Source organism: Gymnodraco acuticeps, unplaced genomic scaffold (assembly GCF_902827175.1).
Source record: "Gymnodraco acuticeps unplaced genomic scaffold, fGymAcu1.1, whole genome shotgun sequence".
In the NCBI taxonomy this organism is placed as follows: domain Eukaryota; kingdom Metazoa; phylum Chordata; class Actinopteri; order Perciformes; family Bathydraconidae; genus Gymnodraco; species Gymnodraco acuticeps.
The window spans coordinates 132,387-186,577 of record NW_022991588.1 but is presented as its reverse complement, the minus strand read 5'-3'; the positions used below and the strand labels follow the sequence as shown (position 1 = coordinate 186,577).

General features: G+C 39.4%; 1 protein-coding gene across 5 annotated transcripts; it reads left to right on the top strand.

Moving 5' to 3' along the window:
- Positions 1–17,864: 17,864 nt before the first annotated feature.
- Positions 17,865–52,165, top strand: LOC117533867 (CD166 antigen homolog). Of its 5 annotated transcripts, none has more exons than XM_034197853.1 (16): positions 17,865–18,162; positions 41,864–41,973; positions 42,202–42,418; positions 42,549–42,613; positions 43,028–43,115; positions 43,352–43,525; positions 44,918–45,042; positions 45,157–45,289; positions 45,577–45,689; positions 45,780–45,906; positions 46,430–46,569; positions 48,141–48,273; positions 49,012–49,041; positions 49,519–49,630; positions 50,270–50,406; positions 50,520–52,165. In XM_034197853.1, exons 1-15 carry the CDS (start codon positions 18,102–18,104, stop codon positions 50,370–50,372), a joined length of 1,731 nt encoding a protein of 576 aa, XP_034053744.1. In that variant the 5' UTR covers positions 17,865–18,101; the 3' UTR covers positions 50,373–50,406; positions 50,520–52,165. The 5 variants fall into 5 exon arrangements, with proteins under 5 accessions (XP_034053744.1, XP_034053743.1, XP_034053747.1 ...); XM_034197852.1 differs by having other exon boundaries at positions 46,418–46,569; XM_034197854.1 differs by having other exon boundaries at positions 17,866–18,162; positions 46,448–46,569.
- The last annotated feature ends 2,026 nt before the right edge of the window (positions 52,166–54,191 follow it).

Here is a 54,191-nt window from a genome sequence, read left to right as displayed (position 1 = left end):
GACCTTTAACTTCTTCATATGTTCTGTGCACACATGCATGCATATAATGGCCTGTGTTTGCCATGTATTCTTTCCTTTCATCTTTGTTATATGTGCATATCTGATCCTCTGAGTCCGTGTGCATATCATTTTTTCAGTAGAACCCAACCTCTTTGAAGTCATTGTTTACTTCACTTCACGGGGAAATGATGACCTATTATACTGTATGTGTAAGCAGATGAGTGTGTGGCAGAATATTTGCAAAGATGTTCTATTAGTACTTGCAATCATTGTAATGGGCTGGCACCAGCATTTACATCAACAGGAAAGAATACTGACTATGTTCCTGCCTCTTAGAACCCTTTAGAGCTCCATGAACCCTCCGTAATGTGTCTAAGTGCCTCTGCTTTGCTAAAATACTTTCCCATGATGAATGTCTTTTCAGTGCTTTGAAACACTTGAACATAGCAATTCACATGCTTCTGCATTTGTCACAGAAACTCAGGAAGGAACCGTAGCTACAGTCCAATGAACCCCGTGGTTATACTTTGCTGCCATTAACGTGTTTTATTCATAAATAATAACTTCCGTTTCAGCTGTAATGTATGGCTTGCAAGCAGCACTTATCGTAAAATCTATAAAGAACTGTCAAATCGGCTAGAATCCAAACTACTGGAGTAAAGAGACTTATGTCCTATGATTAGCACAGGAAGTGATACATGTAGATTGTCATTAAATAAATAAGTTTGAAATGTTTACTTGAAACAGCACATCTGTATTTGACCTTGGTATGGAAGTATCACATTTGTTTGCTACTTATTATAAATCCTACATTTCTGGTGTTGTTTTCCTATATAGCTCATGCTCAATCTGCTGTTAACATAATAAACAATCTCACTTTTGCATGTTTATATGAGGACTGTTTTAGATATTTAACTGGAGGCAAAATGATTAAATATGAGCTTCACTTCCTCCTGTTCCTTACCCTTTTTAAAATGCTGAAATAGTGCAGCGTCCCTGTGGGAGTTTCTGAGGAGGGAACTAGAAACACAGCAGCTTCAGTGCAAAGAGAGCCGCTCCCTTGACACATTTGTACTGGAGAAGGGGATTTATCCTGTTTTGGGGGAAGCAAGATCTGAGATCTCAGCATCTGCTCTCCAGCTTGGCACTGCGAGAGCTGCAGGCAAGGCACATCACCACCGTTTGATTAAAGATTTATACCCTTTCAGACATGTTTTCTCTCATTTTTAGCAAACCATATCTCCTGTGTTTTTCTCTGAGCTGTTAAAGGTGAGGGAGTGGCTCTTGTCTCAAATGTTTTGCGACTGTTTTTCAGCATCTAGAATCTTGTGGATTTTAATAAATGTATTCAGTTTTGACGAGGTGAACATCCAGTAATAAATGATGTATATTAGGGGTATTTACAGTTGCAAACATATCCAAACAGAAAGAAAATCATTGCAGCTTTAAATTCTATGAATTTTCAGGTTTGGAGTATTTCCACGTAATGTATGACTGGGCTAAAGTTGAATGCCATTCATTTGCTATTCTAAACATATGTGTGGAAGCCTGCATTTGCCACATTTGCATTTGAATTGGAGATGGCTCAGTGCTGTCTGTTAATCACAGTCCACTATTGTAGTTGTGCTACATGTGAACTTTTTCGCCTCAAACTCATTCAATAAACAGACACTTTTAATCAAGAAACATCCTGAAGCGCAATGTCATATTCTGTGAGATGGTATTCAAAAACACATAAAGGTGAACAATAACGGGCAGAATCCCAAACCTTTAAGGCATGTTTATGGATTGGAGTCCTGGATACATTTTGTTGGTTATTTCTCTGATAATATCAGATAAAAGACAAAAGGATAGCCAGTTGCTGTAAACAACATTTGTTTGTGAATTTGGTGTACCAATAGTAGATGTACTGGGCACCAACTAGCAGCTATACATGGATGAGGTACAGGCAGTAGTGTGGTACCTAATTTGCATTTAGAAGGGCCCTACTGCCGAAATAAAATTACAGACTAAGTACTTTTTTAATTAACCAGCGCATATTAAGCAATTACAGCAAACAGAGGACTAACAGGCTTACTTATGTCTTTTTCAAAGTATACCTTCTTTTCCAAGCAGACATTTGGACTAAGAAAAGCACAGAGGTTACTGATAACATGTACACTTGCTCTTTCTTTAAGTGTCCAATTAAGTCATGACAATGTGACAGTCATGCAAAATACCAGGACCCTGAAACTAAAGCAGCTAATTGGCATTCAGCCATCATTCACTTTATCAGTTTCACCTGCACTTTAACAACTCTGAAACTACATCTATGGCACCGTTTTGGTTGCCATACGGGAAAACTGCCCAAATGTTTCCTTAAATGTGTCACTATTTAAAAAATAGCCACATGACTATTTAGCAGCTATAGCATTGACGGTGGACCCTTCTACCGATTTTATTAAAGTATGCGCACTGAGGCAACAATGGGATGGTTGTTCTGGCTCACTTATGGTCTCAGGCTTTGTAAACAAGTATCTCCATGGTTTGTTGTCCAAATGATTTTGAAGCTGGTGTTGTTTCTGCAAAGAGATTTATTAAGGCACTTGACACCTAAAATGAACTCCTGTATAATTACCCTCATTCTAGTTTTGATGGTTGCCATGGTCACAGTTTAAAAGTTGAACCATCGCATATTGTTGTTCCCTACTGAGTTTTCTTCTTCCCTTACATTTTTGTGCAGAACATGTTTCCTAGTGTGTACCAAATAATTACACAGTAACTTGAGGTCTGTAATTGTATGTTACTGGATGCCCTGCAGACACAAACCATGCTGTGCTTTTAAAAAGGATCGCACACCTTTTTTTCCATCCAACTGGAACAACTTGTTCTCTTGCCATTACCTGCCACATGAACTGCCCTTTTGATATTGCTCTACTGTACATGTACATGCAACAATCTGGGCGAATTCTCTTCCATGTTAGAAGTATTTCTGGGAAACATTACCTGAGGTTAAAATGAAGAGAGGCAGGATGAGGTAAAGAGAAAACATAAAATGCACATTATAGCTCCGGATCACAATTGACCTCTTAGAAATCATTAAACATCACAGTCTAATTATACATGAGAGGAGTAACTTTGCTTTAGTTCATGTCCACCTGAGGGTGTCAGTCTGTCTGTGCCCTGCAGCCTTGGACAACACCAGTGACTTTTAATTGGTCTTTCTGTCAGAGAATCAAATGCAAATCCTGCTCTCAGCCCTTTAATTATCCAGTGGTTTGCAGGATTAAGAGCTAAAAGAAGTACAACTTTTTTTTATATAAAGTCAGAAGTTCAAATTACCAAGTCCAGGATATATGTCTCGTATCAAAAATAATATTATTTGAAGTAAAATTGCATTTGGTGAGGATTTGCTGAAACGTCAGGGATCGGGCTGAACAAACTTATATAATCTTTAATAAATAGTTTATTTAATTTCTCCATCAACATTTCCTCAATATCAACACAGAGAGCACCATCTCAGCATTCTTATGACATGTTTTTTTGCAGTTCATCACAAGTGAGTGTGAGATGAATGTGGAATCGGTGGATGGTGATTCATTACTCGGGACACTTGATGGACTTGCTCACAAGCACATCATTATTGCTCTGAAGCCTCTGGAAATAAGAGGTCTCCTCTCTGAATTACAGATGGTACTGACTGTCAGGACTCAGGGAAGGCCGGGGGTCTGACCTCTGACCTCTGTCTGAGGAATGTGGCCAGTGTCGGGAAGAGGCCCTTGTTTGGAGGGAAAAGAAAAGTGGCAGGCCATGCGGGGCCTCAACAGTTAAACCCCCCCTGCAAGCAGAGACACCTCCCTGGGCCAGAGGTGGGAGGAGTACTCAGATCTTGTTCTTGTAAAAGTAGAAGGACCAGAGTTTAGGAATACTCTGTTACAAGTAAAAGTCCTGCATTCAAAATGTTACTCAAGTAAAAGTACAAAAGTATCAGTTACTTTGTATGCTGCAGGGTAGCTTGTGCATTTACTCCAGGTGTAACTAAAGGCTTATTTAAGTGTTGATTATATTTCACATCATTAATCCAAATCTGTAAAGTAAATAAAGGTATTAAATGAATGTAGTGAAGTAAAAGTACACGATATATCTCTGAATTGTAGTAATAGTAGCATAAAATGGAAATACAAAAGAACAGTAAATGTACTTAGTTACTTCCCACCTCTGCCCTGGGCATCGTTTACTGGAGACAATATAACATGACATTCAGCGATACTATGTCTTGTTGCAGCCTATATCATTGTTGTAGTCTTGGCCATGATTCCTTCAAGGTACCAATAAAAATGTACTCACAAAAATACTTTATACAGCGTTAACACTTTAATATGGAGACCAGTAAGAAGCATGGTCTCCCAAAAATAAGTTCCCAAACAACATAAATGCGTTGCTAATTACGGTTCATAGGTTTACTTTTCTTTTGGATGTATCACAAATACGCTTCTGATTAAAGTCCACAGAAATCATTATCGGCAGGATGTTGAGGTGAAGGGTTGGGTAAACCAAACACAGGACTTTGGCCCAGGCGATCTGTGTTTGTATAATGTTTGGTGAAAATGGTGTAATGCCCCTTTAAAGATTGGTGATGGGTTTACAACTTGCCTAATCATCCATGATGATGTTAGCATTGAAGTTGTTGGAATTGTGAATTATTTCCAAAATGAAGGTAGCAAAGAGTGAAAGTATAGTTTTTACAAAGTGATGCATTTTTATCAACTCATAAAAAATGTTTGAACATGATATAACTCAAAGCCTATTTAAGATCAAAGCAATGTAAATATGTGCATAACTGTAGCAGGTGCTGCATACAGAGAAATTGTAGTACAAGCAATCAAATAATAATATTAAATATCACATTATTTTCACTACATTAGTGAAAAGACGAATACAGACCATGTTTTGGTAGTTTGGATAATTTCCCACATTATAAATGATCAAGCGCATAGGCAGTTGAAGGTGCTTTCAGGAATGCGTATAGGCCAATATGCCATCCACGTATCAACCAGATGAATGGTTTGTTGTCCTTGTGGCAGTTGCCAAGGCTGCTGGAAGATGAATGAGATGTGACTTGTTTCTGTAGAAGTCCTTCTTTGTGTGCTGAAATACTCAATAAAGGACTTTTAAAGCTGTCTAATTAGAGATAGAGATAGGCAGTCCTACTAATTATCAATCCATACAGACACACAACTTGAAACAGGCTTGACAATGGAGAGTATTTGCATTATTCCTCACCCCTATCTTCCATGTACTGCAGCAGTGTGCAATAGGTGAGCAATTTCCCCACAAGAGCTGGACATGATGTAGAGCACTTCAACGTGAGAAGCACAGGGTATTTTTTATGTAATCAGCTACTTGTAGCTATCACATTACCTTTTTTCAAAACACTGTTTTGGATATTAGAATATGTTTTATTACATTTGCAATAATCTTTATTTAATTTTTCATTATAAAAGAGGATGTGATAGTCACAGTCTGAGAGTTGTTGTTTCACATTCAGGGCGGAAATGCATTAAAGAGCTGTTTGACAATCAAATCAGATTATGATTGTGATGTGAATTAGGTTCTTGTTTTTTAAATATTGCATAATTGTTGTTAACATTTTTTTTAAATAAAGGCTGATTGATTTTCTGTTTAGCCTACTAACCTATTAATCAACTAGTAGACTACCACTTGAAATAAATGTAACATTGGCTATCACAAGCGGCAAGTAGTTCACAGAGATGGATTACATATCTTGAGCAAGTTTCAGAACTCGGCAAGCTCATTGAAATCGTGCACTGGAGTGAATGGAAATAGCTGGCTGGAGGATAGGAAATCAATCTGCAATCTTATGGTTTGCTCTAGAAAATATCCAGTAATGCAAAGTATACATGATTAGTAGGTAATGGGATGGAAGATACAAAACTACCATTATGATCCTTTAAAGGCCACTATGATAATAGGGTGTTTGAAGGAGAATCTCATTTAGCTGCAGTATCATTAGCCCTGATGTTAAATATTTTTGCAGTGTGCATGCATGAAGCAGGTTCACAGGATGTGTAAGAGTCCATTATGCATGGGAGCAGCCCAGCCTCACTAGAGACGGCTAATCTTGTTTTAGTTTGCAAATGCATTTGGTTGCACTTAATTGCAGCAGCAAGCCGTCTCTGAAGGGATCAAAATACAAATTTGAGCAGTTGTTTGGACTGTTTTTGACCTCTCATACATTTTAGGGTTAATCTGGTTAAATTACTGACTAGTTAATTACATTTAGAAAATTTGACAAACACCAGTGGGGACAAAGAAGAGAAAGGTTTACTTAAGATAGTTGTAATGGGCATTGCAAAGTGGGGCTTTAATGGATACCTCAAAATGCTATCCTTCACGCCAATGACTTTTCAAAATAAGACTGTTCAAAGGTTTTTTTAATAGACTAATTATTTGCTTATGATGACTTTGATATTTGAATGGCTGACTCAGACACTGCAGAAACTTTCTCTGCAGTGCATGATAAGCTCCACCTGATTCCACCTGACAGCAGCCCGACAAGCTAATAATGGTTCAGCGAGACACCAAATGCTTTCCATTTCAGTAATAAGGCCTGTTTTGGAATGGCAAGTGCTGAATGCATCAGTCTTGCTGAAGTAAAGATAGAGCTTTGCTCTGTGCGACAGCATATAGGAAAGCATTGTCAATAGACTTATAGGTGCTCTATTTAATATATTTGTATTATTTGTATTAGTTCAAATGGTTCATTATTGTGAAAGGTGACGATCACACAGAGTCTATTCCCTTTGATTATATTGTTTTGGTCTTTCGATCAACAAATGTTATGTTGTATAGTTTCACCTCATCAATATAGTTGCATTAAGCTGCTCTGTGCAAAGCTGCTCATCGCCAAACGATAGACAGGCAAAGTCAGAGGAAGTTGCTTAGAAACAGCAAACCAAATTATTAAGAATGATGGTCCATGTGTGCTAGATGTGTAAAACCAAAATGTTTTTCTAATCAGTTCACCAAAATAACTTAATAAGATGATGTGCTAATGTTGTGTCCAAAGCATGCAGTTCCCAAGTAGCAAAACTATCAGTGTGTTATTTAACCAGTGGTTCTCAAAGTGGGAAAAAAAAATTCTTTAAAAAAAAAAAAAAGATTAAAAAACAAAACAAATTATATCATATTTTGAAAAATTATTGATTCGAAAATAATATGATACAGTAGAGTACTATTACGTCTGGGTCTCTGTGTTTCATTAAAGCTCGGCTCTGTGTGTGTGTGGAACGAGCCATTGTGTGTGCGTGCGCGAGAGAGAGAGCGCACCGGTACCGGAGATCGTTGATGTTAGCTTCTGGTGCTAGCGAACTACGCTAACGGATATAAGGAGTTTTTTCAATAACAAAGTGGAGGAGAGTCCTCTCCTGTCAGACTGAGAGACTCAGTGAACTAAAGGACTCTCTCAGTGTTATCTCAGTGGGTCTCAAACGTTTTGGTCACCATTAATGTAAACAATTATTTCCGAGGCACACGTTTATATGATCATTATAGTTATACAAAAATAAGAGAATAAATGAAAAACAGCTATGAAATACTATATGACATTAAAAAATGAATAAAGTTTAAAAGGGGAGTGATTTGCAAAATATCCATAAAGAAATAGTAAATCTGTTTACAGTTCTGTTTCATATGAGTGTTGAGAGAGGTATCCATAGATCTCTTCATTTTGCTCTCAAAGTGCACCAGATTGATGCTTTTAACTTCAATATTTAGAAATCTTCCCGGGGGAGCTTGCCTATGTGAGGTCCACACACCACCTATAAAAATAGCACTTTACCCCTGCTTACACCTATATGCCGTGAGCTGATTATCGAGCCTTCATTGTAACAGTCGCGGGTACACTGTGTATATGCGTGGGGAGTGTTGCAGTAGAAAATTCCACTGTAGCGACCGGTACATTAATGGGAAACCCTAAATGTTTGAGCACCCTCTATGAAACGTCAAGCTACCCCACAGCACCCCCAAAAGAAATATCTGGCGCCGCCACTGAGCCTGACTATTTGTGTTGGGGGGGCCCGACTTATTTTTTTCTCCAAAGGGGGGGCCTGACAGAAAAAGTTTGAGAACCACTGTATTAAACCAAAGAAACATTTGATTGTCTTCTAAACGCAGAAAAAATAGTTAATTTGGATGTTCTGCTTTATCGTTCCAGTTTGAGGTGCACAAAACCCTTACATCTCTGAAAACCCACTTCAGTACTGGGTATTTCAAATAAGTAAGGGTTTAAGTGGTCAGTTAAGGTGACAATAGTTTCACTAATAAGTAAATTGTGAAACGTGTGAACTCTGTGTGAAAGGACATCCAATCAGTGGTTGCTCATCAAACATGGTTTTTTGTTTATACTGGCTAAATTACGGGTTATACATGACTGGCATGTATTGAAGCCAACAAAAAGTTTCTATAATAAACACCTTCTGTGTTAATAATGACCATGTCTTGGGGCCACTTGATTTCCTGAAAGGTTATTTAAAAGAAATCAGCCTCAGTAATAGGAAGTCATGAAATTCAGAGCTCTCTTGCCAAAGCAGGTTTGGGTTGAATGGCACAGCTAGCTAATCTCCATATGAAATGCACGCAACAAAAGAGAAAATTAGCTGAACAGAACAATTGTTTAGAGCGAGGCATGAAGAAAGTGAGCACGAGAAAGTGAAGGCAGTAGGGCAGGGACACCTCAGGTTCACTCAAGAAATAAACAACGCTGAGAACGTCCCACAGGTTCACACACAGATAAACAGTTCCTAGACCTTGGAATAATTCATTTTGAATGTTTTCTCACATCACAGTAAATGCATTGACAGAGATACTAGCCCAAACAACACAAAGTCATTAAAAGTACACCAGAAAGCCTATACAAATCAGATAAGCCAGTGTTACCTGAGGCATGTTTGCATTTATTTAAAAGTAAACACCAACAACAGAGCAAAACATCTGAACACTAAACAAAGGGATTGTAGGCCTATACAAAACCAGATTTCAGACATGTGCTGTTTTTATGCCTCTGGCAGGTTTCAGGGTCATTTGCATGCTTTGTAAATCATGCGAGAATAAAACAATGCCAAACACTGTGCCCTCCTCTACTGCAAGCTATGACCACAGCCAGCTCTGCACCACCCAGCTGTCTCCCTCTCTGCAGCTGAAGTTGCATTGTCATGGACACGGCATGAGGTGAAGGGAAAACTGGCTCGAAACAGAGTCGATTGTTATGGTAACACCCGCTTGTTTGGAGGTGTGTTGTAAATGTAGGTGTGGCTATTTGTACTAATGTTCTTGTAGGTCACCGCTCATGAGCATAAACTCAATAGTTTGTTATCCAGAGCCTGAAGGCTTTGAAAAGATAATGTCAAACCGGCGTGGACCAACAAACAGACTAGTGCTGCAGCTCCAGACTGGTTTCAAACCTTTAGGGCAAAGTGGCTCCAATCCTCCCACATTCCTGAGTCAGGGGGCTTTAGTCGTCCCTCTTCTGCAGTGCAACCGCCTGTGTTTAAACAGTCCTAATCAGATCTATGTGTTGGACTGTTGAGGGCAGGGCTGGATCTGCATTGTTGCCGTAGACAATGAGCGGCTTTGCAGGGGAGATGTGAGGTGACACCTGTAAGGTGCTTCTTTCCCACCCTGCAAACAAGGTATTAGGAAGTCAGTTAGTAAGCAGACCTTATATATGTGGCGCTTTTCAAAACAATAGTGACAAAGTGCTTTCAAGACAGAGGCCGAAGAAAGGACATTAGGATAGAGAGGCAAGACAAAAGCAAGGCATAAAGGCATTAAAAGCAGAAAATAAAAAAAGGTGCTCAGCAAACTGAAGTAATAAAACTTTTTAATTAATCTCTCAATATGTTTAAGTTGCTGTATTTCTTACAATTGAACTGCTTTTAATTGAACTATTCATATCTTAAACTGCACTGTAACTTTTATTCATGTCTTTTTTCTTTTAATGTTTATTTTATTATCTTTGCTTTTTTAAATGACTGTTTTTAAATGCCATTTTCATAATGTCTTTCATTTTTGTAAAGCACTTTGAATTGCCTTGTGTTGAAAGGTGCTATATAAATAAACTTGCCTTGCCTTGAAATACTTAGGCAATGCAAAGTTCTGTAATGCAGTTCTTTCTGTAAATTGATTGGTCGTGTATGAGGTTTTCTGTCGCTTGCATTTCAAACTGATTTGATCACTTCAGCATGCAAAAGATGTTTCATCTGTAATTGTTTTACAGTAGAGGCAACTACCAAACAGAAAACTCTGGAGAGAAATAAAACAGCATCTGATATGTTTTGGTATCAAAGAATTCAAAGATAAAGACAGAAACAATTAGCGGTAGAACTGCTTTGAAACATAAGAATGTGCAATCAACGAATTCAGAAAGAAAAAATTGAAGAGTATCATAAATATAGGCTATGTGTTTGTATTTGTGTGTGACTGTCACCAATTGGGACCAGCACAAGTATCGTGAGCAGCAGTGCATTCAGAAATCTGACACCCCCTCAGAACAAAAGACAAGTCCTATTCTCAGTTGGAGATGAGCATCAATTCAGAGAAGGCTGCAGAGCTACCAATGTTTATTTCATAGACTGCAAAAAAGCATCACTGGAAATGAATATAGGCCGTTTTGGACACAGCTCCTTATTTAATAATGCCACATTTTAATCAAGATAATTCTAAATCAACAGCAGCAATAATAAGATAAGAGCATCAACCTCCCTTATAAGGTGTTAACAAATAGACACCAGCGCTCAGTGGTGTAAAGAAACTGAGCACATACACATTTTACTGTAAAAGTATAATATTGAGGTACTTTTACTTGAGTATATCCATGTTCTGATACTTTATACTTCTACTCCACACCTCAGAGGTACATATTGTTCTTTTTACTACAATGTCTAATAATAACTCACAAAATATAACCAAAAGAGGAGAAAATTATGTATTATAAGAGGCTACATAAAGATGAGAAAGGGGGAAATTCACAAGCTAGCAGTGTATAACCTATTTTAAATAGGTCTTGCAAATACTGCATTAAAGTTTTTCACTGTGTGTTGTGTATCATTATTCGAATAATATACAGTATATGATTCTGATATGGGCAACTCTTTATAATGAGTACTACGCTACAGTTACCCTTTTTAGTGTCTTTCAGCTAATTGTATTAATTTCCTTATAGTACAGAACTTCACTATTTTAATTGCTTTCATCAGCTTGTTTGAGAAAAAAACAAAAAACCGGTACGATACCTGGCAAGAAACTGACATAATTACCAAGGTTAGGTAATGTAAAGTAAGGTGTTCAAAAAGTTTGATAGCTTTTAGTTTATTGTTATATTTGACCTTGGATCATTCTTGCATTTCTCAGAAGATGTAGGAGTTAGCCTGAATGGCTTATTTTCATCCATAGTTGCGGGTTACAGAGAAGATCTCAAATCATCATTTGAAATGTGCTAATATTAAACTTATCTGTAAGTCCCAACTTATCCAGGCTCCTCAGGCATTCAGTGACACACGGGAGCCTTCACTCAGGAGGATCTACTGGGAATTGTAGGGTGCCATTTTGTAAAGCATTGTTATCGTTCTGTGGCATCCTCACAAAATGTAAGATTAGATAATTTGACAGCATCAGTTATAGAGTCATAGAAGATCGGGGGCTTTCAGTTTTCAGGTTATTTTCTTGCAGTGTTATAATGTTGTGAATTTTTGTGAAGTCCCAGCCGGTTTAGGCTATAAATACTGTGGTAGGTGAAACAAATACCCTTTCTCACTCTCAAAACTTTGTCTGGCTACGCATTTTCAAACAGCCAAAATGGGAGTGAGATTATTATAATGCATGCAAAGCTTCAAAACGGAACATACAGTCTGCAGTACGAGTCCCTCTTATTCTTTATTGAACAAACTCATAATGATTCAAAACAGTCTTCACTCTTTGACCATAAATGGCACCTGATTCAGATGTTGTTGGAAAAAAAAGAATTTCAGTTTTATATTTGATTACTTTTTGGTCTGTTTCATATTCTTGACATGCCCTTTTCACTCCAATATATCACAAGATTGTATCTCACTTGAGCTGGTATCTACCTCTTCTGCTTTAGAGATTAACCAGCAAACAGAATGTCAATGTGCTTTACCCATTTTAATTTACAGAAAAAAGCAGCACATTAAATCATATTCCAACAACTTTTCCTTTGAAATCCCGACAAAGCAAGTTCTAACTTTTTCAATTCTAATAATGGAATTGCCATAACATGTCTTATCATTTGTTTAAGAGTTAATTTCATGGAACATTTGTGTGTTGTGATTCATTATAAGGAAGAGGGAGAAGCTGTCTTCCTAAAACATTTGCTGCCGTATTTTTCTGTTTATTCTGTTTTTTAAAGCATCAGCCTGCAGCAGGCGGCATTTAAGCACCTGAAACGAGCCGCCATTATCTGACAAACCAACAAATTGTTTCAGGCTTAGGTGAGGAATAAACAATACTGACAGCTGACAGATGCCTGAGTTGTACCAGACGGCTCTACACCTTCATGAATAATTTCTCTTCTTTTCATGCTGCCAATGAATTACATTTATGCATTCACAACCAGGTAATTTGGGAAAACAGACACAACCAGCATGCCAGATTTTGTCGAATATATCGCACACCAACAGCTGCATCCAACGTAGGGTGAAGGCAGAGACGGGCTGGGAACATTTCACCGGCAGTACATCTGAACTCTCCCACAGCCTCTGGTGTAATTGATTCGGCCTCACAGATTTGATCCACAATCAGCAGGGTTGGTTTTCTTAGCCTTATATGAATCCATCAAAATGTTATTTAATTTAAAACGTTTTTTTTCTTTGATATTTTGGTTTCAGTTCATATTTGGTCTTTCTATTAGGATAGTGTTAAGACAGAGACACCTGCTCAACCCCATGACATATTCATATTATCTTCACTGTTGAGCAAGACTTTGAAGTCTGTGTGCCTTGATCTAAATGTCAGGGTAGAGCAAATGTCTCAAATAAATGCCTTGTTTACTCCAAAGAGTGTAATTTCCTTTTAGAGAAGATTTAGGCATATATCATAGGTTTTATTATTAAAAAAATCATGTTAGGCAGTAGAAATATCTTTTTGAAAATGCACTATTCTCCTTATGTTTGCAGTAGTTTCTCTGTAGCATCTTCCCATCAGGTCATAGAGCCCAGAGGAATCACTTTCATTCACCAAGCACAATGGTATCACAAGGAATTTGTCTCGGTAAATTTGCACTCACATGCTGCAACACGGTTCCACAAGACAGGATTAACTGAGTATACCAGTTTTAAAAAAACTCACACGTGGTGAAAATACATTAAAATTAAGACAGTAAAATAGCATGGTCAAAACTGAGAAATGGTACCAGTGTTAAAGGTTAAAGTACTGATGCAATGATATAGTGTAGTAAATAGTGTAAATGTACATGCTAGCTATTCAGAAAATCATTAAAGCTGAGTTTATATGTGTTATTGGGGCTCAACCTATTTCATAATTTATATTCACAAAATAATGTTAAAGAACCATAAAGACAGAAAGAGTATATAATATAAAAACCAACGCCAACCATTGACATTAAAGAATAGGTCAATGTTATAGCGATAACGCTGCAAAGCTGAATGTAGATGCGTATAAAGCTCAGAAGTAAAAACTTGACATTTAAAACACCAAGACTAAAATAAAAAATATGTATTAACAATGGATCAGATGACTATGTCCAAATGTTATTTGCAGTGACAAACTCATTGAGTATGATTAACCAACTCCCTTCAGCTCCAAAGTGCACTAGTGTCTTTCAGCTCATGGTCGTGATTGGACGGCCTTTAACTTTACTGTTTTAGTTCACATTCAATGTTTTCTACCTGTTTTCAGCTACAGTAAAAGGTCTAGAAACGACAAACCACCAGTTAATGGAGTAATTCACTCACAACATCTATCATTAGCTCTCAGTCAAATTGAACAACTGTTTGAAATATGCAGAACATTGCATGCATGCTAAACATTGTTGACGCAGTTGACCTTTTAAACCACCGGAAACAACCTGGCAGACATAAGACATGGAATTTGGACTCCTCATTTGTTTGACTGTTGTTATCAAGAAGCAGTTTATATTGACCGGCTTTAATACAAGTGAGGTATGGATGGCATGAGAAGCTCAAACAAAGAGATCCATTCTCCTTTTCTCCGTGTAAATGTGTGGATTAGTTGGGGGAGAAAAGTTAGGCTCTATAGAGAACAGTTGAATCAATAAAACGCAGACTCTTCACAGAAAGAGAGGTAACTCTGCATCGACTACAGGCTGCTCACACACTCAATCAGATTACCTAATGAAGCAATTATCGATCCAGAGTTGGGCTGCCGCTCCGCACAAAACTAGCCATTAAGCGGATCTTCCTCTCCCTTGGCCGTGCTGAAAATGTCGGGTCACTGTGTTCGCTGCTTGACACAGTTTACTGAAGCCCAATCTAAAGGAGACTAATCACTTGTCTGCCTCCCAGGAGCTTTTCAGAAGGGGCAAACACATCCACAGGATATGGAAGGAATTTGATTTTCACAAACCTGGAGAAAAGCCTATTAACTTGTGCCATTTTTACTGCTTTAACTGGGTGAACATGAAGAATTGGAAAGGGAACTGACCACCGTGGAGCTGTAATGAACAACATTCTGTTAGGCCGGAGCCCATGCTGCACATAGCACAGGTTACTGCATTCATTCTGACAAAGATGAATTTCCTTATTTTTTTTATTTGAAACAACCCAATGGTAATTAGTGTAGCCCTGAAACAAGAGCTTGATTTCCTGTCACCAGCAGCATTCCCCAATGTCAAAAATGTGTATTTGTATTGCTTTAGTCCATAGCAACGGGAGGATGTTTGTTTCCATGCTCATAGCAGGAGCAATGTCACACTATGTCACACAAGATGTCAAAAATAGGAGCGTTTATTCTTTCATCAAATAACAGACAGCTGGAGTTGGAGCAGTTCCTCCAGACATGATATATTGTAATTCATTAGTCTCTGTGTAATCTCTTTCTGCAGTCACGGGGACTGACTGAAAATGCTCTCCTGTGAATACAAAATGAACCTGAGCTTCAGCTGCATTTATTCATCTGAATAGAACTTCTACAGCCTGCTCACGTGGTGACGTGGATTTGTTGTTCGGTTTTTGTTAAGTCCTTGACCAGTCTCACCTGCAATTCCAATTATTACCAAGATGTTATAGTTTGGTAATTGAACATCACGCTCCAGGCTCGGGCCATCGCTCAGTCTCATTCTCTTTCACCCACACGGAAAAAAAGCAAATAGTTCTTTTTTTGCACTCAACGCACTGAGGCAAGAAAAATATTGCTTTGCAGTAAACTTCTAATCAAATTGCATTAGGTTTTCACAGCCTGTGCACTCACTCCATTTGCACAAACCATCATACATGAATTTCACACCCAGGGTGAGGAATACTTACTTGTTCACCCGGATAGATTGCCTCCCCCAGCCCCAACACACACTGTGCGCACAAGCAGGCACACACATTTTGTGATCAGACAACCATGATCATGCAGTTACAGAACAGGGGTAAATCATTTCATTTGCTGTGAGTGTGGTTTAAATTTAATTTGACATGCTCTGAAGTTTATTTTTACCAACTTGTGAAATGAACTAGCTATAACTGTCACTTTTATGTCCGTAAATCAAGAGCGTGGTATTTAACCAGTAAACAGCCCTCATAGTCACAATCTATTTGTCTTTAATTTAGAAACCTGTCTTGAAACCGTGGCACGCTATGCAGGTAAATATAGACAGTTAGTGACTTTACACAGAGCTGAGAACAATTGCAGAGTCCCTTACATAAATTCTAATTATTAACATAGTAGGCTAATTGTATGGATATTAATTATAGTGGCGCAGCTCTTGAATATTTTCAGTGAAATAATAGAAAAGTAAGGAGATATGAGCAAGGATTTTAATAATTAATTACAGCTTGAATTATTTATGTGGAAATTCTCTCATTATAATTAACCTTGGACCCACATCCTATAGCCTGCTTTACCATGAACCTTCTGTCCTCCGCCTGTGAGGCACAATGCTTGGTTTCACTTCCTGAATGGAACAGGTCTGGGGCCGCTTGAAAGCATACCTCAGTGTGCGTGTCAGGAGAAATATGTTTTGTTCTCAAGTAAAGGAGTTAAGTAGCATGTTTAGCTTGTGACAGTCACTATGAGAGTACACCTTGTACTTCACATGCTATAGGGCAGTGGCTCCCAACCTGGGGGGCGCACCCCCCTTGGGGGGGCGCCAAAGATCGTGGGGGGGCGCCAGGCCTCAGATGGTTTGAGGCCAAATATCATATTTAGACTTAGACTTTTAAAAAAAAAATTACATATAATTGTAACGCAATACATGATTGTCACTAAAAGCCTTGTCTCTACATTACAATAAAATATAAAAATAATTGATTAATTAGTTTGAATAAAAATTCAAGTTAGTAGCTAATAAAGACTATAAAAAGACAGAAATGTATATATTTTTTCTTTAATAGAAATGTTTCTTCTGCCCGTAAAGTGTCCAACCCAGGCTTTTCTGGATAAGCGCATTTTTAAAACATAGTCATTGTCCATGCCGGTTTCAGTTGGATTATTTGTCACAGTTGCTCCGATCAGATCGGTCTCCTCCATTTTGTAGATTATTTACGACTTTTGAATCCACATAAACACATCGGCAAAATCCGGTTTACTTTGAGCATGTGTTTTAAACAGTTTAATCCCTTTGTGAATTGTTTCCACTTGCGCCGTCCTTTAATTTCTTCATACAGCGGGAATCCAAATGAATTAATCCAGAGTCCAATAAATCACTCCAATAGTGCTCCTTAATTACGCTTTCATCCTCCTTTAACAAAATACTTCACATTCATCCAGTTTGTGATTGTCAGATTCAGATATCACACTGTGATAAGCTCATCAAATGTTACTGTCATCAGGCAAAAATAACAAATAAATATAAAATCAAAATGTCAACTTGTCAGCCTTGTCTATCTTGATGACACATACCCTTTTCAACAATGAACTGACTTTGAATTGAGGAGGAATTCAATCATTCAGCTCCACTGGAACAATGAAAATCACCCAAAATGGCCAATTTAGGTTGGTAGTGTTGTTCATAGATGTACAGTATTTAAACAGACTGCAATAAGACAATATTTTGGATTCAAATTAAAATGTTGAGTCTATCAATGCACACAAAAAAGGGTTAGGGCAACTTTATATTTTGATAACTGATTCATTGTTTAAAAGCAGAAATAATAAGACATTTAGATGCAGCTTCTCAAGAGGTTTTTTCGAAGGTTAGAAGACCAAGAGATGCATTCACTCAATGAAATGTCAGATTACTACTACATTTTAGTGCTAAAATGTACTAATATGTACTTTTACATCAATAGATCTTAAATGCATATTGAGGATTAAGATGTTTCATCTCTGGGAATTGTGCATGAAACAAGTGTGGAGTTTTTTCTGGATTGAAGGTTTCCCCCTGCATGTGTTTGTCTACTTGTGCTCGCATGCAGAGTGAGGGTGGATGTTGGAAAGAGAAAAGGGTGGGGGGAGAAAAAAAGAAGTTGAAGATGAGAGTAAAAGGGGTGAGAGGGAGGGGAAGAAGGGGGGCGAGGGAGTTAAGGGGGGTCTCAATAAAAGGGGTTGGGTGCACTTTTGTGTGGGAGGAGGAGGGGGGTGTTGGAGGGGAAAGGGAGGGTGGGCAGATGAGGGGGGGGGGGGGCGGGGCTGCAGACAGTATCCCCGCCCTCCCTCGCGCTCCTCTCTGCGCCCCTCGCAATTACCTGTTCCACCAGAACTGATGTGAGCGCGAGTTTGCGAGCACATGCAACGTTTGGAGAGGAGCCAAATCTGAACTGAACTACTGTCTGTACACTACCAACAACAGGAGCCCGAGAGGACCATTTTAATTGAAGCCACCTTCAAATATCAACTCAGCCAAGTGTTTTAACAAACCTCTGAAGCAAGCAGCCGACTGAGGATCTGAAAGAGCCGCAAGGATGCACTTGTTGTCCGCCAGCTGTGTGTGTGCCCTCGTCATCTCCGTGCTTCTCCGCCAAGGTAAGCTTTTGTCCCACTATCCGGGCTGTCGTGGTGTTCCTGCGGGTCGCTTCGGTGCTCTGAGCCGCAGGTAGACTGTGTGGAGGAAAGTAGGCACACGCAGGTGCCAACAAAACTTCAGCCCGGGTTATCGATCACATTTACGGGGAAGAGTGGCTCTTCGTTTTAAGTTTTAGTTAGTGTGCTGCAGTACACTTTAGGTTATTCGTCGAAGAATGTAGTCATGTATGCTTTTTATATGAATATAGTTTGCATGTAAATGTCGACCTATGGAAATATATTTTATAAAGTCATAACAAATTATGATGTGACGATTTTTACTAAACAAATAGACCAACAATATTCACATTGGTCACTCCTATGTGTTTCTATCCATAGCAGGTGTGTTAAATTATGAAACAAAACGTACATATTACATGTATGAAAAATGAGATTTTTTAACTTCACTTACCTCAGTAAATGGTTTATCATTGTACACTTTTGATCGTTTCTATAAAAGAGACATATTTGTATAGAAACTGCTTATATGACATTAACTATTCCATTGTGCCTCCCTTTTTTTTACCCCCCCCCCCCCCCTCCCCTCATGATGGGAGAGGCAGGCAGTGGGGTACAGTGGGGCACATGTGCTCATGCCATGATGTCATCATGATGCCTAATTTTTTTAATGTGTTTTCTCTCCTGTTTAACACAGGCTGTTGAGCGGAATGATGTTCACATCCTGTCTGATTTATTGTAATTATTGGCTGCCTGTTGGCTGCAGGCTCCAACTAGTAATTACATGTTGGACAGGTCTCATTTTGGATTTGGGCAGTAGCAATGGGTGGCATAAGCGAATGCTTCCAAGACTCTACAAATAGAAAATGGTGTTTTTTTTAAATATTTGATGTGAATTCAGCAACTTGCCATTAAGAAATTCAAATATGCTTTGAAAATTGATGTTTTGCCACTGTTGACTATGAAAAATAAGGAACAACGATAAAGTACAACGTTTTAAAACAACTCTCAGTGCTTATTCTTCGCTTGGTTTGTATTGTGCAATGGGTGTTGATGCCTCTCTCCAGGCTTCCTTGTTGTCTGCCAACAGGTAGCAGCACCATGTGCTCACATCACTCAGCCAGGCCATTAAGCAAAGCTGCACAGGGGCTCAGAGTACTCCCACAGAAAGGAAAGGGGTGGAGAGGTTAATCTCACTGTACTCCCTCTACCTCGTCACACTACGGTGGCGTCTGTTGTTGTAAATTAACACCATGCAGCACCTATCATTCAGGCTCAGGTGGTTTATTTGTTAGGAAATGAACAGCCCTTTTAAGACGCTTTTACACTGCTGTGCCACTGCAGTGCCGTGTGCTTGAGACAGGAGGAGAGTGCCCTGAGTTGGTGTTGATGGTTAGACTTTATGGCCATCTAAACTGCTTTGTGTTTAGCAGGCCTCAAGCAATGGTCATGTGTGTTTGCTTTCACAACAGATGGTCAGTCTCTTGCATGTTCTTGCAAAGGGCCATGGTTTCCCTTCAGCTGTTCCAAAGGAAAATATATACTGTATCTACTTAATCCAGGCAAATAAATCTGACTGAAAGTGTTTATTGAGTTTGGGATTTGCAATAAAACTGCATCAATACTTGTAATAAAAAACAGGCTTGCGTCTATTATATTTGAACTGCTGAAAAAACAACAGCTCCTGGGCCTGAGTTTAGCCAAAAACAGATACAACTGAAAAACAGAGCTCTGAATTACTCCTAGAACAAATAGTCAGAAAGATGCATCTGTTTTTTTGTTCACTCCCAAGTCCCCACCCTTCCCCCACCACCTCCACCACCACCCCCCTCCTGAACAGACAGGCGGCGCCCAGTGTCACAGCTGGTATTACTTGTCAAGCGAGAGGGGCTCTCCTCTTTGCTAATGGACTAATCTCTTGCGAGGGTCACCCAATTTCACCTGAGATAGATTCGTTCTCCTTCTTTCATGTTTAACTATAGCTTATTTCCAGAACTGTCCCAGGAATGTTGTGATGTTAACGTACTGGAAAAGGAAAGAATGGCTTTAGTTGTGTTACATGGGAGATTGTGTACCACTGTGTATTTGTGTACTCATGCTGTGCAGCTCGCATCTTGTTTGTTGGAGCCTTCCTCTCATGTTTGAAGACTGCTTGTGGTTGTTTCTTCTTTTGAAAAGAGATTTCTTTGTGACTTGCAAAGTATTTCCTTCATACAAAATTCAGATGCATTCATTAAAAATATGGCAACTCAACCAAATCTTTGTTGGTTAGAAATGCTGTATCCGTATTTTGCGCTATCATTTTAAAACTTCTTCGCTTCAAACATTTTAGTTGTTCGTTTATCCAATTTGAAAATGGCTTGCTAGCTACAGAACACAATGAAATTGTGGAATCAAGTTTAACATGTCAATTACTGAGTTAGTACATAAGGAAGTATGAGAATCTGCAGAAATTATTATGGCTGCAATTCTGCAAATGATCTTAAGGCCCGGACACACCAAAGAACACGTCCCGACGGACCCGATTGTTGTGTCGCCTCACGTCTCCTGCGTCTTGGCCAAAAAGTCGCACTGGAACTAGGGCTGCTCGATTATGGCAAAAATCATAATTTCGATTATTTGGGTCAAGAATTGATATCACCATTATTAAAAACGTTTATCCATTTACTTTGAAAACATCCATTTATTGAAAATGTTTAACAGTATGTTTTTAACAGTTGATTACCCTGAACTTTAAGTATAATTCAACTGAAAAACCAACAAAAAAAGAAAAAATATATAATCGTTTTATTTAGATTATGTTGTTTTCATAATCATTGCAAGCCAAAATCGTAATTGTGATTAAAATACGATTAATTGAGCAGCCCTAACTGGAACACACCGCAAAGACTTCAGCCAACGGCCAAGTAGCACGTATGCAATGCGCATGCGTGAGTGGCAATAACTCTCCTTACCAGCAAGCGGCGGTAGTGTGTATTCTTAATTCAAAAGAGGCAACCGGAAGACAGACTGCGTGATCCAAACAACAAATAGCGTGCATACCATTTTCACTCTCGTCCATCACAGACTGTTTCACATAACGACTTATAATCGAAAACATGTTTAGTGCGGCAAAGGAAAATGAAAAATAATAGCTGTCTGTGTGTGCCTTCTTCACTTCCGTTTCGCTTCTCATGCACTGATTCGCTAAGCTGAACAGCCAATCAGAGTGATTTCTTTGGCCGACGGCCTTTTGCCGACAACCTCCCGATTCAACATGTTGAAGCGGAAGGTGTCGGCACGGCCGAAAAGACACGACGGTAATGGACACACCAATCTGAGTAGGGCAACAGGACGCTCATCGACGGCCAGACATCTATAGACTTAAGACTTACAAAGAAAACATACCCATAACACTGCTGGATGCTTAACCCTAATTCGGTACTTCATAATGTCTCTCAACAAGCTCTGTAGGATGCTCAGTTCTGTGTTCAGCGAAAGTGGAATCTTTTTTTCTAGTGTAATTGTATTTTTGATTTAAAAAAAGATCATAGTTTTGAGTAGGAAGTGGGACATATGCCATTAGTCACCACCAATCGCAAAGCTATAAGAAAGAAGACTTGTGGACTTGTTTGGAATGGAAATGTGTGCTGAGGTGCTAATGGTGGAGGGAAAAGGGGACCCGTGGGCTCATCACACAGGCAAGATCATACTGTAAATTAAAGCAGCATTAGGGTGTGGAGCCTAGTGTCACTTCCCATCAGGGGGTGCAGGATTCCTGCTAGCGCCCCTGGCAGCAGCACTTTATGGCCCGGATGTGTGGTTCAAGCTTAATTACCTTATGATATGGTAATTTCATTTTTAGATTACAATTAACCCAAACAATATATAATGCTTTTTCTGCGATAAAAACAACCTTGTAATCTTTGATGCAACATTTACAAAATAACAGGTTCTTGTGAAGTCATTACATTTGAAACCTCATATTAGAGTTGATCATTTGCCTGAGATTTACAAGAAATAACATATCAAATCAGCTTGTCCCCAGAGAAATGATGCTTATAATATATGCAACTGGACCATATGGTGTGGTAGCTGCTCACATACAGTAGACCCTGTAACAATAGACAATGGCCCTAGATGTGCAAAGAACAGTACAGTTGGATAAAACTGTAATTCTGATGTTTAACACAGTGGATAGTCATGAATTCTAAATGTATTTGCTCTTTGTCTGCTATGCACCCCCACACGTACAAACACATGTTTCTTTCCATGCCCAGCAGGACACTGAACAGGTGGGGGAGTGTTGTTTTTTAGGGCCGAGAAGGGGGCAAACCATGTTTCTTTATGGTTTCTGTTTGTGTTTGCAGTTGTTGAAAGAAAACACATTGGTCCCATCGCTCATGTTGTGCTAAATGATTACAACCTTTAAGTTTTTCTCTCATTATTAACTTGATTACAACTTCCAGAGAGAGCAACTCACTCTGCTGGCTCACAGAGCAGAGAGATGTATGAGCGACTTAGCTTTGAGAAAAATAAATTACTTGTGTGGCAAAAGCATTCACTCTCAGGCAATGACTCAACGGTAAAAAGGGTCTTTTTTTTTGCTTGTGACAGTTTTCTACACAGGATTATCAGTAAAACAGCAGCAAGAATCTTAATTAAACTTTGGTGAATGGTTTGCCCCACTTTCAGAGCCAGAAAGGGAGATATATTCCCATTTGTACACACTCAAATTGGCTCTTCATCTGCCATTTGTTGGTGTTATATGTTAACTTGGCAGGTTACATTTAGCATTTTATTGGCTTTTTATAAACACGGTTTTCATAGTTATACAAGGAAGGACATTTTAAAGTGAAAGAAAACATTGTACGGTTTAACAGTTTTCTTGAGGCCATTTTCCTCTTATTTTGCACACATGTTCCTCGCTCTGCTGTGCAAAATAATGGTTTATTTGTTATTCAAGGGGAGGGACCAGAGTTCTTTTGTTTCAGCTATGAAGAAAGGCTTAACAACAGGAGAGGAGAGGGATGACTGGGCTATGCAATAGTGCTTCGTTCTTTATGCAGGAATACCCCCATTGAAATGCATGAAGGTATCCTTGGTTTTGGTGAAAGAGCAACAGCACTCTGAAATTGGGCAGCCCTTGTCTCAGGGACAAAAAGTGAGGTTGTTTCTGTCTTTTGTCATTGATGCAGCCCCTGGCTTTCACTGGATTCTTGTGGACTCCCGCCGACTGTATTGTGTGGCTGGCTCCTTATAAACAAATGAGTGTATGATAGTGACTTCTTGCTCCCGCTCTTCTCTTTGTCATTAATATGGAACAGCACACACCCCTCGGAGAGGGCACAGAGTAGCTGCTGCCTGTCCCTGCACTTCACATTTGCAACCTGACTGGGGGGGGGGGGGGTGTCTCTCCTCCATATGAAAAGCCTGTGGCCACACCCTTCCTTAACATGGCCCGGATCTTTGTTCAAATTCTCCATTAGAGGCAATGCTCTATTTTAATGAATTCTTTTAGAGGCCTCCATTAACTGTGATGGTAATCCTTCGACCTCAGAGAATATTTAAGGAATACCATTCAGGGGCATATCTGCCAGAAGATGGGTGCTTATGTGGCTTTTGTTTTACATTTAATGAACTTATTTTTCCTCATTAAATACATCTTATAGATTAAGCCAAGACAAAGGCACTGTTCCCACCACTGCCAGCAGCAGGGGCTCGTACATGGAAGGGGGTTAGTGGTGAGCCTCTGATAATTATGCCTGCACCATAAAGTCATTATTTCTGCATACTTATGAGAGACAGGGAAGACAAGAGGTTGCTATTGTATGAGACTTTTAAAGCGAATTCAGTGTCGTTGACTCAGCTTTTGGGTAGAGGTGAAACATCCATCTCATCCCAGGCCAACTCATAGAATGACATGAAGATTTGTCATCTATTCATTTCTGAATCATTCTCTGTTGGGCAATAAGCCTGATTGTAATACTGAGAAGTCTCCCTATTCATTCAGATGCTGTTTATTAATTTTTCATTCATGAAATACTGTGCTGCTCCTCTACGCACTGCCTTAGGGAGTGAACAGAACGGCCCTGTGTCTGCATCTGACCTCAGTATTCACATTCTTGCGATTTTAAAAGCTGTTTCTTTGTGTTGTGCTGGTGTCCACGATCCTTCCCTCACAAACTGCAGCAGCAGTCTGCGATGCCTGAAGCTATCTTTGATTACATGCTGCTTCGGTTGAACTTGCAGGAGACACGAGTTCTCATTCAGGGAGACTCTTCACAGGGGATGGTAAGAGTATATCTTTGATTGGAATTAAGAGCCTGTCATTCTTTTAGTGCCTAAGTACAAAACAAGATAGATAGAAGATGAAATGGTTGACCCTGTCCTCTATGGGTCATCACTGTAGCATTACACTTGGGGCTACCCTTGAACCTTTTATAAAGGTCTAAGACAAGGGGGGAGCGGGAGGGCAGACCCAACCTGCTCTAACATGCTGGATGTTTTTTTCCTTTTTGAAATCATGGTATTGGACCAACCTGCTTTCTGCTTCCATAGAAACATGGTTTATATAGTGAGTTAAGAAAGGATACAGATTTGAAATATTAACCTAGAATTCATATATAAATAGATTAAAAAGAAATGTATTTGTAATTTAAATATTGTCTAATATAAGCAAATAACTAGATTCAACAGCTATATATAACTTTAAGCTAATTATTTAAACTCTGTTTCCAAAATCTAAAGCGTTAAATTAAAACCTTATGGTTATGTACAACCTAATGTTTTTTGCTTTCAACCTCATAAATCAATCCCCCCCCGTTCCCCTTTTCGATGAAAGACATTTCCAAATTCCAGTCCCTAGGAAAACTATGACTATCACCCGAGGGCTTGAACTTTCTGATCTGAAGTTCTTTGCAAAGAATGTTATTTACTGGGAAGAAATGTAATCCTGACACGACACAATCCTGTCTTGTTGTGAGCAAATGGCTTTAGCAAAAGTACTACTGTTTCCTCAGAGGAAGTTAAGTGGTGGCGCTTTACAGCACAGGCGATGCTTTGAATGATAAATGGCTTGTGTTAGATGTTTTATCATAAGACGCTTTGCTTTGCTGTTAAGTATTCAGCTGTTCCACTGCCAGACCTTACAAGGAAGGTGAAGAGATGCTTGCCTGGTAATTGGATGCAATACTTAATTTTTCTTAATGGGATGTCTTAAGAGGTCAAGTAGTCTCTTGTTCCTGGGGAGAATCTCTGAGCGTTACACATCCCACTGGTGCGTTTTAGACACCGATTTGTACTAAGTTAATCTCTTAGTAATAAACTCAATGTGCATCACACTGGTTAAACGTTGGCTCAACTGCAAGGTGGTTGCAAAATAAACAAAGCACTGAGGTTTAATAGTAAACTCACAAGCAGCCTGTCTACACGTGCCCCTTGTCAAATAAAAGTTGCTTTATTGCCGTGCCTCACTTGTCTGTGTGAATAGAAGATAGATAGATTAACTTTGTAGGGTTTAATTTTGAGAAATGAAATGCCATAACCCATTTTGCTACTATTCATTCCCCCCTTATACAAGCAGATACAGAGGAGATGACACATCATTTCCTCATATAACGATAGTAATTTCACTTCAGCGCACTGGATGACACAGCAAAGCATTTGACAATTAATTATGGATTTGTTTCGCAGTGAGTGTAAGACGTTTTAGGTTAAAGCTGCCTGGATTTTCTAGGAAATCTCAGGATTACCTGTCTTATTGTGGAGGGCTCGCCACAACACGCTGATTTATAAACAGAGCCATACAAACGGATACACTGAACGAAGAGAACATTACAGCCAAAGTCATTTGTTCAGAAAATAAGATCTCCCAGTGGGCTTTTATTGTGCTCAATTCCTCTGATTTCATACTTGAATAAATATACGTTTTATTGGCCTCAGTAATGTGTTGTGTTCACTGAATTTGAATTTCCCAGGTTTTATATCTACACATATTTATGTTCTCAATATAACCATATTTGTTCACATGTTTTGGGAGCTAAATGATTATAGCAACATGCTCACTCTTTGTTAACAGGCTTATGTTTGGAAGGTATGATGCTTTTCAAGTTAACCATTTAAGATTAGCCTTCGAAAGCTGATAGCATGCTAAGATTTGCCAATTTGTCCTACACTTGGGACATTTTTACCTGATAATAAACTATGTATAAGGCAATGGGGTCAGCAGATATAACACCAATTCAAATTAAGGGGAACATGAATATATGTACTGGGGCTGCAAAAAATATAATCAATTGATTATCTTCACTTTTAGTCTGATTCACATTTCATGGAAATCAATCCATATGTTGTGGAGACATGCCTTTTAAAGCCACATTTAATTTATTTTATGGTGGCACCATAGGAGACATCAGGGAATAACCGAAGGCATTAAGCTTGATCATCTGGGTAACATGAATGTCTTTACAACGTTTCATGACAATCCAGTGTTCCAGTGCTAAAACTGTGGAGATATTTCAGTTTAGAAATCAGTGGTAGACTAAGCAGACATTGCTATCTTTAGTGCCATGCCAGTAAGAAAATGCCTAATAGTTTTGTTCTGTTACAGCTTGTGGCTCTTTATGGACTTTTGAGGGAGCTCTTGTATTTTTGTGTGACCCTGGGGTGGAAGCAGCTCCTTGCTCCAGAGGACTTTCAGAACAGCGGGTTGAATCATTTTAGCTTGAAGGGGAATAGTCTGTGCAGAGCAGCCCCATAGAGAGTTTTACCCAAGAGCTCTTTAGGCCACGTTGTAGAAACAGTATTTTGTAGGTATCTTTCAGAGTTTCTTATTGACAGGTTTTGTGTGAAGTGGGGGGTTTGTCTGCTACTCACCATTAGCTCTGCAGGGCTACTTATTCTATTGTTCTGGATGTACCGCACAGGACACGATGCAGAGGGGGGCGGTTCAGGATGTACACTGTCAGGCTGGATGGTTAAAAGCACTTACCCTGATGTATGGCTTCCCTCATGTCATAATGGCAGAAGAAAATTCAATAGCCACTACTAATGAAATTATTATGCTTTAAAGGACCCGGGTTCCTAGGACGACAGGGACATATGCTAAAAAAACATAAACTGAGAGTGGTTATCTTATCTTACGCAAACAAAGGACTCAAACAAAAGCAAGATTGGGTTTGTTGTGACATTTCTATCTAGGCGGATAACACTTTTTGTGACCTTGCTTCAGCAATAGTCAAATTGTCTTTTGGACATCTGTGAATTTATTTTTCATAAACAAACACTTTATGGAATACACTAATCCATCACGCACCAAAACCAGCTTGGCGCCATTGGAGTAGCCATGAGTAAAACCTTACCAGTCATATTCGCAGTTATCCCGCCATGTAGGTCTGAAAGTTCTGAAGTCGTAGGAAGACTCAGTGGTGTGACGGCGCTTGTTAATCTCTGAGCTTTCACAGTACTCCATCAAAGCAGACATTGGCCCATGGGTATTAAACATGAAACCACACAGATTTGATGTGCAAGCAGGTACATAATCCTTTGTATGTATTATCTGCATTCCACGTATTCCTCCCACCGCTCTCTGCTCTGTTTAGCCAGCACAGGCTTTAGGACCCCCTCAGAGCCAGAAGCTCAAGCAGGACACAATTTGAAAATCGTCATGCCCTCTTAATATCAACCAGGCTGTTTGGCTTATTTGGATGTGGAGCATTGCCTGCTCTGTTTCACAGTGAAGGGTTAGAAGGTCAGGCCTGTCATTAAGAGTGAACAACAGCATACATGACTCTTTGCTCAACTAATGCGAAAGTATCGGCCTTGCCACAGCAATTACCGGAGATGAAAGCTACACAGGCCATGAGTAGATCAAATAAAAATATCTACCTGTTAATATTTTCTGTTGTTTACAGCATGACAAGGCATGCATTATTAATATTGCAAAGCAGGTGCTGTGAATTATAATCAGACAATAGTACAACCAGCGCACATATTTCCATTAATCATCCATTTTGTGTTTGGGGAAATATTATTCCATGGCTCATGTAGCGTCTAATGAAGCACTTTAAGATCGATAAGTGGATGCATTCTTGTTTACCCACGTAGAAAAGTGATGGACTCTGGGTGGATTCATCTCCCTCCTCCTCCTACCACTGTGGTCAGGACTGTGTGTTTTTCTTTAGTATAGACAAGGCTCCATTTGCCCTTGACGGGACGTGTGGGGGAGGGGTTGTAGCATCAGGTTTGATTGTTATCCTGAGGCAGCACCCGCACCTGTATTTTGTGCATTCAAAAAGTATGAAGGTAAACAGAAGTGCTCCCTCAGGCCCAATGAGCCGCAGATGTTTGAAGGATTTCCTGTTGAGGGAGGCATGGAGGCTGGGACAGGGCGTGGCTTTACCAGGAAAGGAAGCACTTGTGGTTCAAACTGACATGCAGGTACTTGAACAAAAACATACTGCAGGTGGGTAAATAGTGGCATGCGAAGCTGCTGGAGTCATATTTCAACATGTAAATCAAATCCACCAAATGTGTTACTATGCTTTCATTCTGATCGTGCATTGGATGTTTCAATGTTGACCTTCTATACGTCTCGATCTGTTTCCATAAAAGTTGATAAGGAGGGCATGGGTTTTGTGCCACGGCTGCAACTTCCAATTATAATCATTACCAATTCAGCTGTCATTTCTGTCAGACAATAAAGAGAAATGCCCATCACATGTTTCCAGACCCCAATGTCCAAGGTCCACAACACTTAAGATATTATGTTTTCAACGATATAAAACTGAAAAGTTGGAACAGTGTTTGACATTTATACTTGATAAACGACTCAATTAAGCGATTAAAAGCCAAAACTATTGGCGATTAGTCATTTTTCAGGCAGAAATGCCAACGAGTCTCTAGACCAAGCTTTTCAAATGAGGGTTTGCTGTTTTTCTTCCTTTAATATCTGGGGGTCAAACAAAACAAGACATTTGAAGACATCCCCTTTTGCTATGTAATTGGAATCGGCATGTCTTCACTATTCACTGACATTTCTTAGAACTAAGGCTTACTAAATCTAATCAGATTATTTAATTAAATTATCTAATCAATGAATCCATCTATCTTAATTTCATAAAAGGATCCTTTTGTCTGAAAAAGCCTAGAAATGTAAAGTTACAGTTATATAAAAGAGAGAACAGAAGCAAATCCTCACATTCTATTTGAGTTGGAACCAGCAACATGTTTGACATTGTTTCTCGTAAAGTGACATGAACATATCAACATTTTCCTTCTTTATGAATTAATCAACTTATTGTTCCAGTGCCAGCCTTTCCTCTCTCTCTCTCTCTTTCTATTGCAATATTACGTTATAGCTGAGGACCCTTTAGGCTAATAATAACAATGTATCACAAATGTTACTCAACCTATTATTTGGAGTGCAGACACTTAGCCTGGATGTGAGTCCTGCTCTAATTGCTTAAGGCAAGTGACTATAGGCGCATTCACACCGCAGTACTTTTCCCACAAAGGTTCATGAGAACTCTTTAGTTCTCATGAACCAAGTACAGATCGCGTTCACACCGGAATAAGTCCCTGGGGGAGGATTAGGCAAATTAAGCCGCTGACGTCACTTCTTCTTCTTCTGCTTTGGGTTTACTGGCAGGCCGCAAATCACTTCACGGCGTATACTGCCGCCCAAAGTCCCCGGCCGGAAGTCCCCGGAGTTGGGGACTTGCTTCAGTAGAAACTGCTGGGACTCCCAGCAGCTTCTACTGAAGCCTTCCGAGTAAATCGCCAGAACGCCGACACCTCCTCATCTCCACCGCTCCCATGTTTTATTTTGTGTTGCCATAAGTTAGTCTCTCTGCGTTTCTGCGCTGGGCTAATGCTAATGCTAATGCGAGGATAATAAAATGGCGGAGTTTTACGGGGTGTGGTTTGCAATCCGCCCAGCCAATCAGACATAGGAACCTTTTTCTCCCACGAAAGTCCCTGCTCTCTAGCAGGGACGGAAAAGGGGGTGAAAAGGTTCTCATGAACTAATTTTAGTTCCGGCTCTTTTTGGTGTGAACGCAACATTTCGGAACTATATCGGAACTAAAGTGGGAAAAGTACTGCGGTGTGAACGCGCCTAAGGGCATGTTATGGCTCCTATTCAAAATCGGATACCTCCCATCTGGTGTGATAGCTCTTGAAGAGACCTGGTGCAACGACAAGCACTTTGATGTTAAGAAAGTTGTCTTAAATGTGTCAGGAATATTTAAAAATGGCCTATTAACCCATCTGACATGATGGGGGGGGGGGGTTTCAAACAACTTGAGGCTTCACTTCTTGAACTTAGATTTTTGGATATGAGTTCAAACGCTTCAGTTATTCAGAGGGCACTTTATTCATTAGTGAAAGGCATTCATGCTGCCCCTCTTTAACCCTTCCTTTTATTTTATTAGGCTGTAAACATTTATTTCATTATGGTGTCTGCCTGCATGTTTAAACCTAAATTAGTTTGATTACGCTTCTTAGTGATTGCTAGTGCTTTTAATTAAATAGCCTACAAAGGGTTATTTAAAAGGGAAGTGCTACCCTCTGTGTGCATTTACCAGTGCCTAATAATCTTATACTCGTGTTAAAAACACCAGTAAACCATAAACAGTTCAAGCTGTTTTCAAGGCTAAACCCAAAAAGCAAAAGGAAATGTTGTGAGTCTAGTTGTACAATAAAATCCCAAGAATACACACAAATATATCTAATGTAATATATGTTATTCTCTTGGTAAAGGTTTGATGTATCAGTTCTTTAGAAACACTGTTAAACAAGATCAGCCTAGGATAATAAAAAAAAAACGACAGGCGAGTGACTGCCATACTGAATGGCAGTCCCCTTTTAGAGATGAATGTATTGTAAGTTAAATGTCTTGTTATGTATTACTACAACTACACAGATAGTCATGTGTGCTTTAATATCTCTGACAATGATAGAACTCTTTTTTATTCCTACCTGAAAAGAAACCTCATTGTGGCACAGTTGAGAAATGGTATTAGCTCCCATTAGTGTCCGCTTCTGACAGCGAAGAATCTGTCTTGTAGACTTTAAACCCAGAGTCTTTGTCGGGTTAATGTCAGCTCTTCCTGGAACATGAAAATGAAGTCATGTTCAGAATGTGAGGCCCTGAGTTGCTTTAGGAAGGGTTAATGGATAAGTATGAAGCTTTGACACTGCGCCTTGTTAATGGCCTAATGTTGCCTTTAATGGTAACAACGTTAATGGGAGTTGTTGGTGGATGTTTATAGTTAGGACGTGAGCCCTCCTATGGTCCGCCCAAGACCACCCACAAGCCCCTCACAACTACTTCTCCCCTCGGGTGCCTTGGCCTGCGCCCTTTAAATATATAATTCAGGATATAATGGACGAGATCTCTGAGTGCACTTACCAAACTGATCACTCCCGCAGCAGACTGCTGTCTTAAGAGCAGTCCACGCACTCGTGATGCTCATCTGCTGACGCAATTTATGACATTTTTAAAGAGGGTTTTACTAATGCTCGTGTGGTCGAGTGTAAAGCGAGGAACATTACAAAGACTAATGATTGCGCCACAAGATCAATTTCTAGGAAACCTCATGGCAAGTCATTTAGAGTGATAATCACCCTTCTTGAAATGCGCTTTTATCTTTCTCATCTGTCTCGCTCAGAAAAGTAATGGAACAAAATGACCCGTCATACTGCCAATAATGTGCAGAGGCATACATACGATCCCACAGATAGTCTATATAAAAAGGTGTGTGTGTCCCTTCTAATTGAATACCTATCCTCTTAAGCCTTATCGTAACATGTATTTATCCCATTAATTCTAGTACCAACAAAAGCTTTTCCCCAAGTATCGGATTCAGTGCTCTGCTGGAGCTTTGCAGAACAATTTAAGCCCAATCAAAGCTGAATTGTCTGCTTTGATTGGGCTGTCAGCATCTTTAGAGTGAGACATTGATTTAAGGGAACTTGAACATCATTTATTAAAAACACTTGGCAATTGTTCCTTTTTAAAATCCCATATTAAAATCACTTGCTAATCAAAGGGGAAAATGCAAGTACTTCATGAATCTTATTCTGTAATCTATAAATTGTTGCTATGTCTCCCACCCTGCTTCAAAGCTTGAATGTCAGTCAATTAATGATCATGCAGAAATTCGGATGGCACATATATTCCCTGTGTTGTTAAAAGTAAGAGAGGATATCTACAATGGAGGGGCTAATGGGAAATAGCTTTTGCCAATCTACCTGACAGCCAGAGGTCTGTTTTCTTCTCTTATTACCTTGGAGTCAAACTAAGACATCATGTTGAGATATTTCTACTGAAGCCGTGAGGATATTTAATGGAAACTTGACTATCTAACACATCACCGGGAAATATCCATTTAGATGCCAGTCCCTTAGAATAACATAGTTATCCGACTACTTCAGAAAAAGTGAATGGAGACATAAGGTGATAAGTTACTCAGACAGGGTCCTTAATGGACCAGAATGCAATGCAGTCACAAGTCATCCTGTGTTTTGAGATGCAGAGCAGGACTCACTGCTACCTTTGGGCTTATTATTCTAGTGCTATTATTCTCCTCACCTACACACCAATAACCCACAGCTGAAACAAATATGTGTGTCTGTTCTCAGGGGATATCAGCAGGTATTCTGGGAATAAACATTAAAGTAAACAAGATGTGATATAACACATGTACTGGTTACTCTCCTAAATTAACTCCTATAATCCAATCCTGCAAAATGAAAAATACTCGGATAAAAATGGTGTTTGAAAACTTGGTGTAAAAATCTTGGACCAAATAAGCAACAATCAAATAAAAGTTTCTCCTGATTTCTAATTAATCATTTTCCAAATAGCCCCAAGACTGAGTTAACTTAGCCCGACTATATTGTTTTCATGTGAAACCCCATCTGTCATACTAAGAAGCTGAATACAAAATATGTTTTGAGGGCTTTTAAAACCTGCATTGAACATCACAGATTTATGATATGAAAGATTTATCTTCAACAACATAACATTTCTTTAGGGAAGATGCCATCAATTACACAAGTGGTTTAAAACACCCGAAGGCTTAAACAAATCTTTTCCTCCTTCTTGAGCCCTCCTCTCTTTCTTTGTCCTCTCGCCTCGATCCCCGACGAGGGGCGGAAGCAGCAACCTGATCCCTCAGCGGCAGGTCTGCACAGGTACTGAGGACCGTCATGGAGATGAGTCTGAAATCAGAGAAAATGGAGCCAGCACTTTCAGTCACGAGGCAACAAAGGGAACCCGACAGGTGCAACTGCAGGCGATGCATTAGCCCTGTTCCCGCCTGCTGTCGTCTAGAGGTGTCTGTGACCACACATGATGCAGCAAATGAACATTGTTTTTTTGCCTGAGTGGGAAAAAGCTATCTATGTGTCTCAAAATAATTTGAACTAGAAGTGTATTGTATATCTAGTGAGAAGAGAGTGTAAAGAAAATTAGGTTATTCATTGCTCGGTACTTTAAAGTATAAAGGTGCATGATTAAGGATCATTGAACATTTCTAATCTTTGCTACTGCACTCTTTTGTAAACCTGGTAGATACACATTTTGCTTTTTTTTCCTTCTGAATAACATGCAGCATTAACATGTGGTTTTGTTTGCCGAGCATGAACTCTATTGTTGTTTCACGGTGGCCTGAAAATGTGTCCACGCTGCTGGAGTGAGGGAGAGGAGCCATTATGCTTAATAGACTCAGACTAATAATACTGTGCGTGTATACTCTGCATAATTCTCCATTTGATGTCCATTCTCCTTCTTAGCACCACACAGGAGGGTTTCGCCCTGAGGTGACAAACATGACTCTGCTTCGTGTACACTTTGAACATTTGCAGGCTTTTAATTTTTATCATAATGCTTTTTTTTCTACAAACAAGAATGTCAAAATCACAGTATAAAATAATTATCTGATGCATATTTGATACAAAAAGTAGCAATTCATCCAATTAATCAAGCGAACATCAGCATAAGTGCATACAAAATATATATAAATCAATGATTTATTGTGGACCCAAAGAAAAGGCCAAATGTATTTATATTATATAGTGTGATAACTGAACAACTTTTCTGTTATCTGAATGTTGGAAGTGGATTCATTGAAGTTTTCAAGCCTTGAAAGAGAAATCTTGTCTAAGTGTTGCACAGAGAACACCATCTAACTTAATAAGTGCAAGAAAGAAATTGGTCTGCTGGCTATACATCAATTCAGCGTTATATAAATGTGAGAAATATCACAATCTCTTTTCCGTCATAAACTAATAAATGTGTTAGATTTTTGTCACAGTTTCTCAAACTTGTAGATAATAATCTGCAGTTGTTATTAAAAACAAAGAGACTAGACAGGCCTAGTTCAGCAGGACTGCCGATAACGCCTGTGAGTAACGTTGTAGAAAATGAAACCTTTGTCCTAAGTGTTTCTGTCCATAAAGGGACCTCCTTTTCAGAGTGTTGCCCTCTAAAAGACCTTTACTCCTTCTGGAGGTCAGAGGGGTGCAGGGGGACATCTTTAGGGTGGTGGGTAGCTTTTTGTGCCCTGAAACAGATGGTGTGGCAGAAAATGAGGCTTGGGAAATGGCTTGAAATCTCCATGTCACACACTCTGTGCAGTTCATTTCACACAATGTGGCTTTTGTCTACCCCAAAGTACTTATAAAAACTCATGCCTGCTGCGTACTTCTGCAAAATCGATGCATTTAGGGAAACTAGTCAATATCAACACTGCAATACTTTTTTCAATTCTTCAGCAACAACTTTAAAAATGGAAAAATCAATGCATTCATTTATTTAATAATAATTATTATTATTATTATTTTGTCAAATAATACAAAAGCAATCACACATTAAAAGCCAGATTAAAGAGGTGAGTTTTTGTGAGTTTATAGAGTTAATATTTATAGATTTATAATTTATAGAGTTAATTTATAGAGCCAAAATACTGTCCGGCCACAATTTCAGATGTGAGAATTTGCTGGTTTTCTTTGTCAAATAGTGTGAGGTTAAGATAAGATAATAAGTACTTTAATGATCCCAATTTGGGACATTTTGGGTTGGTGATAGTCAGATAATGTGTTTGGGTTGTTTGAAGAAGTCACCTTGGCATATACATAAATTAGCTATTTCCTTAATTTCTTCGAGATGTATTACTTCATAATTATTTATTGCAGCAACTTGGAAGACAGCCCAATGAGTACCTTTATACATTTGTAACAACAATATATTAATGCAATCCATTCAACATTTTTTTTGTTATTTTTTAAGTCAGGAGCAAAGAAGTTGACATTGTAAACTATGCATCCTACCCATAAAAGCTTCTACCATCCTATTTTCATAGCTACAAACAGAGCTGAACGTACATTCAAATGTGTCCTGCATGCATCCCCATGCTTCAAAATGGAGAGTCTCTCAGCTGTTGACATTAGTGTTTTTTGTCAACCATCTCTCCTGTAAAAAATACAAACTGATGGCCTTAGTTCTACACCATAACGACACTGACAGGCAATTACAGTAGAAAGAAAAAAGCTAAATTATAGAGCTTGACATTTGGAATGGTGCCTCCATGGTTCAGCCTGCTGCAGAGAGAAACTGTGTGAAAGGGATGTTGTGCAAGTGTGCTGCCAGTTATCCATCAGTGACATGATTACTACCCTTCCCCTCGACAGAGAGAGACAGACAGTGATAGTGAGGAAGTAGCTTCGTTTATGTTTAAAAAAAATCCCTCTTTGGTCTGGAACACTTCCTCCTAAGCTTGTACTGTAACTGAATTAAAATACAGTCATATGCTTTTCATAGTAGTCTGTAACATAAGAGTTATGTCTTAAAAACAGCAGCTTATAGACCTCATTTAATACTAAATGGCTAAAAGGATGCTCTTGGGAACCTGGTGGTAGACGGAAGGATTTCTACATGACAGCGGTTCCTCTATTTCTTTCTTGACGGCTAGTAATGAGTTATAGAGCCTATTACATCTTTGATCCCTTCTCGTTTCAGCACTTGTTACATTATTAAAGAAAAGACAAGGACGAGAAGCAGAATGTCACGGGAGGTTAGCTTTTCTTTGATTTCTCACTCCTTAGACAAGCGCTGTCCACTATAAGAATCTCGCCTTTCCTCAAGTATTATTGATCTAGCTGAAGTGGTTCTGTCTGCCCCCTCGACGCTGAAGCACTTCTGAAGCAAGGCTATTTGCCATCAAGTCTTTGTGGACATGCGCCATGGTATCTCCTCTCACAGCACAATCTTCATTTTAGGCACTTAATAAGTTTCGGCCTATGTTTACTTTCAATTGAAATGACTTGCCTACACACTCAGACACACAAATAGGGGGGCGTAAGGTAGAAAAACAGGGATATAGAGACCTGTGTGGGGAGGTAGCTGATTTCCCTGGCGAGCTTATATCGGAGCTGTCGTCACCTGTCTCTTCGCTGGGATAGAGGCGCCTTAATCAGGAACATGAAAGTGTCTCCTGTGGTGCCGCCTCCTGTCTCTGTCACTCGCCTGTCGTTTGCTTGATTTACCATCGCCAGAGTATTAGCTAATATCCTGTGTCCAGTGTAAGAACTCTGCTTTATAAGTACCGAGAAATTCACATCCATGCTGGTGTGCCAAGTTCTGGTTTCAGTGGAATAAAGTGCCAATAAAGAATTTGTAAAGACACAGATGTAGCACATTGGAATAAAGTGATGCTTAACCCCAATCTGCTGCTGCTGAGATTATTTTTTTTAATGGCGCAATACTTCAGTTTGGTGTATCACCACAACACAGGTTATGCATATGATTGCAGAATGGGGCAATAGTTTGTTGCTTGAAGCACTTTTGTTTCCATTAGTAATATGTGTAGTGTCGATCAATCCCATTTAAACGTGCTTTGGTTTAACGCAGGTAAAAAGGCTGTGTGGGGAGCCAAAGAGGCGTAATTCATTGACCGGAATCCCCCGCAAATTCTTATCATTGATATTCAGATAGCTGATGGGTTTTAAGATTATTGAGTCTCAGATACCCCTGCTTTGAACATGGTTTTATACAAGGGCATTTTACACAGCACTACTCAAACCAAATCCCAAATACCATCTCTCTTCAAAACACAAGTTATATTATAATGAATATTGACAGACTCTAAATGACCTCGTCTTTGAAAGATCTTCGGCAAACAAAAATCATGTGTAGGCTCTATTTATACATGTGAATTCAATATAACATATAATACCTAATATATTTCCTTATCTGTTGTAATCAATAACAATGGTTTACATCGCCTCAATGCTTTTCTACAATATTGTTTTTTAATAAGGTTAGAAAAGGAAAAATACACAATGCACTTGTTATTTTAAATAATAATACGTAGAGCAATGTAGACGTAGAATAAGGCCAAACACAACAAAGCACACGGTTTAGTTAGACTCCCTGTAACCATTTCTCAAGTGATAATACTTCCGTATGCATTGTGGGCCTGCATGTGATTGCAAACGTGAAGTCACACTGTTCACCTACATTTGTGGCGAAGGATTACCTTATCTCAGTAACCAGCAGGAGCTTTTGTCTTCTGCAACTCCACAAGTGCGATTAGTTCTCATTGTGTAACAGTGTAATCTGTGCAGATAAAGCCTTTTCCTTAATACAGACTCTTCTAAAGTTCTCAGAGAGGCTGAACACAGCTGTATTTGAATATTCAAAAAGGCTAATTTGAATTTGAAATTGAAGGAGTCTATTTTACAGGAACGGCCCCTACACACGGCGGCGTGTGTTGCCGCTTCAACGCTTCTGCCCATTCACCTGGAATGGGGTGACGTCACGATTCGCCGAACTGCATTGTGGGAGCAAAGCGTAGCTTCTCTCGCGGTGCTCGCTGCAAAAGTAGAGCAATGTTCTACTTTTGCCGCCTCGACGGAGGCGTCAGCCAATCAAATCCCGCGTATGCAAATCTGACAGTACAAGCATAAGAAATTATCGTGGCGTTAGGGAATCACCCGGTACTATATGACCAGTCCCTCTTTACATACAGGGATACAAACCGGAGGAGCCAGGCATGGGGGGAGGTGGCAGAGACAGTGGGTGAAACTGGTAGGTTTTCGCCTGTTTGGGGAGTTTATAGCCAGTGTACTTCGTTTGAATGGACAGCTAGCAAGCATAGACAGTATATTTAGCCAGCATGAATGTAGCATGAATGCTTTGCTTTGTATGTCCGGGGCGGGACATTCATGTGATTGGTTGTTGGTCGCGTTGTTCGTAAAAAATCCCCAAGCTTCAGACACGCCCACCGCCAAGCGGTAACGCACGCCGCCGTGTGTAGGGGCCGGAAGTGCGATAACCTTTCTGGCTCTGCAGTTCTTGCAGTGTAACCTGAATATAACTCACTCTTTTGACTTAACAATTGAAAGATTGGGAAGACCAGGTTGTGCAGGACTCTTTCCTGAGAGAACACCCGGAAAACAAACGAGGACAAATGTGATTCATAACAAGATTCTGAACACATTATATTATGCTGGTGCTGCACATAATCTAGATACTGACAGATTATTGTTGCCACTGTAACACTAAATATGAAATGCAGCATGATATCATAGGACTTGACACATATGCAAAACGTGTGCCCAGGTCCTGCACAGAGAGCTCATTAACTCCATCCTCCTAATAGATTCACCATGTCTTCATTTCCTGTTTTCCACCTAGTGTGTGCACTCTTCTCTGCCTAAAGCCCATTCAAACACAAGAGTCTGTTCTATTAAAAGCAATGTACATCAGAAAGATAAACCAAGGCAGTGTAGGACAGCTACATGGGCATGCTGTGTTCGCACCAGCAATCTGCATTTCTATTTCCGGTGGATCGGACAGAGGTGTACAAATCTGGATGGGAGAAAGACTCTTAATAGGCTTTCAAATCATTTAAATGTAGGTTTAAGGTGTGGCAAATCATGAATAATTGGAGGAATCCGTCATTTTAATTGCACTGCAGTTGACAGGTGACAGAGCTGTACCCTGTTTTTGGTGAAGAATTCCTGGTACAACTGTCATCTGTTGAAATGTAGCGAGCTTTTTTTGTCCGTGTTGTCACTGTTAAACATCCCCGAGCCTTTTTGAAATGCATGGATAGTGTCTCTGGGGGTGATGGGCTTTCGGTATCTGTTTTTTTTTTTGTGTGTGGGTTACAATGCTTTGATACTCACAGATAGAGCTTTAAGATCTTATTCTAGTCATCACCAAACAGTGGACCACATACATTTTTATATCCATTTTGTTCTCCGTGTGTTTATTGTTTCCTGGTAAATAAATAAATGCTGATATTTTTGCATCCAGCAATCTAACTAGTTTTATAGAGGTGTTATAGTTTATTAGGAAACCTATAAAAATGGTATTAAGTTCAATATTTTTGTTTAAATTAACACTTTTTGTAAAGAAATGAAATATATTACTTGTGTATGTGCAAGAGCAGACAGTTAGTGTTAGCTATTGTGGCTGTTGAATAAATAGTTTGAAATTTGTTTTTGCCGTGCGTTGAATGAGAATGAAAAGAAAAGGTAGCAAAACATGACCTGTAAAACATCCCATTATTAAATTGTCTGTTTGGCATCTTCACTGACAGGCTTTACTGACTCTGGTTAGACTAAATTTAGTTTTGAAGCTGACGGCTAATAAAGATGAGTGACAAGTGTCGGGAGTGAACTTGTTCAGCTGAGTGGCAGGAGGATGGCATTAACAGCAGACTGTGTTGACTGGAGGCAAACTTTGAGTCAACACAGACATTGTTGTGTATCTTTAGTAAAGTAATGCTGCATAAAAGTACATAAGCATTTGATGCATTTGTTTAATCGTCTTTATGTGAAAATGACACTAGACAAGAGGGGGTTTATCGTGACGGGAACATAACAGCCGGAGCAGGACGCAGGAGATGCTTGTGCTCATCCTTAAATCACAAGCAACTGTGCAAATATGCCTTCAGGGTCCCAGTTGTTACTCTGTCCCAATGTAGACAATGGTAACCATAGCAAAAGTATCTACTTTCATTCAAAGGGATTCAAATGAGTATCACGCACAAAGCAAATGAATTAACCGCCCCATCTTTGCTCCACTTTGAGGAAAGGTCTGCTGAGTTAAGAGGGAAAGTGAGACTAAACCTTCAGTTGCATTGCAGTCAATCAATCAATCAATCAATGTTTATTTATATAGCCCAATATCACAAATGTTACATTTGTCTCAGTGGACTTTACAGTTTGTACAAAATATCAGTATGACAATACGACACCCTCTGTCCTTAGACCAGTGGTTCTCAAAGTGGGGGGCGCGCCCCCCCAGGGGGGCGCAGAGGCATGCCAGGGGGGGCGCGAGAGACCAGGAGGAAAAATGGTTTAAAAAAAAAAAAAGATTAAAAAAAAATAAAAAAAATCATAATTTTAAAAATTATTGATTCGAAAATAATATGATGCAGTATAGTATTATTACGTGTTGAGAGATGTATCCATAGATCTCTTCATTTTGCTCTCAAAGTGCACCAGATTGATGCATTTAACTTCAATATTTAAAAATGAAATCTTCCCGGGGGAGCTTGCCCCCGGACCCCCCTATGTGAGGTCCACACACCACCTATAAAAATAGCACTTTACCCCTGCTTACACCTATATGCCGTGAGCTGATTATCGAGCCTTCATTGTAACAGTCGCGGGTACACTGTGTATATGCGTGGGGAATGTTGCAGTAGAAAATTCCACTGTAGCGCCCGGTACATTAATGGGAAACCCTAAATGTTTGAGCACCCTCTATGAAACGTCAAGCTACCTGAGCTACTGAGCCTGACTATTTGTGTTGGGGGGGCCCGACTTTTTTTTTTCTCGAAAGGGGGGGGCCTGACAGAAAAAGTTTGAGAACCACTGCCTTAGACCCTCACATCGTACAAGGAAAAACTTCCGAAGAAAACCCACAGTTTAAAGGGAAAAATGGGAGAAACCTCAGGGAGAGCAACAGAGGAGGGATCCCTCTCCCAGGACGGACAGACGTGCAATAGATGCCGTGTGTAAATCTTACTTGTTGTAGTCTTTTTGTCGTGCATGAATATAAACAGACAATTTCGAGGATGAATACACGCAGAATATTTGAGCATCTTCATTGTTTTGCACTCTTCCTGTAAAATCCACAAACATTATTTGTCCGACAGATGGAAGTTGGTTTGGCCACTGCTTTGTTTTCTCACACTTTACTGACTGGCTGATGAGCTGTTTTGGGTTTTAGCTGTCAGATCTTCGTCTCCACGAACCCACTCGTGCGTGCAACACACAGAGGTGAATGTGAATACCAAAAACTGAGCAGCACCTCATTTTCAGTCGTGCCATGGCAGCCGCTTCTTCCCCAGAGCCCTTTGGCTCTAACCCTCATTGCAGCCCATTGAGACACTTCATCCCATCCCCCCTCTCAAGCACTTAGTCTCCATGGCGATGTTTGAGGTTTTCTTTTTTTACCAAGGGAGTTGTTACATTAGCAGAACTGTATAGAAACTGCTGTTCTCAGTGTATTTAGCTGAGCACTAAGTGGTATTAGTGTAGGCCAGTCAAATATGATTAGAAAGAAGGGACTTTGAAGCCCTCACAATAATAACAAATTTGACTTTTCATTCAAAAAATGTCATGCTATGTTGGAGCTGACCAGATTAACCCTGTTAAAAAAACTAATTGAAAATGGTGTCTCTGCTTTTCTCTTTCGCAGTCAGCGGTTTGGTGACGGTTATCGGCCTGTATGGGGAAACACTGGAAATCCCGTGCAACTATGGAGCAGTGAATGCAGAGGAGGACGTCATGATCACTAAATGGAAATATGTAAGTCACAGTGGAGGTCAATAGATTCAAAATGGTGGAGTCCGTCTGACACCCACTTATCATGTCTGAACCACGCCCAGTCTGAGTGCACATGCAGTGCCAAGCATCTGTCTCTTCATAACATAAAATGCATGAATCGGGGCAAACACTGTGTGCTTTTAATTTGAAATGGATGCCAGTGCCATATGTGACAGATATGTAACAAGTGCACTCTGCTTTTCTCTCCAGGACAAAGGAGAGGGTCTTTCAGGAGACCTGCTGGTCAAGCGGAAAGACCACAATGTCTCCATCATGACCACTGATGAATACAAGGGCCGTGTTAGCATGGCTGCAAAATCCAGCCTGCTTCTGTCTGCCGCCAAGCTGAGTGACCAACGCACTTTCACCTGCATGGTGGTGGCTGGTGTGGACATCACAGAATATCCAGTTAATGTGGTGATTCAGAGTGAGTACAAGCTTCTATCGTCTTAAATAACTTTCTCTTCTTTTGGATTTCTTTGGTAGAGGTGTTTAATAACTGACTGCAGCATACAAATCACCCACATTAACTCCCCACTCTTTTTTATGAATTGCAGAGACGCCGGAAGGCCTGGAGATTTCTGACAAAGCGGAGGAACTAGAAATTGGCAAACTTACAAAGGTGGGTTTTTAATGATAAACATTGCTTATACATACATTATTTTAAGCAGCAGCCCATCAAGGGAAATCCCGCACTTGAGCAAAGGTATCTTGAGGCATAGCTGAGGCCATGTTACTACAGTAATGAGTTCTTTGAAGTGATTCTCATGAATTAGTAAAGAGCAGAATCCCCCTTACTGCAATTAAAATACCCAGAGGATCTGAGTGGCTTTAGAAGAGCTCGGGTCATGGTCTGTTGCGCAGAAACAACTAAGTCCTCAAATGCCGGAAGGGTGCTACAAAAAGCTAACTTGCTCAGATGTTTAGTCACTTAAAGAGATGCAGATTTATTTGACATGCTTTAAACAGTGATTGTTTTTCAATATGTGTGTGCAGGTATTCGCTATGATTTAAAGGTGTTATTTGTGTACCTTAGCTCGCAAAGTGTGTTGCCAAGGACTCCAATCCAGCGGTAGAAATCACATGGCTGAAAAACAACACAACTCTGAAAGCTGATGGAAAAGGTGTGTATTCTTCATTCTGTTGGAAGATTATAATTAGTAATAGCAACAAAACAACTCTTTAGGGTTTGAGTTGACATTAAGAAATATTACATACACAGATGTATTTATTCTCTCTGACTGAAACAGTTACTATACATTGTTCTTCAGTGCTGCCAAGTGAGAATGCCGCGATTTGGTCACTACACCATTGTTTCCTTGTTAGAGTTTTGAGACAAAGTTGTTCGTTTTCTGTCTAGGGATTTCCATCCAGGCCTCGGTGCTGGTGAACGATGTGACTGGCCTTTCGACCACCTCCTCCGTACTTGAGTACTCTGCACAGAAGGAAGACACGGACGCTGTGTTCACCTGCAGCACCAAGAACACTCTGGCCGCAGGGATCGTGTCCTCTCCAGTAACCTTCAGTATCACCTGTGAGTCCCAGAGGCCACGCAAACAACCCGCCCTGAAAACACTTGCTAAACTGTTCAAGCTGCTATAACACAAAATCCTGCTGAGAGTTAGATGAGAAGAACAATACCTTTCTGATGTCAGCACAGTAAAGATAACGCTACAGCCAGTTAGCTTAGCTTTTAGCATTAAGACTTGGGACAGAGGGAAACAACTAGCCTGGCATGTCCAAATATTATTTGTATACATTGAATAAATACTTGTTAACTTGTTAATTGGTGATTTGCTATAGATTTGCTAGGAGGTGAATTGTTTAACTTTGCGCAGAGCCAGCCTGGATGTTTCTAGGCTTTTTGCTGAGCTAAGCTGTCTATCACAATATAATTATATCTAATGGAGAAGATATTAGAGTGGTATCGATCCTCCCATCTGCAAGCTAGCAACTACAATTATGTAATCATCATATTTCTAAAGAAGATACTACTAAGGCAACCGAAATATGGCACATGCATCTCGTGCTTGACCATCACCCTGGGTATTTTGGTAGCCATCCAAATGCTGATGAAGGTTAGACATTTCAAATTCTATTTCAAGTTTTAAAAAAAGAAACAGACCATTGTAGATTTCAAGCCAGTGGGTTGTGACTGAATGCAGTCCAATTTCTTCAGAAACATGAAAGGTTACAAAAAAAACAGCACCAGTCGGTTTCTCCACTTGTAGAAAATCAATCACAACATGTTATACAAGGCTGATTTAAAAAAATAATTCTGTGCTTTTTCTTTCCCCTTTTCACTTTTGAATCGGGAAACAGTGGTTATTTTTTCAATTATGAACCTTGATTATTTAACAGGGTATGATTATTTTAACTGTGATGTGATTTTCTCATATTTTTATTACATTTTTTGGAGTAAAAGATAAGATAAGATAAGATAAGGCTATTGAATAGCCTGACTTTAATTTTAAGTCAAGTTTTTCAACATCACACAACATCTCGCTGGGCTTTGCAGGACTACATGAGCAGCAGCTCCTGACCCGCAAGCTCATTACAAAGACCAATGCAAACTATTGTTAGTGGAAACAGGCTGTTATTTTTCAGACTATATGAACAGTTTTTATGTCATTCTTTCCTACTTGTACAACAAAGAAGAAAACAGTAAGGATAACTTTCATGGTGACAGAATTTTTTTTAAATCAGCATTAAATATTCATGCTACCTGCTAAGTGCAGATTTTAAATTCAAATGTATCACTGTCGTAACACTTTCTCACAAGAAGTGTGAAGAGTCTTACCTCTGCTGAAGCAGAAAGCTACAGCTCTCTGTAGTGTGATGACACAGTGTGTCTCTGAAGTCAGCTGTTAGGGGAACATGCTCATTAAGTAGCCCTCTGACTTTCCATCTCCTACTTTCTGCCCAGACTCCACAGAGAACCTCATCCTTCAGGTCACTGGTCAGGACTCTCTGGTGGAAGGAGACAGTATGACCCTGAAGTGTGTTGCTGATGGAAACCCAGCTCCAACCGCTTTTAACTTCCACCTTAAGGTACAGGTGCTTATCAATATCTCATTGAGGCACTCAGAGATGTCTTCCATTCATGCTTAATGTGTTATTGTTTTTTCAATGAGGCTAATCTCCCGCCATTGTATGTCTTTGAAGGGAGAGATGGTGAAAGTGGAAAACGCTGATTCTTACACCATCACTGATGTCTCTCGCAACACCACTGGTGAATACAAATGCTCACTCGTTGATGACCCAACAATGGAAGCATCCAAGGCAATCACAGTGAACTGTAAGGGACCAAAACATGGTGTAGTATGCAGTTTGGCCACAAGCCAGCATGATTGTCAGCACATTTATCTTTCCCGCATGTAATTTTCTTTATAGCTATGTTTATTGCTAGATGAAAGAAAGTCCTACTGTTTTTTTTCCTTTTGTTTCGTGAAGGAAAGTGCCTCTAATAAGCTGCATCTGCAGGGCATTGAGCCAAGTGCAGGGTTGTGTGTTTAACGACAGGAATGTTTCAACCCTTGTCAGGCCTCTGAACCATCTATTCACAACCCTCTCCTCTCTTGTTAGACCTAGACATCAACTTAATCCCCTCTGGAAATATCGTCAAGAGTGCCGGTGAAGCATTGCATCCAAATCTCAAGATTGATTCCTCCGGAGACACAAAGGTCTCCTGGACAAAGGTAAAAGCAATCTTTTATACAACAAAGCCTGAATCAAGTAGGAAAAGTGTGTGGTTGTTATTGACGGTCCTTCCTTTTCATTTGATACAGGACAATGTTAAATTGGACAAAGAGCCCAAGTTTGCCAAGCTAACGTTTGCTGATTCTGGCCACTATGAGTGTGAGGTGACGCTTGGGCTCCTCAACCAAAAAGCCTCTCTTGAGCTGACTGTTGAAGGTAAGAACTTTTAGGATATATTATTAGTAGCTTGTTGTTGAGAGTTAGATTAGAGAAGATGTATACCACTTTTGCCTCAAAGCAGCAGGTAAGATTTTCTCAGTTTGAATACTGAAAACAAAGGGATAAGCAAGCCTTGGTTTGGGCTCAGGTAACATAATCAGCCTAAAAACATAGCCTAAATAACTTGGTATATCCTGATGTTTAAACATTCAGACAACCCAAAGTTTAATTGGTAAACTGGGGTACTTACTGCTAGGTACATTTTGTTACTTTTGGACAGAGCCACTCTAGCTGTTTCCCTCTTTCCAATCCTTATGCTAAGCTACGCTAACCAACTGCTGGCCATAGCGTAATACCTACCATACAGAACTAAAAGTAGTATCAATCATCTGATCCAGGAAAGCAATTAAGCGTATTTTCCAAAATGTCAAACTATCCCTCATCAGACAACTCTGTGTCTGTGCTTGAATGAAATGCAACCATTCACGCCACACGTGCACTCATTCAGATGTATCTGAAGGGTTACGTCCTGTTGCAGGTGTTCCGGTGATCACAGAGCTGACCAAAAAGCGTGGCGAAGACGGCACACATGAAGAACTGATTTGTAAGGCTGAAGGTTCTCCAAAGCCAGCTATTTCCTGGAGCATCAACGGCACCCTGGTATGCACACACACACACACACACACACACACACACACACACACACACACACACACACACACACCCCCACTCACACACACACTCACACACACACACACACACACACACATATACATACTCTTGCGACATTATCCTTTATCATGTAACAATTTAAAAAAATCCTGTTAAAAATCAAATACGGGTATGTGAAACCATTTCAAGATTTCACGCAATAGCATAATATTATGTCCATAAATATGTCCTGAATGTCACGATTAAAAGACCGCCTCCAATGACAAATTACGTTTTTAAGAGATCCTTCAGCAGGCTTTCAATGTTTCTGTCGGTCACTCTTTGAATGATAAATCAATACTGGTTGTTAAAGAAATCCATCTTCTGTCCTTGGTCCTCCTGTACAGTGACTGCAGCAGTTAGGCAGCAGTGTCTAAGTATGGTTCATAAAGTATTCAAGGCATATTGTAGATGATTTCTATGTGCAGCACACAATATCTGGCTTCATCTGGATCTACACAGGTACAACGTTTTTGATTAATTAAAGTGTTATTTTAGGTGTTAGGTACATCACACAACTTCTTAACGAAAAGTATTTTTCTTCCACTGAAATCTACTAATGGCTCCTTTAGCAGTGAAGACAAACCACTGAGATGCTTATAGTTGTTTCAATTTAATGGCATTTTCATCAAAACAAACCTATGAATATCACCTGCAGAGATGTGAAGGTGTGACTCTGTTTAAGCTTATGATAAAAGATCTGAGACTTTTCAGTGTCTCGGCCCTGAGACAGTTCATGCCTTGCCGTGCCACTGAGTGACTTCTCCCTCCCTGTTGTGTGCAGAGCAGTTTGCAGTGTTAGTATTTTCCCCGGCTACCACACTTATCTACTCCAAACATTTCTAGACAGGTGAGCTCAGTGTTTCGAAAGAGAACATTTCTTTATTTTCTCTGAGGCTGAAACCCAGTGTTTCGCTACAGACTGTCACAAAGACAATGGCTTCCAATTGGACATTTATTTTCTCTTTTGTCTCAGTGGTGTACCTGTGTGCACTGATAGCAGAACTGCTCAATGAAGCATTTTAAATTCCATGTGAATCTGAGGGTGTGTGTAGGATGGTTAGACTATTTTTCAGCTCTTTCAGTCAATATCTAACCTCCAAACTTAAACCTGTGTGTCATTATGAATCAACTCCACAACCCTTTCACTAAAGGACAAAACATACAAACTACAATTCAGTCAAAGTTTATGTTTTTGTTCTCTCGTCCCATCCTAATTCACAAAAGATAGCAATGAAAAGGAATGAACACAGGCTCATTAATTGCCAAAATGTCCACATCTTCCTGTACTGTACACGTAGAAGACCCTGAAATAGGGTGTTGGCAGTTTGTCTTTGTGTCTGGGGCTTTCCCCTGAGACTCAAGTGTCTATCCCAGAGGCACACATGCGGTGTCTTTGTCATGGAAAGGCTGAGTCACATATCAATCCAATGTTGCCCCCTAGTGTTACAAAAAAACACATGCCATGACATGTTTAGAAATCCAACGTATACTAATGTATTTTTTCCCTTACCATTCAGATTGATGAGAGTCCCTTTGTCAATGGAAAGATAACACAAAAGATCAGAGTGGTGCCTACTGAGAATCTGACTGTCTCTTGTACGGTGTCCAATGAACTTGGCGTGGCTACCAAAACTATAAATGTGTCATCCAGTAAGTACAACGTGGTAGTACAGTCCACTCGCCTCTCTCCGCTTTTTGCTCTAAACTAACTCAGTGATCTTCCTTTTGTAGATGTTTTTCTAAAATGCTAACTCACTCTTTCTGTCTGCATGTTGACTTTACATTATTGTTCAAATGTTTTAACTACTATAATTTAGTAGGTATGTACATTAAAATGGGTATCAGTTAGATTTATTTCTATAAAAAACAAATGTTTATGAACTGACATAAAGCTTTCTGATATATTTACTTGATGTTACCTACAGTAATACACCATTTTAGTCCATACCAGGCAAAAATAAGAGGTACATGTTTAAGAATACACCCATACAGCATTAATTCATCATGTAGAAATTTGTATTTCATATTTTATTCTTGAGTAAAGAACTTACTTCTCTCACATCATCACTGTAACAATCTTCTTCATGCATGCATGTACCACTTTGTACACACTGTTTTCTCAAAGCCTGCCGTTTTAAAATCATTCTTTGCTGTCTCTTGCTTACTCATTCCTGCGTGTTTGAGATAGCATTTCACCTCTCTTTTCCCCTTCACTGCGTGGTGTATATGTTGGGATGCTGGACTTTATCTGTTCCCTCTCTGGAACTGCAGTACTTGCATGCAAAAGTAGAATAGAAGTAGAGTGGTTAAACTTTTCTGGACTTCAAGTTTACTTTCATTTTTTTAAATTTTGATTTGCAGTTAATTTTATTTTATATCTGATTTCAGTAATTGAGGAGGTGAGAATGGATAAAAAAGGTAAGTTGTAGCAGTCTTCTTGCTTGTAAGAATCGGTGGAAGGTGGGTTAGTTAAAGACTATGGGGAAATAAAATGTTGCGCATTGAAAGATTAAATGTTTGTAACCTCGCCTTAGGCTCTACAACTGAATCTGAAACTGAAATCATCTTTGGACACTTTTTTCAGTCATTAATAAAACACACAGATGAAGGAATAAGAGGAGTGGAGCTACCAGCATCCTGACAACATGTCAAAATTGTCCATAATCCCGTTGTCGTTAATCCCGCTGATGAAATTAATCACTAACTAAGAATGTCTGTCATTAACATTTAAGTCAATGAGTCATAACCATACGCAGTGCGGATGTGACCATTCATCAATGCATTTATTGCACATAATGACTCTTTTCCTCCCTGTATAAGTATGCAGTCAGGCTGAAGTTTCATATTGAGTGAATGTTTCTCCCAGATCTCTCATGTTCCTGTTTTGTCTTACAGCTCAAACAGATGAGAATGACCAAACCAAGTTGGTGGTTGGAGTTGTTGTCGCCCTCATCGTCGCCACTCTAGTTTTAGGCCTGGCCTACTTGGTCTACGTGAAGAAATTCAAGTAAGTAGTCAACATTGACCTTTCAACAAAATGATTATGCTGTTACGTAATGATCCTAGCTTTTCTAAAGGTGCGTTATTATTTTATTTAGGTGCATGGTTAAATTGTCTTTTTACAAATGTTATTCGGTATATTTTAGAAGCTATAGATGTATACATTTGAGACGTATTATTGCAGCAGAAAACAATTAAGCAAATAAACAGATATCGATTGTCCCTTCCGTTACTCTTCTACACCAAGTTCCCACCAAATATACATGGAGTGCACACTATAAATGTTGATTTGTTTGCATCTATTCCTTTAACTGAATTAATGAACAACAATTAACCACAGTGAATCAGCTTTGAACTTTCGGTCTTGGCACAGTTGTCTGTTTTATCCACTTAGTAATCAACCATGCATTTGCCAAATGAAGGCGTTGAGCTATTGATTGATCATGAACTTGTAGCTTGCTAATTTAAGTAAATAATCGAAGTGCAGGAATATGCGTAGCTTCCATTAAGTGCTAGTGGACATAAGATATTATTCTGTCCATGTGAAGTCCACACAATAATACCATATAGTGTTTGGGTTTCTTGCAAATACCGATAGAGGAAAGGCTTGTCAGCATGTCAGGTAACAATGTTTTATGTTAAACAGGCAAGGAAGCTGGAAGACTGGGGAAAAGGAGAACGGCTCTTCTGAGGAGGAGAAAAAACTGGAGGAGAAAGTGGAGGAGAACAGCCAAAAAGCTGAGGTGTAAAAGAAATGGCAACCATCCTGTGGGAATGTGAAAGGTAAAAACATGTTTCCATCACTTTCCCCAAATAATGAATGCATAAATAATGAAATAAATACAAACAGTCATTCTTGTTTAAATAACATCTATTGTATTTGTTTTTCATTCTAGTGAGAACATGGAACTTTTGCACATTCCTCATCACCTCCTTATTTGGGGGGGAAAAAAACAACGACTGTACATTGGGATGAAAACAATTTGGATTTGGTATCAGGGAGCATTTGACAAAAATTACATATCCAACCCCCCTCACCCCCCCCCCACCCCCTCAATCCACCTGAGCTCCTCACCCCTCCTATCCTAAAAAAAAGATGAATGGATACTGTATGTGATATACATAACTTGTCTGCACTACTGATACATGTGTAAACTTGTCTACTCTTAGGATTCATGTTTGTTAGAATGGAATTTGGGGAAAAATAAGTTTGGGTTTTGTTAGTTGATGCAAGTAGAATAACTACTAGCCCAGTTGCCTTTGCTGTAAGGATGTGTAGGCCTGAATTAGTCTGACTCTTTGGCCCTTGGAGACATAGCAGGGACAGAGGGACACCATTGCTTCTTAGCTGCACGCCATCACAGTCAAAAGCCCTCTGCCTTCAACATCACTGTAGTATATCTGTTTATTTGTGCATTGATTTCAGTTTGTTCATTCAGGTATAAAAAAAATGTTGAAATAGAGATGAAATTCCTGAAAGGGCTTTGGGTATATTATACTCTGCATTAGTTATAGATGGTAATATGATTTACATGTTGCAGGACGTAAGCGATGTGCCACAGGGTTCTTTGGCATCACCTGATTTGTTGGTTTTGGTTTTTGAATGTGTGCAAAGTAACCAGGGGAGAAACAAACAAAACTCAGCTCATTTCTGCCTGTTTCTTTTTTCAAAAGGACTGTACATTCAACATAACCACTGTATACCACAAACGGGTAGATTATTGACAGAATGTATAGCATAACTCGCCTCATATAACTGGCTATCATTTGGCTGTACAGATTGTTTTACATAAAGCCATTGTTTGTTTTCATGCAAGAAGAAGTCCTTGAGCCTGTAGCAGGGAAAGGATGTTTTAGGCAGAAGGCTGTAAGTGGATTAATATGTGTGTGCTTCACCAGTGTTGAAGTATGATTGTAGCTCTGGGATCATTTGTAAGGGAGCACACAAAGAAGACAAGGTGTTTGTGTCAAAGTAGCCGCCATTATATGTTTGCCTTCTTTTGAAAATCTACCTGTAACTGCTTCAGTTTGTCATGTGCACTCGGGTTCATATTTTCATGTCAGAAATGTCAGAAATAGAATACAATGGAATATGCGCAGCTGTACATGTCACAAAATTGGTCCCTTCAGGAGCATTTACTAAATTTGAAACTGTATCAAACCCAGGATGTAATTGTGAAGTATGTGAATTTATTTTCTTTTTGCTATTTATATTGTACAAGATGACATTTCCTGGTAGGCAAATTCAATAATTGTCACATAATTCATAACTTGGATTGAAACCGTTGTTAAGTTGCTTGCAGGCTTTACAAACATGTAATTAAGTTGTGAGTCGTCAGTAGGTTGCCCAAGGTCTGCTTGAATAATAGATTCAGCATGTGATCATCTCAGACCTCCAATTAGCTGTTTGTTGCCTACCATGTGTACAACCATCAAATTGGAAGAATGACCAAAGAAAGTGAACATTGCCATGCAAGTATTGTAAATACCTGATGTTTGTTTTTGTACTTTTGTTTAAAATAAAGTGTACATTTGAAAAAATGATGTCCACTGAATATTAATTTTGATGTTACATTTTCCTGTTTTGAAATAAAGAGCAACACGGAACAGTTTTTCCCTTGTATATATGCTAAATGTATGTGAAAATTACACAAATAATATATAATGACTGAACATGACAGAGCAATAAAAGAGTTGCAAATAGTGGTAGAAGATGTTTTAACAAAAGGGCAACATACAGTATACTTCTGTAGTGAAGACTCATTTCACATCTCTTGGCACAAAACTGAGACAAGTTAAAAATATGATTTTGCATTACATCTATTACTGCATCATATTATGTGTTTACAATCTCATAAAAGCAGTCACTTTCCAGAGAGGTAGTGTGTGTAACGACATAGCAGCGGTGTAAAGTAACTAAGTAGATTTACGTAGTAAGTACTGTACTTATTTGAGATGCTTGTACTTTACTTGAGTATTTAAATATATGCTACTTTGTACTTCTATACAATTCAGAGGTAAATAGTATACTTTTACTCCACTACATTTATTTAATACCTTTAGTTACTTTACAGGTATGGATTAATAATGTGAAATATAATCAACACTCAAATAAGACTTGAGTTTACCTGGAGTAAATTCACAAACTACCATATACAAAGTCATTCAAACTAGTTGCACCTTTACCAGCTATGATAAATACATTAATGCATCAATAATTGTAAGAACAACATGTAATTTATATTGTACCAAAATGGATATCTGCATAATGAGTACTTTTACTTTTGGTACTTTAAGTATATTTTGATGCTAATACTTTTGTACTTTTACTTGAGTAACAATTTGATTGCAGGACTCTAATTGTAACATAGTATTGCTACTCTTTGTTACATCTTCTTTTACGTAAGTACAAGATCTGAGTACTTCGTCCACCTCTGGGACATAATAACCTAAATTGCCAGGGTGACAAGCAAGTGGAAACAAGTATGTTGATCGATAGATTGAAGGATTCATACCAGTGGCGTAACAAGGTTGTGATTGGCCCCGGCGCAAATATTGTATTGGGCCCCCCATCGCCCCAAACATAAGCGCACGCTGATGCGCTCACACACGCACGGACATACACTCAAGCTGTTACATTTTTTATAATGCTGCCGAACTTGCTGCTGCTAGCTACAGTACAGTACAGGTTGATTAAACGGTTCGCTCGTCACGCAAGGCATCACATGACATGAAAGGGAGCAAGGTCATTGGACAGACAAATTACAAATGAATTTAGGTTGCTTGGTTACTTTGAAGACTGCGTGATCCGGTCAATGCCATTTTGCATGGGACCCTGGCCGGCTCTGGGCCCCGATGCGTTGCACCGGCTGCACCGTTGATAGTTACGCCACTGATTCATACCCTTTCACTATTAACCTGTAGTGGAAAGTACATTTACTCAAGTACTGTGAATAAGCCTACATTGTAGGTACTTGTTCTTTCTTTCCTTTTCTTCCCCCTTTGCTCCACCACATTTCAGAGGGAAATAATGTTCTTTCAACTCCATTAAATTCATTGCTATGTCAAACAACGACAATCTTAGGAATCTAATTTAACTCTCCTGGTCTCTCTTGAAGGTTTTGCCATAGTGGACAACACTGTGAAAAAAAGCATAAAATCCAGTGAATGAAGCAGAAAAGGCAGTAATGTTTGATCTGATTGATTCTGCATTTAATGCCATTAAGGCCTACAAGGGCAAAGACACCATGACTTTCCAAAAGAAAAAGGTATTTGTCAGATAATCACATTAACCGCAAGATCATTTACACATCAATGTTGCCAGCTGGATCAGCCCCATGACTGCGGCAGTGATAGCTCTGTGTATGGTTACTTATTAACGTTAACCAGTCCAGCTTCTATTGTAATCATGGGCCTCCTCATCAGATGGTCTCAACAAAATAAGCTTTTGCTGCCATCCTGTGGTCATATAATGTAAGGGCAGTGTTGGGATCAAGGAAATACTGTATGAATGTATTCTGAGAACAGAACCTGTGCTTATCAAAGTGCTTGACCTACAGCATTGAAAC

Excerpts from the sequence above, each read along its gene's own strand:
- LOC117533867 (XM_034197852.1), top strand. The coding sequence starts at position 18,102 with ATGCACTTGTTGTCCGCCAGCTGTGTGTGTGCCCTCGTCATCTCCGTG. Across the intron at positions 42,419-42,548 it reads AGTTAATGTGGTGATTCAGA|AGACGCCGGAAGGCCTGGAG; the intron begins GTGAGTACAAGC and ends TATGAATTGCAG. Across the intron at positions 49,042-49,518 it reads GGTGAGAATGGATAAAAAAG|CTCAAACAGATGAGAATGAC; the intron begins GTAAGTTGTAGC and ends TTTGTCTTACAG.